This window comes from Nicotiana sylvestris, chromosome 11 (genome assembly GCF_000393655.2).
Source record: "Nicotiana sylvestris chromosome 11, ASM39365v2, whole genome shotgun sequence".
NCBI lineage: Eukaryota > Viridiplantae > Streptophyta > Magnoliopsida > Solanales > Solanaceae > Nicotiana > Nicotiana sylvestris.
In genome coordinates, this window is record NC_091067.1 from 149,134,590 (window position 1) to 149,206,678 (window position 72,089).

The 72,089-nt window shown below is 37.4% G+C and overlaps 3 protein-coding genes across 4 annotated transcripts; 2 read left to right on the forward strand and 1 right to left on the reverse strand.

The window, feature by feature from the left end:
• Nucleotides 1-18,236: 18,236 nt before the first annotated feature.
• On the reverse strand, nucleotides 18,237-21,422 carry LOC138881829 (uncharacterized). Its single transcript, XM_070162111.1, has 5 exons — nucleotides 21,077-21,422; nucleotides 20,422-20,626; nucleotides 19,795-20,231; nucleotides 19,352-19,494; nucleotides 18,237-18,680 (listed from the first exon to the last, which is right to left on the reverse strand). The coding sequence occupies exons 1-5, from the start codon at nucleotides 21,420-21,422 to the stop codon at nucleotides 18,237-18,239; spliced, it is 1,575 nt and encodes a 524-aa protein (XP_070018212.1).
• A 2,279-nt stretch (nucleotides 21,423-23,701) lies between these two features.
• Nucleotides 23,702-32,529, forward strand: LOC104216793 (zinc finger CCCH domain-containing protein 1-like). Of its 2 annotated transcripts, none has more exons than XM_070163089.1 (6): nucleotides 23,702-23,839; nucleotides 24,674-24,850; nucleotides 25,515-26,305; nucleotides 31,537-31,712; nucleotides 31,816-31,993; nucleotides 32,115-32,529. In XM_070163089.1, exons 3-4 carry the CDS (start codon nucleotides 25,619-25,621, stop codon nucleotides 31,627-31,629), a joined length of 780 nt encoding a protein of 259 aa, XP_070019190.1. In that variant the 5' UTR covers nucleotides 23,702-23,839; nucleotides 24,674-24,850; nucleotides 25,515-25,618; the 3' UTR covers nucleotides 31,630-31,712; nucleotides 31,816-31,993; nucleotides 32,115-32,529. The 2 variants fall into 2 exon arrangements, with proteins under 2 accessions (XP_070019190.1, XP_070019189.1); XM_070163088.1 differs by having other exon boundaries at nucleotides 31,537-31,693.
• An 8,145-nt stretch (nucleotides 32,530-40,674) lies between these two features.
• LOC104216794 (transcription factor MYB46-like) lies at nucleotides 40,675-44,791 on the forward strand. Its single transcript, XM_009766929.2, has 2 exons — nucleotides 40,675-41,076; nucleotides 43,610-44,791. Exons 1-2 carry the CDS (start codon nucleotides 40,748-40,750, stop codon nucleotides 44,322-44,324), a joined length of 1,044 nt encoding a protein of 347 aa, XP_009765231.1. The 5' UTR covers nucleotides 40,675-40,747; the 3' UTR covers nucleotides 44,325-44,791.
• The last annotated feature ends 27,298 nt before the right edge of the window (nucleotides 44,792-72,089 follow it).

Consider the following 72,089-nt stretch of genomic DNA (forward strand, 5'->3'; position numbering starts at 1 on the left):
GTCAGGTTTGAATTTCTTGAGCTTCTGCTTTACCGGCGGACATGTTGGATCTGTTGGTAGTTTGTGAGCTACAATGGATGTACTGAGACCAGTCATATCATCATACGACCAGGCGAATATGTCTTCATATTCCGTGTACTCTTTCTTTTCTGATGGTGACAGGTGAACATTGATGCACGTTTCTTTGACATTCTCTGTATCTCCCAGATTAACGACCTCAGTTTCGTCCAAGTTAGACTTAGGCCTATTTTCAAAATTCTCAACCCCTCTGATGACCTCTTCTGGTATATCATCCTCTTCTGACTCCGTATCCGTTTGTTGCGTTGTCTCGTTATAAGTCACAATCGTTGGTTCATCGTTAAGGCAAGTAATAGTAATGTTGTGTAAAATAAAGTGAATGCTTCAATTGAATTCATAATTTTTTTGAATATTAGAGCTCTTTTCAAAATTAAAGACAATGCGGAAATAAAATCAGTTAGTAAAAAGTAAAAATGTGATGCATGGTTCTTTTGTTTAGCCTTGCTACCCCGAAGCTTTCCGGGCCCTGGTGGTTCTGATTGACCAATTGCTAAGGCTCTCTCCTCGGTTCACAACTTGTATAGAAGGGTCTTCCTCCCCTTCCTCCTTGAAAATAACACAGTAGTCCATATCATCGTCTTCCAGAAATAGATTCCTTGTTCCGGATAGGACTCGGAGGAGGAGGAGGTGGAGGGCCCTTGGATCTCGTACTGTATGATGATAGTGCCAGAATGCACGAACTAACCTTTGGGGAGGGGAATAATAAAAGAAAAGAAAAATAAAAAGGTAACAAGTTAGTGCGGATTATGAGGAAAAATGTTGCAATATTTAAACATATTGTGCAAGAATGTAAATCGCATCCTAATTTGGGTGCCTCGTTGTGCCCGAGGTAGGCCTAGCGAAAAGTTAATTTGGAGAACTTATAATGCTAAATGCCTCATTTTATTGATAAAAATAAGACGAATCCCAAAACGACACTAAAATAGCGGAAAGTAAAAATGTCACTAATGGCCATTGGTCTTATTACATTAAAAGCGAAAAGAAAGACTCCTAACTACTTGGTCCCAGAAGGACCTTCGTCGGGTTGAATGTTCTCGTTGATCAAGTCCTCCAGCTCGCGCAGATTTTCTATTAAAAATGCTATCGCCAGACGTTCTCCTTTGCCTTCCTCAGCATTTTGACAGTCGATGACTCTTTTCCTCACTTTCCCTTCCAATTCCAACAAGCTGTACTCTAGGTATTCTAGCTTCTTACTAGCCTTGGTGACTCTCTCTTTCCATTCGTTGATTTGGTTGCTTGATGGGAGGTTTCTCCACTAAGTCTGCAAGAGTGAAGGTATGTTTACCACACCGAAGTCAGGAACTTTGTCATTCATTTTCTGCAAAACAAAAGGGTTAAGACCTTACCCCCACCGGACTCGACTATTTAATACCAATAATCAGCATAAAAAGCATTTAGTTCTCCAAATAAATGTACAAAATATGGTGGTGTCCATTTAGGTTTCAAGGAAACCCAGTGGACTTCGGACAAGGCTATCTTAATGAGTCATTATGTGGACAACATAACTGACTCGGCTAGGTTTGACCATGATGCATGCACAGTTAAACAGAGTAAGGTTTCTATTGGGGTATTATACAGGTACCCTTGAGCGAACAACTCAAGAGGGAAAGGCACGGAACCGTCGACTGCATCGCTGATCGACTGGTTACCACAAATACGCCTTTGCCAAATTTAAAAGGTGATAATATTGGAAGAGCGCAACCACTCATTATAAGTGTCGCTATGGTATTTGTTTGGCACGAGTGGAATATGATGTTGAAGATGCAGTTTACAAGAATGAAACAAATTGACATGTATTTCCACGTTCATAAGATAAATGATTACAGTAATTATAGTAATCACAACAGTATTGAAATAAAGCAGTAAAGGAAAGCAGTTAAAGGAAAGAAAAGACATGAAGAGCCAAGTCAGTTTCGTAGTGAAAGAATAAAAGACAGTAAATAAAGCAATTAATGAGATAATAGAGTCACAAGCAACATACAATGGTAAAAGCCTAAAGAATCCCCAGCAGAGTCGCCATGCTGTCGATGCCCCCTTTTTCTACGGGTCAAAATCGGGTATACGACATTAGGAGGACAACTCTATTCCCGTTCGAGAATTGGGTCTTAGAAGTTGAAGAGTCGTCACCTAATGATTATAGTGCATTAGGACACTTTTTAGAAGAGTTTGAGATGAAAAGACCAGAGATTAGGGTAAGGGCTAGAAATTATCCCGAGGGGAAGGTGTTAGGCACCCCTCAGGATCCACAAGTGTGGTTCCCGGCCATGCTACAATTGTGACTTTAAGAAGACAAGTAGAAAAATAAAGCAAAGGGCTTCACATAGTTTTGCAAACAAGTTTAAGAGTTGAAGAAGTAGAGATTTTAGAAAATTAGTTTTAAAAGAAGACTTAAAAATTAACAAGTAAAGGGGAAAGGGGTCCTGGTTTACTGATAATATGGATCACATCAATGCAATATCCAGCAATCACTCCTCAGAAGAGGGGTCGCACGTGATATTAGCGCACCGGTCATCATATCCATATTCTATCCTTCCCACCTCGTTAAGGTATTAAAGCGCGGAAAGTTTCGTTACTTATTGCATGCTAGTACCCGTCCCAATTCTATGAGTCCCGGAGGCATTTAGGACTACTAATCCTAAAGGGAAAGGGATTTGGGGCCTTTTGAGAGTTTCAAAGGACAAAATACTAAGGCGTCAATCAAAACACATAATACAAGTAAAAGTGGAGGCAGATAAGCAAGTAAGGCTCAAGTAAACCTCTTTAAATCAGATAAGCCATAGAGTTTAGCATGTCTTGCATGTATTGGTTTGGTCTTTAAAAATTAAAGCGATAAGCGGACTGATTCAACACATACTTTTAGACTGGAAGTCCTCATTAGGCTCACTCGAATGCAGTTGTCAAAGACTGAGCCACTTTAATTAGTCAACTTTACCTTAAGTGTGAGACAAAACTACTGATTGTAAATGAGTTGCAGAATAAGATAAGTTTCAGAAAAGATTGCAGACTTAATACAAAGAAAATGGTTTAAAATGAGTTTCAGAAAACATATTTGTTTAAGAAAAAAAGTTGTCGAGTTTTAACAAAAGAACTGAATTGCAGACTAATTCAAATGGTTTATCAGATAAGTATAAAGAAGTAAATTCAGATTGATTTGAAAAAATGTTTGTCAAATTATCAGGAAAGCAGTAAGTTTTCAGAAAATATGCACTGATTTGAGAATATTTATCAAGAAGGAAAAAGATGCACTGATTTCGTTGCAAGAAAAGTTTTAAGGGTTCAGAAAACGTGTAGAAAGTCGCTTGTTTTAGCAAAAAAGGTCAGTACTATTTTAGACGAGTGAAACAATTCTGATTTGAAGTTCCTTTAGGCATGATCTCTACGAGTTACTGATTTTAATGCCTTTCAAATGTTAACAGCCTTATAAACATGATATTTATATGCTGATTTATTGTTAAACCTAACGGTTTGCCTAATGTCATTATAAATGCAGAAATGCAAATCCCTATAGGCAACAACAACAACAACAACAACAACGACCCAGTATAGTCCCACAAGTGGGGTCTGGGGAGGGTAATATGTACGCAGACCTTACCCCTACCCCGAAGGGTAGAGAGGCTGTTTTCAAGAGACCCCCGGCTCAAAAAAAGCAACAGGAGCCAATATATTAGTACCATAAAAATGCATAATAAAAAAATTATTAGGCTTAGCCCTTATAAAAAATTACCCTTCTAGACAATCTTAGGCTTAGGTCTAATGTTTTTTCACATATTGATCAATCTTACAAATGAAGTATTAGATTGTCATCTTATGTTTGCAATAACTTATAAAAAATTCAAATTGTCGGTAATGTTTCTCATAAGATTTTTAATTTGCTCCAAGTGAATCTTTAGAAATTAAAAAATGGTCATCTCTAGACAACTGTCCCAAAAGGGACAATAATTTCTGAAGTTCTTGCATCCACCACTCCACTTTTCTTTCACTACGTGAACCACTTTCTCTTCATTTTCTTCAAAACCCCAAAATTTCAGAGAGGACACTCTCTTATTCGAGAGGTTAGTTATGTGAGACAAGAACTCTTATAAGAGTGTAAGTTTTTTTTTTTGAAACTCAAGAAAAATCACACCAGGGATGTAAACCGCACTAGGCAGGGCCCTGTAAGACAAGCTTGACCCAGAAAGTATTGAGGAAGGATTGATCCCATATCATATGTATTGTTACGCGGTGTCTTCCTGATGTTCTTTGGAAGGGCAACGTAAGGCTAAGCAACCGATGTCAGTGCGGTTGTTGTCCACCAATGAGGTCCCCTCCACACAAATCCCTATAGGCATGGTATCTATATGCATAGTTGCAGAAATCAGAAAGTTAGATCCTATAGGCATGGTTTCTACTTGTGAGATTGCATAGATTAACAGTAAAAGTCTTATAGGCATGGTTTCTACCCTTTTGTGCATAAAAGTAAATCCCCTCCCCTTTTCACTAGATCCCCGAGTTTATACAAATTATTACAGACCAGGAAAATAAGACAGAAATAAAAATACATCAGAAATTACAGCTACATCCGAGCAGCCTAATTCAGACTTAGTATCTAACAATATGAGATTGAACCACTTCCAAGATCCAGATTTCCAAAGCCTTCTCTTATCTAGGGTGTTTCAGAGATCCAAGGAGTTTCAAGAACTCCAGGTAGTGCTTACACCCAAGATATCAATTAGAAAGAATTATAGTGCAGTGTGGAAGGGCCAACCCTCAGGTGTCCAAGTTCAGAGGGAGCTTGGGGGGGTCCCAAGGCAAGGCTCACAAGAGAGGGGCATAACTTAGTTTCTAAGAATGAGTGTAAGTGCAAGAGGGGGGTTAGGGAGTGGCATAGAAGGCTGGTGGTCATGCCTAGCCATAGGATAGGCTGGCACACCCCTGACCAGGCCTGTTCAGCCAACAAAGAAGAGCACAGACCTATTGAAGGTCAGACTATGGTCTGGACAGTGATTAGGACACTGCCAGACCAAAGTCTCAGGCTCAGAATACACATAAAGGGAAAGGGGAATGGGAATTGAAAGAGTTTAGGACTCAGGGAGTCCAGTCCATATACATGAACAACAATATCAAGTGTTGTCATGTTTTCTGAACCATAACTCAGCATACAAAGGGTTTAGTAATGGGGATTCATATAGGAGCAGGAATAAACAAACTTGCAAAAAGCAGTAAAATAAATAAAGAGAAGACTGAAGCATAAACACATAAGAGAGAGGCATAATTTAAACAAGAAGAGACATACCAGTTGCAGAAAAGTAAGCAGGAAGAAAAGCAGAATACTTGCAGCCAAAGCACAATCAGAGAAGAGGACTCTAGCTTATGAGTTCAGAGAAAAACTCGAATGCTTTTAAGAAAAACTAAGAGTATTTGAGAGAAGAAGTAGTGACTTATGATGTGTGTGTTCGTGTCTTTGAAAGAGAAGAGTATATGTATTTATAGTTTTGAAAACGAGTAAAGAATAAGGTAACAAGTATAGCTTCAACATAAAAATGGGCATGATCACAATCAGAATCAATTAACACAAGACTTCCCTTTAATCAAGGGATTATTGTTCAAACGGATACTAACAGGATCAAAAATAAGGAAACAAAATCAGTCTATAAGCAGATTGGTTGTTGCCATAAAAGGAGCAGTAAAATCATACAATAGGTATTTAAGTCCAAGTACAGGATTGTACTTATTTTTGGAAAGGGTTTAGTAAACCAAGAAAGAGAATCAATTAACCCTTGACAGGCGTGTAAGTGGGAAAATTTTTGAAATCAGTTATGAGTTTGAAAATCAATCACAGAAAGGACTCAGTATATAAAGGAATGCACAAGTAATAGACATGTGAGGCCAAGCTATGGCAAAAAAAACAACATACAGTAGTAGCATAGAGCAAGCATTCGAAGCATGATAGTCAGGTTTCAGTGGTTTAGTAATAGAGAAAAGGATCAGAGGCATGCAAAGAGTCGAGTGAAAATCATAGTCGAGTTTGACAGGTTTAGAGGCGATAAACAAGTGAAACAAGCAAACAAATTCAGAATCTCGAATAAACCCCAAAAATTACGGTTTTCAACATGCTAATTCAGATAGAAAAACAAGGTAAACGAATGTTAACAAATAGACTAAGAAACTCAAACAAAATCTCAAGAATTAGGGTTTTAAACATGCTAACTCAGATAGAAAACAACACAAGCAAAACACAGTAAAACATGTCGAGAATCAGAGAAAAGATTCGAAATACCTTAACATAAAACCCTAATTAAACAATAAAGAGTTTTGAAAGCAAAAAATTAAAGAAACTTTGAGAAAGATGCTTAGAAAGTTCAAACACATATAGATCCGGGGCAAATCTGAAATAAAATCGAAGGAACCTTAGAGATTAGGATTTCGTAAGAAACCCAGGCGATGAGAAAAGTTTTGAAAACCATCGATCTAAGCAGGAAAGTCGAAGATCGAACTCGAATAGCCATGGCTGGCCTGGACAAAGGTTGAAGACGACCGGAGAACAGTCATCAAGCAACTTGGTCAAAACCCCTTCAAGATATGGTCATAGGACCTCAAAGACAAGCACGTAGAGGCTATGAGAGGCTAGTACAGGTCTCCGATGAGCTTGGGAAGCCATGGATTAGGGTTTCAGTGAGAGGCGACGGCTTGGGTTTGAGGTGGGTTGAGAGAGAGTTGAGAGAAAGAAGGGATTCAAAGGGGGCGTCTCTAGAGGAATGGGGTAGGTTTAGGTGTCGTTTGAAATTAAAAAGGAAAGAATCAATGGTGGCCGTTGATCTAAGTGATCAACGGCCGAGATTGAACAGGGTTATGGGCTGGGTCGGTTGAGTAGGTGTTGGGTCGGGTTAAAGGTAATTGGGCTGGGTAGTTTGGGCTCGAATTTGGGGCTGAGTTGGGTTAATTAGGGGTGCCAAATTGGCTGAAATTGAAATACAATTGAGGCTAGATTGTAAATAGCCACTTTTCTCATTTTGTTTTATAAAAAATAGAAATAACGATTTTAAGAACAAATTAAAAGTACCTGGTAAACAAATATCATATAAATATTTATTAAAAAATGTTGGGGTTAATTTTATAATTATGAGATGCTATCAATTACAAAATAGGCTATAATTGCAATTATATGCAATTTAGCTTTTAAAAATGCCAAACGAATTTGTAAAAATGTGCAAAAATCACCTTAATTATATTTTGGTATAAATATAGGAATAAAATAAATTATTCACCAAAATTGATGATTTTGGGAATAATTATGGATTTTGTACTGCTAAAATAGACAATAAATCGATTTTAAAAATCTTTAAGAATTAGGAAAAATACCAAAATTCTTGGGGCATGCTTATATATGTATGTACATGCTGTTTTGAAAGTATTTTGTACAGAAATACATAGGAAAAAATTGGGTATCAACATTCACCTGGTTCAAAGAGTTTCATTCAATTTTCTTTACTATTTGCTCTTTAAATGGTTTTACTGCTTTGATATAGAAGTGCTTAGTGCCTTTACGTGATTTCATACCGTCAACCATTATTTATTGTTATTACTTACTGGGTCGGAGTACTCACATTACTCCATGTACCGTGTGTGCAGGTACAGGTGTCCCTGAGGTGTAGAGCGAGTTTTCCTGCCGTTCAGTTTTTCATCGGAGTTATCGAGGTAGCTGCATGGTGTCTGCAGACCCAATTTCTCCCTCTATCTTTTTTTTTACTATTCCGCATTTTAGACATATTTCTGCATTAGGCTGTTGAAACCTTGTATTAGAGGCTCAGACTTGTAACACCAGATCATTGGGCATTTATAGAGATTTCATTATGGCATTCCACATATTTCAATCTTTTATTTCAGACTTCTACTTATATTAAATTGGTATCTATTTCTGAAAATTGGTAATGAATTCTAATACGAAGGGATTCTGCGTGGTAATTGGTCGGGCTTGCCTAGCATCGTGTTGGGCGCCATCACGATTGGGATTGGGGTCGTGATAAGTTGGTATCAGAGCCTAGGTTACATAGGTCTCACAAGTCATGAGCCGGTTTAGTAGAGTCTCGCAGATCGGTACGGAGATGTCTGTATTTATCCTCGAGAGGCTGCAGAACCTTTAGGAAAAACTTCATATTCTTAAAATTCTTGTCGTGCGACTTTGGTTGATCCGAGAACTAAACTTCTGTTATTCTATTCTCTCGCAGATGGCGAGGACTCGTGCTACTGGACGAGGTGGACGACTACCGGTGCCACCCACTGAGGCCACCAGAGGCCGTAGACGCGGTCGTGGCAGAGGCAGGGTAGCGTGGGCAGCACCTATTGATCCACCAGCTGCCCCAGTTCCAGTCCAGGCACCGACAGTGCCTATTGTGATTCCGGGTCTACAGGAGACCTTGGCTCAGATCTTGACAGTTTGCACTGGCCTAGCTCAGGCAGTTTCAGCTACCACAACATCGGCTACTTCACATGCCTGGGGAGGCAACCAGACCCCCACTGCTCGCACACCTGAGCAGGTGGTACAAGGATTGCAAACCCTGGAGGCACCTCCAACTCATCCGGTTGCACCAGCTCAGGAGTTTGTAGTACCAGTTATGCCAGATGATGAGTAGCGCCGTCTTGAGAGGTTTGGCAGGCTTCAGCCTCCGTCATTCAGTGGTGTTGAGGGCGAGAATGCCTAGGGTTTTCTTGACAAGTGTCCGCGGATGCTCCGTACAGTAGGGATACTTGAGACTAGTGGTGTGGCATTTACTACTTTTCAATTTACTGGGGCTGCCTTCACTTGGTGGGAGGCATATGAGAGGCGTAGGCCGGTTAGTGCAGTGCCCCTTACTTGGCAGGAGTTCTCCACTCTCTTCTTGGAGAGGTATGTACCGCAGTCCCGCAGGGAGGAGCTGCGTAGGCAGTTTGAGTGGCTAAAGCAGGGAGATATGACTGTGTCTCAGTATGAGGCAAGGTTTTTTGAGTTGGCTCATCATGCTAGTTGGATGGTTCCGACCGATCGTGAGCGGATCAGGAGATTTGTTGATGGCCTTAATTACCATCTCCGTATCTTGATGACTAGAGAGAGAGTTTGGGTGTTTTATTTGAAGAGGTGGTTGATATTGCTCGGGAGATTGAGACGGCTCGCTAGCAGGATAGAGAGGAGAGGGAGGCCAAGAGGCCTTGAGGTTCTGGGAGTTTCAGTGGTGCTCCGTCTAGGGGCCAGTTCCAGCATGGTAGAGGCTATTCTTTCAGGCCCACTCAGTCGGCTCGTCCAGAGTATCGCGGGGGATCTTCAGGTCGTGGTTATCATGGTTCTCAGTAGGGTCAGCCTTCACTAAGCGCCCTCCCAGCTCAGAGTTCATCTCGTGCTCCATCAGTACAGGATTCTTCCGTAGCAGGTCATTCTACTGGTCCTTCTAGTTCCAGAAGTTCCCTTCAGCCCCTACCTCTAACACCGGGTAGTTGTTATGAGTGAGGAGAGTTTGGGCATATGAGGAGACAGTGTCCTCGACTTCATGATGTTCAATATCAGCAAAGGGGTCAGCCCTTGACTTCCGCTCCAGTTATTTCACCACCCGCCCAACCAGCTAGGGGTGAAGGTCAGGCAGTCAGGGGTCGCCCCAGAGGGAAAGGTCGATCAGGCGGTGGCCAGGCCCGTTTTTATGCTATTTCAGGCCGGACATATGCCATTGCTTTAGATGCTGTCATCACAAGTATTGTCTTAGTCTGCCACAGAGATGCTACTGTATTATTTGATCCCCGTTTCACCTATTCTTATGTGTCCTCATATTTTGCTCATTATTTGGGTACGCCCTAGGAGTTTCTTTCTTTACCTATTCACGCATCTACCCCGGTAGGCGATACTGTTATTGTGGACCATGTGTACCGGTCATGTGTTGTGACTATTGGGGGTCGGTAGACCCGAGTTGATCTATTGCTATTGAGCATAGTGGACTTTGATGTTATTTTGGGCATGGATTGGTTATCTCTGTGTCATGCTATTCTAGACTGTCATACTAAGACAGTTACTTTGGCTATGCCAAGTGTACCGCGGATCGAGTGGCGTGGTGTGACTGATTATGTTCCTAGCAGAGTGATTTCTTTCTTGAAAGCCCAGCGTATGGTTGGGAAGGGTTGTCTGTCATATCTAGCTTTTGTGCGAGATGTTGGAGCTGAAACTCCTAGTATTGATTTTGTCCCAGTTGTGAGGGATTTTCCCGATGTATTTCCTGCAGACCTGTCGGGCATGCCGCCGGATAGGGATATTGATTTTGGTATTGACCTGGTGCCGGGCACTCAGCCCATTTCCATTCTGCCATATCGTATGACACCAGCAGAATTGAAAGAGTTGAAGGAGCAACTTCAGGAACTCCTAGATAAGGGGTTCATTCGGCCTAGTGTGTCACCTTGGGGTGCGCCAGTTTTATTTGTGAAAAAGAAAGATGGCACAATGAGAATGTGCATTGATTACAGGCAATTGAATAAAGTAACAGTGAAAAACAAGTATCCTTTGCCTCGCATTGATAACTTATTTGATCAACTTCAGGGAGCGAGTGTGTTCTCCAAGATTGATCTCTGTTCGGACTATCACCAGTTGAAGATCAGGGATTCAGATATTCCTAAGACTGCTTTCAGGACTAGATATGGTCACTATGAGTTTCTTGTCATGTCTTTTGGGCCGACCAATGCCCCGGCAGTGTTCATGCATTTGATGAAAAGTGTATTTCAGCCTTATTTGGATTCATTCGTTATTGTATTCATTGATGATATTCTGGTGTACTCGCGTAGTCAGGAGGAGCAAGCAGAGCATTTGCGTGTAGTGTTGCAAAGATTAAGGGAGGAGAAGCTTTATGCGAAGCTCTCCAAGTGTGAGTTATGGCTCGGTTCAATGGCATTCTTGGGACATATAGTGTCCAGCGAAGGTATCCAGGTTGATCCAAAGAAGATAGAGGCGGTTCAGAGTTGGCCTAGACCATCCTCAGCCACAAAGATTCGTAGCTTTCTTTGGTTAGCAGGATATTATCGACGGCAAGTTTAGGGATTTTCATCCATTACATCGCCCTTGACCAAGTTGACTCAGAAGGGTGCACCATTTGTATGGTCGGACGAGTGTGAGGAGAGCTTTTAGAAGCTCAAGACAGCTTTGGCCACAGCTCCAGTGTTGGTTTTACCATCAGCTTCAGGTTCATACACCGTATATTGTGATGCTTCGAGAGTTGGGATTGGCTGTGTATTGATGCAGGAGGGTAGAGTGATTGCTTATGCTTCTCGTCAGTTGAAACCCTATGAGAAGAACTACCCTGTTCATGATTTGGAGTTGGCTGCCATAGTTCATGCATTGAAAATTTGGAGGCACTATTTGTATGGCGTATCTTGTGAAGTATTCACGGATCATCACAGTCTTCAGCATTTATTCAAGCAGAAGGATTTTAATTTGAGACAGCGGAGATGGCTAGAGTTGCTTAAGGATTATGATATTACTATTCTGTATCATCCGGGAAAGACCAATGTAGTGGCCGATGCTTTGAGCCGAAAGGCAGTAAATATGGGGAGTTTGGCGTACATTCCAGTTGGGGAGAGACCATTTGCAATTGATGTTCAGGCTTTGGCCAATCGGTTTGTAAGACTAGATATTTCGGAGCCCCGTCGGGTGTTGGCTTGCGTGGTTTCTCGGTCTTCCTTATATGATCGCATCAGAGAGCGCCAGTATGATGATCCGCACTTGCTTGTCCTTAAGGATAAAGTTCAGCATGATGATTCCAGAGATGTGACCATCGGTGATGATGGTGTGTTAAGGATGCAGGGCCGGATTTGTGTGCCCAATGTGGATGGGCTTAGAGAATTGATTCTGGAGGAGGCCCACAACTCGTGGTATTCTATTCATCTGGGTGCCACGAAGATGTATCAAGATTTGAGGCAACACTATTGGTTGAGAAGAATAAAGAAAGATATTGTGAGATTTGTAGCTCGGTGTCTCAATTGTCAGCAGGTGAAATATGAGCATTAGAGACCAGGTGACTTACTTCAACAGATGGTTATTCCCGAGTGGAAGTGGGAGATGATCACTATGGACTTTGTTGTTGGACTTCCACGGGCTTCGAAGAAATTTGATGCTATTTGGGTGATTATGGATCGGCTGACCAAGTCCGCGCACTTCATCCCTGTATGTACTACCTATTCTTTAGAGCGGTTGGCAGGGATTTATATCCGGGAGATTGTTCGATTGCATGGTGTTCCAGTTTCCATCATCTCAGATAGAGGTACTCAATTTACTTCACAGTTTTGGAGAGCCGTTCAGAGAGAGTTGGGTACTCAGGTGGAGTTGAGCACAACGTTTCATCCTTAGACGGACGGACAGTTCGAGCGTACTATTCAGATATTGGAGGACATGTTGTATGCTTGTGTCATCGATTTTGGAGGTTCATGGGATAAGTTTTTGCCGCTTGCAGAGTTTGTCTACAACAACAACTACCAGTCGAGTATTCAGATGGCTCGGTATGAGGCTTTGTATGGGAGGCAGTGTAGATCTCCAGTTGGTTGGTTCGAGCCCGGCGAGGCTAGGCTATTGGGGACAGATTTGGTTCAGGATGCCTTAGAGAAGGTGAAGGTGATTCGGGAAAGGCTTCGTACAACACAGTCGCGCCAGAAGAGTTATGCGGACTAAAAGGTTTGAGATGTATCCTACATGGTTGGTGAGAAGGTCTTGCTGAAGGTTTCACCCATGAAGGGTGTTATGAGATTTGGAAAGAAAGGAAAGTTGAGTCAACGATTCATTGGACCTTTTGAGGTACTTAGGAGGATTGGGGAGGTGGCTTATATGCTTGCTTTGCCACCCAGCTTGTCGAGTGTGCATCCGGTATTTCATGTTTCTATGCTCCAGAAGTATGTTAGGGACCCGTCCTATGTTTTGGATTTCAGCACGGTTCAGTTGGATGATGATTTGACCTTTGATGTGGAGCCAGTGGCTATTTTGGGTCGTAAGGTTCGGAAATTGAGGTCAAAGGATATATCTTCGGTAAAAGTGTAGTGGAGAGGTCGGCCCATGGAGGAAGCTACCTGGGAGACCGAGCGGGAGATGCGGAGCAGATATACTCACCTGTTTGAGGCTTCAGGTATGTTTCTTGACTCGCTCGAGGACGAGCGTTTGTTTAAGTTGGGGAGGATGTGATGACCCGACCCGTTGTCTCATGAGTTACCGCCCTGTTTTCCCCATTTTCTGTTTTTTCATGCTTCGTTATCCGTATCTTGTATGATTGGAAGTGGTTTTGGAGGTCCGGTGTAGAATTTGGCTTGAATTGGCAAAGTTAGTATTTTGGCGATTTCCAGTTGATAGGTGAGATTTTGATCCGGGAGTTGGAATGGAATTCCGAGAGTTGTTGTAGTTTTGTTAGGTGATTTGGGATATATGTGCAAAATTTCAGGTCATTCGGACGTGGTTTGGTTGGGTTTTTGATCAAATGCGTGTTTTGGAAGTTTTAGAAGAACTTAGGCTTGAATTCGATGTAATTTGATGGTTTTGGTGTTAATTGAGGTGTTTTGATGATTGGAACAAGTTTGGATAATGTTTTAGGATGTGTTGGTGCTTTTGGTTGAGGTCCCAGTGGTCTCGGGTGAGTTTCGGGTGGTTAAACGGACTATTTCATCTTTGGAAAAGTTGCAGATTTTTGTTTAGCTTCAGCTGTGCACCAGAAAATTTCTGGTCCGATGAGTCCAGTTTGGAAGCTCATATCTTGAAATATATAAGAAATCAGAAAAAGTTCAAAACATGAAAGTTGTAGCCCTTGCATTCTAGTTTTTAGAAAGTTAAACCATTCATGATTTGGATATTCTATCAGAACGTTATGATGAATCGAATATGGCTGGTAGATCAGTTTTGACAGAATTTTCTGATGCATTTTAAAAGCTCATATCTTGGAATATATAAAGAGTTATATGGTGTACAACCTATCAAATGGAAGATCTTCGAGTTTAGTTTTTAAATATTCAAACCGTTTGTCATTTGAATATTTTTACAAGGAGTTATAGGAGTTTTAACAGAAGGTGTACAACAGGGAAAATGGTAAGAGGATGTACAACCTGCACAACGCAAGGTACACCTCGATGAAGCCTGGGCAGAATGTTTTTAAGTCCTCTTGTCCGCGACTTGGGTCCATTTTTCAGCCATAGTTGATCATTTTGAGAGCTTTTTGAAGGAGATTGAAGAGGGATTCAAGGAGAAACGTTTGGAGGTAAGAATTTCGGACCTAAAACTCATTTATATTGTGAAATCCACCTAGAAAATCATTAAATTCTTGCTAAAAATGGAAGAAATAGGGCTTGAGATTTTGAGATTATGATTGGGGATTTGGAGGACCATTTGGGGTCGGATTTGAGAACTTTTGGTATGTATGAACTCGTGAGCAGATAAGGAACCCGTTGATGTAAAAATTTCTTAATTTCGAGAAGTGGGCTCGGGGCTCGGGTTTTGCCAATTTCGAGAATTTTGATATTTTTCGATTGTTTTCGATTGGGTATTGTTTATTTAGCATAATGTGACATGTTCGTTGTGATTTTGGTCAGATTCGACGCGCGAGAAGGCCAATTTGAGAGGCAAATGCATAACGAGCTAGAGCTTTGGCTAGTTTGAGGTGAGTAATGATTTTAAATGATGTCCTGAGGGTTTGAAACCCCGGATTTTGCACAACATAGTGCTATACTGAGATGAGACACACGCTGTGTGATGAGCGTGGGGTTCATTGCTACTGGGGATTGTGACTTGGTCCATCCCAATTGATATTTTCACTACATTTTGACTGAGACTTATGCATTGTCATCCTGACTTGGGCTAGTTGCCATGTTTGGGGCCTTGTGCCGACCTGTAGAACCCTTATGTGATTTTTGACTGGTTTTCCTCACTTATTTGCTAAAAATCATATCCTCAGTCATGTTTCTAATTGTTTAAAAATGATATGAACCGGGTTATGAAATGTTAACCATAAATGAGAGAAATATGTGGGTTGAGATCCCTACCTTATATTATTGTGCCCGAGAGGCTGTGATTATAATGACTGAGAGGGGTTGAGGAGCCAATAATGAGGATATTATATATGATATTGGACCGGGTTGCACGCCGCAACAAATACTTATATGGACCGGGCTGCGCGCCGCGACAAATATGTAAATATATATATATATATATATATATATATAGATCGGGCTGCACGCCGCAGCAATATAGCGCTTGGGCTGTAGGAGCCCCTCCGGAGTCTGCACATCCCCAGTGAGCGCAATTGACTATTATTATTATGGATCGGGCTATGCGCCACAGCGATATACGGATCGGACTGTACGCCGCAGCGATATATATATATATAGATCGGGCTGTACGCCGCAGCGATATATATATATATATATATATATGTTTCGATTTCGGTTATTGTGAGAAGTATATGAATTGAGTATTGAGGGTAAGAAATAAGTAAATGAACAGAAATGCTCGAGGAGCGAATTTATACTGGATTAATGCCTGTCAAATTACCTGTTTTCACCTAGTTCAAAGAGTTTCATTCAATTTTCTTTACTACTTTCTCTTTAAACGGTTTTACTGCTTTGATATAGAACTGCTTAGTGCCTTTACGTGATTTCATACCGTCAACCATTATTTATTATTATTACTCATTGGGTCGTAGTACTCACATTACTCCTTGCACCGTGTATGCAGGTACAGGTGTCCCTGAGGTGTAGAGCGAGCTTTCCTGCCGTTCAGTTTTTCATCGGAGTTATCGAGGTAGCTACATGACGTCCGCAGACTCGATTTCTCCCTCTATCTTTCTTTACTATTCCGCATTTTAGACATACTTCTGCATTAGGCTGTAGAAACATTGTATTAGAGGCTTAGACTTGTGACACCAGATCGTTGGGCATTTATAGAGATTTCATTATGGCCTTCCACATATTTTAATCTTTTATTTCAGACTTCTACTTATATTAAATTGGTATCTATTTCTGAAAACTGGTAATGAATTCTAATAAGAAGGGATTGTGAGTGGTAATTGGTCGGGCTTGCCTAGCATCGTGTTGGGCGCCATCACGACCGGGATTGGGGTCGGGACATTTTGTGTTCTGTTTTGTAGTATAATTGTAGTTATATTGTAGATATGAAATATATGTGACCATGCCTTTTATTATAAATTGTAGATATAATGTAGACATTTCTTATAAATGTTACTCTTATTATTTATAATGTAATTGTATTTAGATTGGACCTTATGTATCATATTTTATGATGAATTGTATGTAAAAATTGTATATTTGGTAATTTGGACAGAATTGGTATATCTGTATTTCATGATTGTAGTTAATTTGTAGAGCAAGTTGAAGACTTATAATATTAACTGTAGTTTGAATATAGATATTATTGAGACCTCATGGTAGTTGCTGTGTTCTATTTGTTGTTGTGTATAGCAGCTAAAGTGTAGCTATTTGTTAGATTATTTGAATTCTGACTTTGTAGTTTAAAGTGTAGCTGCTTTGTTGATAATTGTAGTTACACTGTAGGTTATAGTAGATTTTATTTTATTTTGCAGCACATTGATGTTATTATGTATTACCTGAGAAAAAGAGGCAAATATGTCCCCAACAACAACAACACTAGGTTTACAACAACCGATTGCTTGTTCAAGTCAAAGATTGAACAAATCTATGAGAAGTTCATAAGTTCTCCACCAGAAAAAAAGTATTCGGTTGTTAAACCCGATGATGATGTTGCAGAATATATTCTTGGGTATACACTTCTTGCTAATGTTGCCTGAAATGAAGTTGACTATGTCATCATGCCCGTGAACATTGTAGAGAATTTCCATTGGTTGTTGGTCGTTTTCGACATAGCGGTATGTGTATGATTCCATGGTGTCTTTACACCATCATAATGCTGTTGAATCATGTGTTGATAAGCTTTCAATCATTATCCCTCTGTATTTGTCTTGCACTGGTTTCTACGAGAAGTGTAAAGACATTGACTTCAAGACCACAAAGGCATACATTGAGAAACCAGTTACAGACCCTCTCAACATACAGTGGATGGTTGCGGAGATTCCACAACAAAAGGAAGGATCACTGTAAAAAAAACTATTCTCTCTTTCTATTTGTTTAATTATTTTTTATAATCATTTGTTAAATAATTAAATTTTTTTGTCTTATGCAGCGATTGTGGTGTATTTGTGGCTGCTTTTGCGGAGTATGTTAGCCTTGGAGATTTGTCAATCCCTTCAGGACCTTTCGGATATCGACCAACACCGTAGACGCTATGGAGCTCTCCTATGAGACTATGCTACAAAGAAGCAAGAAGATGGGTCAATCAGTGAAAGTGAAGTTACAGGCAGGCTAGCAAGGAGGAAGGGTGCTCCTGCTTTGAATGAAAAGACTAGAGTTTAGAGAAAGAAGAAATAAAGTCCTGTTTTCCTAGTTTAGTTGATGTCAATTTGTAGTTGAAGGAGAATACACTACTTTATGAACAAAATTTTTATTTTTTTATTTCAGCATACCTTTTTGTTTTGTTATTTTATCCTTCATTATTAGTTGTTCACTTGAATATAAATTGGTTGTTTGCAGCACTATATCTTCATTATATTAAATATGAGTATTTTGATGTTAGAATACAATTTGTCTACAAATAATATAGACAATATTTATATTTTGGAAACATTCAATGTAGTTATTGTATATAATTTTGTATTTGTATATGTTCATAATTTTTACGAAATACCTTTAAGTTCTAGGTAATATCTGTATATAACTGTCCGTTGAAGTTAAATTACACAACAAACAGAAGAAATAAATACTCCAATCCTAGAAATATATTATTCACAATTTATCTACAAATCATCTACAAATTATTACCAAGACTACAATTTAACTACATCTAACCTATATTTTACCTACAATCTGGAAACACTTTACATTAAAGTTACTTATTTTATATAAGTTGTATTGTAGATAATAAATATTAAAATTTAATTACACTATATCAAAGACAAATTTAGATGTCTGACACAATACATAAAAGCATATTAAACACATATAAACAAATTGTAGTCTACTTCATAATGATCCTTAAAAACTTAAACGATTACACAAAAAATCTGCTAACTTTAACTCACTAACAGTTAGTTTGAATAACTATTCTAACTACATGATATTCATTTCTTCTTGGGCGCATTCTTGTAAGATCTTTTGTTAAGCCCTTCACCTCCACAATTTCCACATGAGACCTTGTATTTCTTTGACTTTATTTCATCATATGTTTTATATCTTTCCTTTTGAGGTCTCCCTGGCTGCCTTTTATCTCCCATCGGTAGATTTACTACCTCATCCAAAATATGTTGTGGCACATTCCATTTGCTTTCATCAGGAAGATGATTTACTGGTATTTCATACGTACGCAGAAGACTCTCCCTTGTGTAATACGAAGAGAAATAGTTTTCATATGTTTCATTCCTGTGCCTTAATGCTGCCAAAGCATGCGCACTTGGAAGTTCTTCAAGTTGGAATTGGCCACAGGTACATTTCTTATTTTCTAGACACACAATGTACCGCTTCACACCATCTAACACAGTATGTATATGATCTGTTGAAGCCCTCACCTACAATTGCAGAACAAACAGAAAAAATATTATCTCAATCATAAAAATAGATTATCTACAACCTATCTACAAATCATCTACAAAGATTCTACACCTTATCTACGACCTACAATTATCTACAATTTGACTATAATTTATCTACAATATGGAAACACTGCATATTAAGTAATTTATTTTTTCTGCACCAAATAAACAGATCTTACCCTAAGCTTCTAAGATAATGTTATGTTATTCTTTAATTCTTTGTTGAATTTGGACCCAAGAAATGTGAAAGTACCCCTCGCCTTCAATAACTTCTCGTTGGTCCAACGTTCTAGTAGTGTCCGCATATACTCTAAAAGGTCAAATATCGACAACTCTCTTGCATCTTTTGTTACAGCGTTCAATGACTCTACAATATTTGATGTCATTGTCCACGTTCTATTCACAGTTGCATGTACTCTTGACCATCTATGATAGCCAATATCATATAGGTAAGATTTCACATGCGGGTCTACCTCTTCAATCTTCGACATCCTTTCATTAAATTCATCCATAGTGTATCACCGTGCTGTAGCAAAGTACAATTCATGTAATTGTAGATGACCCTTCTTGAATTTTGACCTTATATTTGTCCAAATATGTCACATGCAAGAGTAGTGTGTCATGCCCGGATAAATAATTGATGTTGCCTTCAGTATACTCTCATTCCTATCTGAAACAACACACATTGATGGTCTTTCATCATATGCCTGTTTGAATTGCTCAAAGAACCACTTCCAAGATTCGTCATTTTCAGAATCAACCACAGCATATGCCAAGGACAATATTGTACCTACATTATTAATTCATAAAATATTAATTGTCAGCTTTGAAAATGTATATAAAAATATAAATACATAACAACTACAATATATCTTCATAATATAGATAATTTATCTACATTTCATGTAATATCTACAAAATAACTACAACGTATCTACATTTTATAGATTGCCTACAAAATAACTACAAAAGCTTTACACTTTTTACCTGCTGCATCCATGGTGCATAATCCCCTTGTAGGCTAACTTTAAGAATGTCCAATCAACTACTACTACTGGCCTACAATATTTCCAATCACTTATTGATGTACAAAGAGTAACAAATGCATATAAGAAGCATTCATCTGTTGTCTTCTTCAATTTAACAACCGAACCAGGATAAGTCTCCTCAAGAATATAAAAATATTTGGGTAATTTGCTGTAGGAGTCAGCCGGATTCCCTCTCAAAAACTGTAAAGCCTTTTCCTTTGCTCTCCATGATTGCATGTAGCTTAGGTTCACTCCGTGTTCGGATAACATGTCAGTTTGTATGTCCTTTGATGTGTAAACAGTCTTAGGATCACAATACTTTCGAATGACCATGCTACCAACTACAACTGCAATACGTTTGCGCTGTATGAATGTTTCGTCCATTAAGGAGCATGTGTGTTGTCGGTTGAAACTCCTTATCTTGAACATTGCGGAATCATTAATTGACGTTGCCTTGAAGTGCCATTTACAGTTTTCACCAACGCATACAAGCCAGTAGCTACAAAAACATACAATATTTAATACAGATTATAAATGTAGATGCAACAAAAGGACTGTTTTAACATAAAGTAACATAAAACTACAATTTAACTACAATGTAACTACAATTTATCTACAATGTTTAAAAAACATATATCTTCAGTAAAACACTGCTTGTAACGATATTTTCACCACAAATATCTCTATACCTTCTATGACTAGATCTTTTAACTCTGAACTGGAACTTGTGCATCACAGAAAAGTGCTTCATTGCAGCAACTACGGTTTGCTTGTCCTGATACACTTGTCCTTCTTCAATAACAGTTTGCGTAGATTCTGTTATTATTTCACTTTGATAATCCTCTATAGCTGGAGAGGATGGCATATCAAGTAACTTTAGGGATCCAGACGAACCTGCATCAAAATAAAGATAAACAGTATCATTATAATTTTGTAGAATCTTTGTAGATAATTTGTAGATATAGTCAAAATTTTGTAGTCATCCATTTTAGGATGTCAGACATTGTAGTTAAATTGTACTATAACTATTGCAATTTGTAGGAATTTGTGAAAACAATACTGCTTCGTGCATAATTAAACTGATTTGTATTTTATTTGACTAGATTTTGTTCTAAACATAGATTGTAGTTTTATTTGAAGACAATATTTTGAAATCAACAATTTCTAATCATATATTGTAGTTTATTTTGTCGTATAAATGTAGTAACTTTGTAGATAATTTTTAAAACAACATTGCTTTATTCTTTCATTAAACTGATTTGCAGTTTAATTGTAGGTAAATGTAGTAATTTTGTAGATAATACCGTAAAATCATAATTCTATGAAATTTCGAACTATACAAACATGCACTTGTGTTATCGTTGGTGATTGCTAATTCCATATTGAAATCTCGTACACTTATACATAACGGATATGAACCTAAATTTTTATTCTCCTTTTTGGTCTCCATATACACACGAACCCCCATATCATTCCTAATCTCCATTAGGGGACAATTGTCGTTCACCATGTATTTGATTTCTACAATTTTTTCTGAAGTATCAATAAATAGTTGTTCTGCAATTGTAGAAATCAGAATACTGTAGCTTGCATTCTCATCTACCACAATGACATCAACTTCAAAATCTCTAAATCTGCCATAGTTATCCCAATTCCCATTCAGTTGTAGCATGATTGCAATTTTGGACATGATTGCGTATTGTTGCTGATGTATTATTCTAAATTTTTTCATTTTTTTGGATTTCTAGATTGAGAAAAAAAAAGATGAAGAACAGATATACGATCGCCAATTTGATTTATGAAAACGACGAAGAATAGAATATTCTACAATTTGAATTCAGTTTGTTGAATCTCGAAGATATGTTCTGCAATTGTTGCGAAATCTTCTTTCCGTTTCAAAACTTGAATTTAATGTAGAATCAATCAATCCCAATATTCTTTGCTGATTTTTCGCGCGTTATTAGGGGAAGATTCTATCCTATTAATTCCTAATAAACGAATGATACAAAAATTGTAGGAAAAATGTGGACTAGGCGGGTAATTTAGATACTATGCACATATTTGGTAATAAAGTTTCATATATGGTATAGAAAGGAAAAAATCTCTTATAATTTTTTTACTATTAGGATATCGATTCGGGCTTCGGTTTGCCAATTTTGCTAAGGGTTAACCGATAACCAAATAAAAATTAATAAAATTACGACTTTATCCTTAAGTATATATATATATATATATATATATATATATATATATATATGTGTGTGTGTGCGCGCGCGCGCACGCTAGGGCTTTAGTTCATTCTCTCCTATTCTTTCTCAACCGCTCTCTTCAGTTGCTTCATCTTCATTCTTCATAGACATTACTAGTTTCTCCTGGTGTAAGTATTTTATCTTATACTTTAGGCTTTTAATTTCTATAACAAAATTTATTTTCATATAGGGATTACTCTATGGTTTCTTTTTGCAGGTTAGGCATTTGACAAACAACATCCAGTTTATTTTGGTCGACTATTTGAGGGCTTCAACGCTTGTGGAAGTGCATGTATTGTGTGAAATAAAAATTCTAAATCAACTATTATTGTTATCATATCGGAGGAGGCGGCTAATGCCTTGGAAATTTTTGTGGGAATTGTTGCAGTTTGATAAGTATTTATCCACTGATGTTTTGGTGAAGCCTATAAGGATTGTGTAGTTGTTGTCTTGTTATCTTGAATTTGAACTGTTAGTACTATATGTTTGGACTTGTTAATTTTAAGATGAAATTGCTACTACTTTGTATTATTATTAATGTATTTGGACAACTGTTGTTGAAGAATTAATACTATTCCAGTTTGGGCCACTGGACAGAATGCAGAAATGGGTAGTATACTATATGTGAATTCTTCTCTTTTTTTCTTAACTCCAATGAATTGTCTTCTCTTTTTTGCTTAACTATATATTGAGTTATCTTATCGGGTAAACCGATATCTTATCGGTTCGGTTATCGGTTTATCAAATTTGTAAACCGATAACCGATACACTAAACTGATAATATTCATAACCGAACCGAACCGAACCGACCGATGCCCATTCTTAGTGCGCTCTTTTTTTGTTGTTGTGGGGGAGGGGGAGGTAGGATAGAGTTTAGGATGTACTCTCTTTTTTTGGTTTTCGCGGCCGCGTAAGACCTCATTAGGGAGAAAGCGCTCTCTACCAACTATTTTTCCATACTCAGAACTCGAATCCGAAATCTCTAAACTCTAGTTAAGGGCATCCTTTTACGTTGCACCACATCCTTTGGCATTGTTTAGGATGTACTTTGGTAAACTAGAGATCACAATCAAATTGGTTGAATTGTTGAATTGAGGATTAACTTTAGTTTTTATAGTTATCTTTTACTATATTGTAAACTAAAATTTGAGGAAATAATTATCTTACTCCTTAAATGATAGCCAAGCTTATTTTTCTTCTACAAATATGGTATTAGTAGCAGTTTTTACTATATGTGAGAATAATGTCACATAAATTCGAGTCACTAAAAATAACTAGTCCATAATTATTATCGATGGATTTAATAACTCATAAAACTTTGACATGTAACATGCTATAACATGTAGTTTAGTTGATTTTTTGTAATATTATGCGATTCATAAATAATCTAACATCAGTTTATGAAATTATTTTTAGGTAAGTGTTTAAAAGTTACAACTCAATTTTAAAAAGAGAAAAATAATTTTTAGTTGTTTCTAAAATAATAGTTGATATAATATATATTTTATATATGTATATTATATATCTAAAATATAATATAATTAGTTTCAATGGACCATTTATGCATTTTGCCTATTTTAAAATCCCTCATTTTTTCATAATTTGTGTCCTAATTGGTTTAGGAAAAAAGGGCGCCTTTGTTTCCAAAGGCGTTAATATTTTATTAAGGCTATATATATAGATGGAAAACAAACAAATAACCAGCTACTCTCTCTCTCGATCGATCAATCTCCCGCCTCACTCTTCCCCTGAACTGTGAAACCCTCCGAGCTAGGGCTTCAATTTCATTCCTCCATAGAAATCCATCACTTAAGCTCGAACTCTTTTGCTTTTTGGTCTCACCAATTCAATCGATAGGGTATGTGCAACTTGCTATTTTGATAGATAATGCTGAATTATTAATATGAGTTATTTATATTCTTATTTTTATGTTGTATATTACTGATCAATACCTCGATTACCAACTTGTAAGGGTTTTTGATATAGATGCTCTATATATTCTGCTCTATTTGGTGTATTTGTTGATAATATAAGTTTTATTTTTTTGAAACATTTTATGTTTGTTAGCTAACTTGTAAGTTCGATTTTTCGGGTTTTAACTACTGAATGTGAGCAAATATTAAAGGCAAAGACGTCAATTGGCTTCGGTGTATGTGGAAAGCCTATTATTTGCTAATATGCATTTCGCTATTCACCTTCTAAGGTGTGTAACAGTGTTTGGATTTGCTTTACATGGTATGGTAGCAATGGTTATCAGGACAGTGAGAAAGAGGCGATTCCGGGGAGTAATATTAATACGTTTTTCAGTGTGGAAAAGATTTTGCATATATATGCAATGGTATTTTATATTTTTTGGGCTCTTTTTTTAGAATATAAAAAAGTGTATCTGGATTTGCAAATAGTAGGCAATGTGCACTAGGTTCCACTTTGCTGAGTAACATTCTATTTGGCATGGATTGTTCACTCCTTGTTAACTTCTAACTCTTATCTGTATCACGATGCTACTTTGATGCTAATCAAGTTGATCAATTCATAATTAGTTAGTTAAAGCTGATTTACATTCATTATTGAGTTCTGAAGAAATATTCTTTCTACAGATGCAGGCCAAATTTTATCTGCGTGCTTATTTGCATGTTGCATTTTATCAGTTTTTCAGAGTGATAATCTTTATTTTAATTTTGTGGCAAAGCAGGTCTGAAGGAGCAGGTCCAGCAGCAGCTGACTCAAAAGCCCAACATGATGAGAGATATTACGGATGTGCCTCTTGTTCAGAAGTTAACTAATACTCCTGCTACTTGTTCTGAGACAACCTCTGATCCTCCCGCTCCCAATGCTAATCCACTTCCGAATCCCTTGGCATCAGCTGACCGTAAGCTTCTACCCATTTTATGTTTTCTAACTGTCTTAACAGTAATGCAACTTTTGTTTCGCTGGTTTTGTCTAGTAAAAATGTAAAATATTTCAAAGTTAGCATAATCTTCTCAGAATTTATTAAAAACAATTTTATCTTTATGTCTTAATATTGGAAAATCTAAATACATAGTATTATCAAATGCCGTTGGCTAATCAGAAGCTAACGTCTTATTTATGCAGTGCACTTTCTCATAATGTTATGATTGAAACTTTATTATCTTGCTTTATTTGTGTTGCTATTTCTTGTTACTCTATCGTAAGTGATCGTCTTGTAATTCTAATTGGACATGACCATGTAACTAATGTTCCATTAGGTACTGCTGTCGTTTGTATTCCTGGTTCCTTTTGTTATCTTGCTTTATTTTTATTGCTATTTCTTGTTATCATAAATGATCGTCTTGTAATTGTCATTGGACATGACCGTGTAACTAATGTTCCATTAGGTACTGCTGTCGTTAGTATTCCTGGTTTCGCATGGACGCGTGTGTGTGTGTGTATTCTATGCTAGCAAATATTAATCCTAAGTTTCTTTTCTGTTCTATTTTGTTTCTGCCTTTTCTTGTCAATTTACTGGTGCATTTTGCTTTTGCTTAATATGTTTTCTTTCCTGCTATTTTCAGTATGCAATTCTTTCAAAAAACAATCCAAGGCCAAAAATATCAGAAAGCTTACGCTTGAAGAGGAGGAGAATGAAGATGCATAAGGTGAAAGTTCAGTCATATATATGAAGAAAAAGCCAGCAATTGCAGGTTTTTCTACTGGACCTCCAAAGTGTAACAAGGCCCCGCTTTTTTATTTTGAGTCCCCAAAGGAAATTACAGTTCAAAATGACAGTAGAGCAACAGCATCTTTAGAAACTGAGACTGAGTTCTCTAAAGATGCTCGGGCCATTCGAGAGAGGGTTCTGAAGCTGGGAGAGGAGGCTTTAAAAGGAAAATCTAAGAGCAGTGCTGATGATAAACTCTACAAAGGGATGAATCAATACACTGATTACAAAGCTGGTTTAAGAAGAGAACATACAATTTCCAGTGAGAAAGCTTGTGGCGCACACGGTCCTCTTAGGGCTTCTGCCCACATCAGAGTTTCAACGAGGTTTGACTATCATCCAGATATATGTAAAGATTATAAAGAGACGGGATATTGTGGATACGGGGATGCTTGCAAATTTCTGCATGACTGGGGAGATTATAAAGCTGGGTGGCAGCTTGAAAAAGAGTGGGAGGAAGCTGCAAAAGAGAGGAAAAGAAAATTGGCTATGGGGATGCTCAATGAGGATGACGAGGATGCAGAGAAGAGCGATGAAGATGATGACGACTCCTTACCATTTGCTTGTTTTATCTGCAGACAGCCTTTCGTTGATCCCATCGTGACCAAATGCAAGCATTACTTCTGTGCACATTGTGCATTAAAGGTAATTTTATTGACCTTCTTCTCTTGTTTGCTAGTCATGTCATAGAATCATTGAATGACAAAACTTTTATGTTCGTTTTCTATTTCTCTTGTTTTAAACCTTTTCCTCTTGTTTGAAGTGATAATAAAATTTATTCCCTCCCCAGTCCCCCCAACCCCGACCACCCAGAAAAGAATGCCAACGGGTTGAAAGAGTGAGATGGTTGTAATGGACTTCTTGGTGCCTATTGCCCTTGATATGCCCTTCTCCATTTTTCTTATGCAATGCAACTAGGGACACAAGAAATTTTGTATATCTGATGTGGAGGAGATATTGACACTAGGATACAAAAGTACCAACTATTTAGGCCGGAGTTACTTCTGAAGCCAGTGGAATTTACCTTTTTCCTTAAGTAAAAGCTGCACCTTGTTTTAGTTGGGCTTCTGGCAAACAATATAGACTACTGAAATCAATCTGAGCTACTGTTGAAACAGAAGAAGCTGTTGTCCAAGAAGAAGAAGAAGAAGCATCGCAGCAGATGCTGCGGATGAAGCTCTGTTCTCCCAGAAGAAGAAGAAGCATCGAAGCAGATGCTGATGTTGAAACAAAAGAAGCATCCACACAGACTCCTGCAATCTAACCTTGACCGTTAGATTAAAAGAGTCTCTGACTCATCTGGGCCCTTCATTTGTTAAGTGCCAAGCACATGAGTGAGCACATGCTCACATTTGTATTAGTGCAAATACACTAAAGTGAGTATGGGATCACATAGTAAACAATATACCTTGTCTAGGAATATTATACATACACTTTATATATGTATAGGAGGTAGATGTATATACAAGCCATGGTAGTGAATGTAGAGAGACAGTGAAAATTAATCTACATCAGCTCTTTTTTCATTCTTTCATGGTATCAGAGCTCAAGGGAAGTTTAATCAAAGATTTCCACTACCATGGCTTGTATATACATCAAAAAGAGCTGATGTAGATTAATTTTCACTGTCTCTTTACATTCACTACCATGGCTTGTATATACATCTACCTCCTATACATATATAAAGTGTATGTATAATATTCCTAGACAAGGTATATTGTTTACTATGTGATCCCATACTCACTTTAGTGTATTTGCACTAATACAAATGTGAGCATGTGCTCACTCATGTGCTTGGCACTTAACAAATGAAGGGCCCAGATGAGTCAGAGACTCTTTTAATCTAACGGTCAAGGTTAGATTGCAGGAGTCTGTGTGGATGCTTCTTTTGTTTCAACATCAGCATCTGCTTCGATGCTTCTTCTTCTTCTGGGAGAACAGAGCTTCATCCGCAGCATCTGCTGCGATGCTTCTTCTTCTTCTTCTTGGACAACAACTTCTTCTGTTTCAACATCCCCCCTCAAGGTGGAGGGGAGAGAATGGACCCCCAGCTTGGATAAAATGCTCCGATGAGAACCCCCAGATAAGGGTTTGGTAAATAGATCGGCGAGCTGAGATTCGGACGGAACAAAAGAGAGAGATATCAAACCGGACAGAAATTGTTGACGAACGAAGTGACAATCCAACTCCACATGTTTGGTTCGTTCATGAAAAACTGGGTTACGAGCTATGTGGATGGCGGCTTGGCTATCCGAGTGAACAGGCACTGGCAAAGTGGGTGAAGCTGATAGATCTGCAAGCAATTGGACTAACCAAGTGATTTCTGCGGTCACCCTTTGCATAGATCTGTATTCCGCCTCTGCGGAGGACATAGAGACGGAGATTTGTTTCTTCGATTTCCAAGAGATTGGAGCTCCACCAAGGGTGATGAAGAAGCCACTAACAGATCGGCGAGAATCTCGACAAGCCGCCCAGTCTGCATCACAAAAGGCGAGTAGATCAAAAGATGGATGTGCATTAAGAAAAATCCCTTGAGAAGGGTCGGTGCGCAAATAGCGAAGAACACGCAAAGCTGCAGAATAGTGGGACATGCAAGGACGTTGCATATACTGGCTCAAACAAAGGACAGCGAAAGAGAGGTCCGGCCTAGTATTTGTTAAGTAGTTGAGCTTTCCAACAAGATGGCGATAGATGGTAGGATCAGGCATAGGCTCTCCCATATCAGCTTGCAATTTAGAGTAAGGGTCGAGAGGTGAAGATACAGCAGGACCTGTGCAGTCAAATTCAGCCAAAAGTTCCAAGGTAAATTGCCTTTGCCCTACTATAAAACCATGCTTTTCTCTGAGAATTTCCATACCCAAGAAATGATGAATGTGCCCAAGATGTTTTACTTTGAATTCTGAGTGTAGAAAATCTGCAAGTTGTGCGATTTCTGTGGTGTCATTACCTGTGAGGAGTATATCGTCCACATATACAATTAATATGGAAATTAAATCACCTGATCGCTTAAAGAACAGTGAATAGTCATTTAAAGAGCTGGAGTAACCTTTGTAATTCAGAGCCCCAGCTAACCTAGCATACCATTGCCTCGACGCTTGCTTTAAACCATAGAGTGATTTCCTTAGTCGACAAACAAGATTAGGTTGAGAAGGAGTCAAGCCTGCTGGGAATTTCATATAGACCTCTTCTTGCAACTCCCCATGCAAGAAAGCATTATTAACATCGAGTTGTGACACATTCCACCCCTTCTTGATAGCCACAGCCAAAAGACACCTGATAGTAGTCATCTTTACCACAGGTGAAAAGGTTTCTGAATAATCTATCCCTTCCTTCTGAATGTCCCCCCTCACCACCAACTTAGCCTTTAGCCTTTCAATTGTACCATCTGAGTTATGCTTAACCTTGTACACCCATTTACAAGGTAAAGCTTTCTTCCCTGGTGGTAAGGATACAACATCCCAAGTGTTATTTATCTCAAGTGCTGAAATTTCAGCATCCATAGCCCTTTTCCAACCTGGATGGGTAGAGGCTTGTAAATAACTGCTAGGTTCTGATGTGGTAGAAATAGATTTAAGGAGATGCTGGTTGTCTATAGAAAGAGCATGGAAGGAAAAGACATTTGGCTTGAGAGGTTTGGATAGACAAGAACAAAGGTCGGATAGATAGATGCTATTGCAAATATAATCATTTAAGTAGGCTGGTTTCTGAGTTACCCTGTCAGACTTTCTGACTGATGGAGGTGGAATTGGAATAGGTGTGCTGATTGATGAAGGAGAAAATGTTCTGGACAGAATGGGTGAGTGAGAAGAACATGGAGTAGAAGCAGAATCTGAAGGGGTCAGGTTGATGTTGGTTGAAGTAGAGGGACCAGGACATGTAGCAGAACTGCTAGGTGAGGAGTGGGTAGAGGAGTGGTTAGATGTCCCAGAAGAGTATTCTGTTGAGTTTTGGGGTAAGGTATCTGGTGGGATTGTGTCTTGAGGAAAGAAAGGGAAATCAGATGTGAGAGGTGAGTGTGAAAAAGGGAATTGATCTTCATGAAACCTAACATCTCTAGATACAAACACCTTCTCAGTGACAAGGTCCAGAACCTTGTAACCTTTCTGATGTTGTGCATATCCCAGGAACACACAACCTTTTGCCCTAGGCTCAAACTTCCCTCTGTTGTTAGACAAAGTTGAGACATAGCACAAACAACCAAAGCTCTTGAGAGATTCATAGCTAGGTTGTGTACCAAGCAATACCTCATAGGGTGTTAATCCATTTAGAACCTTAGAGGGGATTCTATTGATCAGATATGTAGCTGTCAACACACATTCTCCCCAGTATTGGAGAGGCACCTTAGAGTGAAATAAAAGTGCCCTTGCTACTTCCAAAAGATGTCTATGCTTCCTCTCAACTACTCCATTCTGTTGAGGGGTAGAAACACAAGAGGTTTCATGTATAATCCCTTCTGATTCAAGAAAACTTGCTTCTAGTGAACCTTTTCCTAGTTCCATGGCATTATCAGACCTGATCTTCTTAATTTTCAAGTTAAATTGTCTCTCTGTCATGCACATAAATGATTTCAAGACTGAAAAAGCATTCCCCTTAGAACTTAAGAGAAAAGTCCAAGTGGCCCTACTATAGTCATCCACAATAGTCAAGAAATACCTATAACCATTATAAGTCACAGTCTTGAATGGCCCCCATGTGTCAATATGAATCAAATCAAAAATAGCAGAACTCTTAATATGACTCAAGGGGAAAGGCAGTCTGGTTTGCCTAGCTTGAGGGCAGATGTGACACACACAATCAAACTTAGAGGGAAATTTAATAAAATGCAGATTTCTCATTACTGAAAAGGGCAAATGCCCTAGCCTAACATGCCATTGCCTTACAGTAGCAGTAGCAATAGCAGGTAAAGGTACTGAAAAGGAAACAGGGGTAGAAATGACACTGGAATTTCTTCCTTTTGGAATGGAAACTACATTTTTTCTAAGAAGAGAGACAAACTCTTTACTAGCTGGCTGAAAAAGGTACAATCCATCTCTAACTTCACCAAAAGCTTGTCTCTTCCCCACTAAAGGGACCTGCAACATACACCCATTAGAAGTTAGATTCAAAGAACAACTGAATTGAAGACATAACTTATGAACAGATAATAAGTTATACTTGAAAGAAGGTACATGAAGCACTCTATGAAGAACCATATCAGGCTGAATAGACACACTTCCTATATGTGTAACACATAACTGGAATGAATTAGGTAAGCTAATGTGCAAAGGTGCAGGAAGAGGAGTAAGAGATAGGAAAGAGCTAGCATCAAAACACATATGTTCAGAGGCCCCTGAGTCAATTATCCATGTTTTAGTGTTGAAAACAGCAAGACAAGTTCCTGTGTGTTGGAGTATGGTACCAGCTACAGCATTAGCATTGATTTCTGATGTTGTTGCTGCTGCACTTTCAATCTGGACTTGCTTGATTATGTTTACTAATTCTGACACTTGCTCCTTACTGAAAAACTGGTTCTGACTGCTGATGTTTCCTTCACTACTTGTTTCCTGTGTTGTCACCACTGCATTTCCCTTTATAGTAGGCTGATTTGTTGATTTTGTGAATTGAAAATCATCTGGGAATCCTATTAGTCTGTAGCAATCTTCCCTTACATGCCCTGTTCTCATACAATGACCACAACTCACATTAGGATTGTATTTCGTCTTCCTTTTGAACTTTTGTTGCATGTTCTGAAAGTTCCCCTGTTTCTGAGGAGTTCCCCATGATTTCTGAATATTGTTTCTTTGATTAAACTTCCCTTGAGCTCCTACCATAAAAGATGCACCATCTGTTGGATATTGTGGGCTAACAAACATTTCCCTCTGACTTTCATCTTGCAGGAGGATGGAATAGGCATGATCCATACTTGGAAGAGGGCTTATCATGAAAATATTGCCTCTTGCAGGTGCATACACATCATTCAGTCCCATTAGAAATTGGATGACTCTCTGATCCTCCAGGAACTTGGCTACTTTCTTCTTCCCTTCACACACACAGGTACAAGTGCACCTTAAATGTGAGTTCAGGGAATCTAACTCATCCCATAATTTTTTCAGAGTTGTGAAGTATGCTGCAATATTGCTATTTCCCTGAACTGTCTTAGCAACTTCCTTTTGTAGGTGATAGAGTTTGGCTCCATTGGATTGTCCAAACCTATGCTCAAGACTACTCCAAAGTTCTTTTGCAGATTTGGAATAGATTACACTGTCTCCTATCTCTTTAGTTAGAGAATTTAAAAGCCATGAGGTTACCATGTCATTGCACCTACTCCATTGTGCATGATCCTTTGAATCCAAGGCAGGTTCATCACAAATCCCATTGATGAGTCACCTTGCACACACAACTGTTGATTATTTCCCTTCTATTTTATATCATGTTTGAATTGCATGTTATCATCTTTTGTTGTTGTGGTTAACAGCACCATGCGAAGAACAAGAAGTGTTTTGTATGCAACCAGCCAACCCTCGGGATATTCAATACAGCACTTGAAATACGCAAGAGGATGGCGACCCAAGGAAAATGATAGATCTTCTGCTTAGGATAAAATTCAGAGTTTCAAGCACTTCTTGTGGCACTCTGCAACAGCGTGCAGCTTTGCTGTTCTTGATCTGCAACGGTCATTGTCTATTTTGACTTGCGACGTCAATATGCAAAAAAATCCCTGTCAACCCAATAGGCTTCTTGATTCCATAAAAATTTCTAGGAGCTGATAGATTTACTTTAGTTAGCAAATTGTTAACTATTTTGACGTGGTTGTGATATTAGTTTCCAGATTTGGCGTATGATTAGAAAGGATAAATGGTGCCGAACTATATATAATCAATTTTATGTAACTGTCAATAAGTTTTGATTTGTATATATATTGCAATGTAATATTCTTCATCAGTGTTTTAAAAGGTGGCGTGAGGCGCAACGTTCTACTCAGTACAGGGCGGGCCATAAGCCCCATGGAACTTTAAATTCGTAATTTATAAATTAATAAAATAGCTTAATAACACAAAAACTATAGAAAGCACATTAAAATTTTTAAAAAATTAAAAAGGATTGAAGAAACTCATAGAAAATATAATATTCAACATGTTATTACAAGTATAAACAATGCAATATTATTTAAGTTATTATGAAATACAAATCTACTATAATGTCTTCATTGTCAAACAATCAAAAAATATAGTTTCGAAAAAATATATATCAAATTACATATTTTACCTTCTTAATAGTAAATAATCAATAAACGATATCAATTATAATTTAAAACATTACTTCTTCATAAATAAATATAAAATTACTTTCAAATAACAAAATAATAAAAGAATGATAATCTAGAGAGACATAGTACTAAGAAATGAAAAGCAATAGCAAGTGAACATATAAACTTCAGCTATCTATTTTTAAAAATAAAAATTCAATGATAGTCACCCTTCTGCTTTTCTGAATTAATAACTTCAGCTCGTTATTTGAGTTACTCAATCTTCATATTTTTTTAGATAAAAATAGAACATTTATCATTTATTAAAGAATTTTGAGGGTCAACAATACTAATTAGATAATTCGACACATGATTTGCACAAGAATGGTTAGGCGAGCACCGAGCGTTACGCGTTAGGCGTGTTTAATGCGCACACTCGGACGCTTGAAATATAAGCCTTACAAAACTAAGCTCCATGCTTTAACCTTATATATTTAATATGATTTTTCGACGTAGGTGGTTCGGACTATCTAACTCTTTAGCTCCGCCCATGATTGTGGCATAGTAGCTTTTAGAAGGCTGAGATTCTTTTTATGCCCCATGATTTCATACCAATTTAGGAGTATGTACAATCATAGTACATGCTATCATTGCATTTTCAATCTTCTTTTGCAGGTTGTAAGTTGAAAGAGGAATGCAATCTTTATATCCTCAAAAATTGAAAATCAAAGACGCCTACAAATTATACATGACACTTGTCTTTACATAAGCCATTATCACTTCACTGTAGTAAATTAATACACATTCTCACCTCAATTTTATCATTGACTATGGCAAAACACCGCATTTTTGTAATTTTTTTCTCGAAGAAAACACTTTTCAGATTTTGCAAACTTGTAAGATATGAATTCTCCTCACACACACATCCAAAAAGAAAACTCTCTCTAATGCTAGTACAGTCAGACCTCTCTATAATAATATCCATATATAACAATTATTTATTATAAAAGTCAAATTTTCCTCGGAACCAATTTTTATATTATGTTATAATATATTGTCCCCTATAACAACACTTCACTATAGTAATAAAAAAATATCAGAACAAATAAAATTATTATAAAAAGATTTGACCGTATTCTTTACCGCATTGTTACATACATAAAAAGAAAGAAAAGGCAGAAAAGAAAAGCATACAACTTGTTCACATTACATTTTTAAATAGCCTCTATCTTCTTTTTTGCTAGCTAGAGTTATGTAGTATCATGAATGATATTTTGTGAAGATCTTTCTCAATTGGGGTCTATTTGATAGGCAACTTTCTATTGATAGCAAATTCATTCTATTACAAGGTTCCAATAAGTACAAATTGAATATTCTTTGGCCCATTCTAGGCAACTTTAAAGGGAAGGGATTGCTTATTTTGGTGGTATAATCAACATGACCAAATGAGAAAGCTTGGAGAAAACAAATAGTAAAGAGGAAGCATACAAAAAGTTGACATCTTTGAAGTAACTTCAATGTTTTCTCCACCTTTTTTATTTTTTATTTTATTCATCCCTTTTGGGGCTCCTTTTGTAAATATTAAACATTAAAGGTGGCTTTGGAGTTGATATGAAACTTCTACGAGGAAAGGACCAGACCAGAAGGGTCTATTGTTTTTTCACGGTTTGAACCCTTAACCTTCTAGTCACATGGCAATAACTTTACCAATTACGCCAAGGCTCCCCTTCTTCTACGAAACAAGAATATTTTTCTATAGTCACTACTACAAAAATGGATCATGGGTATTGGTGGTTTTGATGCTTCCACATAAAACATAGAAGAATTAACCCAAATAACCGTCCAACCAACACACAACTGGCTAGGAAAAGTAAACAGTGAACTTGGCCGGATACCGTCGAAGCTTATCAAAATATTGAAAAGTAATTTCAGAAAATCTATTTGGACCCCATTTGTATATTGGTTTCCAAGTTTTGGGAGGATTTAGAAGTAGTAATTTGACTACTCTCTAAGGTTTCTGTATAAATTTAACATGTAAAAACTAAAAGATAGCATTTGCATTTCTTATAGTTATATGACATAATATATAAATAACGTTGGAAATAATATATATGACACCAAACCAAAGATCCACCGACAATAATCAATAGATAAGTAAATGTTAGCAGCGAATTAAGAGTTGCAATTCAAGTTTATTCATACTTGGAAAATGTTTAAAATTTAAATGACCAGCATATATAAGATGGAAATTAAGATTATTAGTTTTAAGGAATTTCTTAATAAAATTAATAAATTTGGCTATTTTCGTTCTTCTTAACTTGAAAGTTAAATTTCACCCACTAAATTTAATACTCATAAAGGTGACAAAATATTTGATTTTGAGTTGATCACTTTAGATATTTCAACATGAACATTACACTTTTTTTTCTTTTGCAAAAACAATAAATTAATGGCATTTGAAACACAATATGAAAATTATAAGATGTGCTTAGATTTTGCCGCAGTGCCCCTTGTATGTAACTATCCTTGGCGTGCATGGTTCGACCAGAAATGCTGTGCTTACAAACAAGACTATTCTTCTGCTCGAAGTTTTTCGAAAACTATTTTGGGACGATTGACGACTCTTTATAGGGGTTTACTGCTAAAATCTTTTGTAGAGAAAAAACTTTATACCAACGAATAGGAGATACATTTTTTTTTAATTTTATTCAAACTATATTAATAGTATATATCGTGATCATATTAAAATACTGTGTCATAGCTAAGTGATAGTTCTTATATCCTAGTACAATAGAAAGTTACATGTTACTATATATCTTACGTTTCCCTTCCTCAATATTGGCGGATGGAGAACATAAGTAACCAAACATGTTTAATATAGAACATAAAGTTATATGTGAAAATCGATAAAACTTTAATAAATAATAGATTCTGAATTTATAATTTTAAAATATAATAGTTGAACGACCCGTCAAATTAAAATTTTGAATCTGTCCCTGCCCTTGCGGACCAAAAGTAGTTGATGCCTCACTAGCATCCTCTATGATATGCCTTAATTGGTGCCAAACTTTACCATTTTGAATGCCATCGTTGCCTTAATTAGTGCCAAACTATTTCCATTTTGAATGCCAACATCGATCCGCAACGCTGCCTTGGCTCCTGAACTGAAGGCAATTAACTTATAATATGGATGCCCAAGTGTTCATTGTCTCTTATATCATGCATGGTGCTAGGGGCAGATTTTAGAGTGAAAATAGCATGTTTTTTGGACTGGTAATCGAAAAAATATTCAGCTTTTGTAAAGTTATTGAAAACTATTTTATGTGGAGATACAAAAATGCTCTAGCTGAAACACGGAAAGTTCCAACATAATACGCTGGATTATAGAGCTCCTACGTATAAACTTCCAGCATATTATGTTGAAACTCCGGCACATTATAAAATTCCAGCATATCATGCTGGAATTTTCCTTGATTTTTAAGTTAAAGGTGTTTTTTTTCTTCAAATTTTATCTTTACATGAAAAAAGTTAAATTTCGATTACTTCTGAAATTATAGCTATTTTTTAATTACCGGTTATAAATCAGGCTCTTCCCCCCTAGATTTAGAGGGTTGGTTATCGATTTACGTGAACCAAATAGCTTTTATTCAAATATTGTATTTAGGCTAAAAGATCCTCTAAAATATCTATAAAATATTTGACTGTAATTATTAATTTGAGATCACTATAATAACCCCTAAATACACAAGGCCAATGTCAAAGAGTGAAGACCTTGCTACTGTCATACCATACCGGGGGGACTTGTATAGGTGCCTAACATTTTTGTCTTGCTTAGATTTGGGATGAGTGCACCTTAATTATACCCTTAAAAATTAGATTTCAATTGCTCTACCGACGATCACCAATTTTAATTAGTTTTTAAATGTCTTTTTTATTTTATTTTATTTTTCACTCGGTATCTGGTACTCATATTGGGATCCGATTAATTCGGATTCGCACCGAAAAATCCCACAATGGGAGATAAAGTGCTTCCTAATAAAGGCGACTCCATATCCATAGGCTCGAACTCGAGACTTCTAGTTAAAGATGAAGGAGTACTTAGCACTCTACCACAAACCCTTGTTGGTTAGTTTTCAAATGTCGTGTTGGTAAGATAACTAAAGTTCATGTCTTTAGTCTAACATTTTTTTAATAGTATTATGGTCATCTGTTACAAAAATAGAAAGGATATAAGATATTAATCTATTTTTATTTTATTTTGTTATTTTTTTGGTTGTTTCTCGTGATAAAGTACCGATTATGCATGCCTTTATAATACATGCTGATATTCGCATTGTAAAGTTTAACTATTGAATCGACAAAAAATCAAGAACTTGAGGCCATTATTACTAGAAATTCGGGAAAAAACGTCCAAAAAATCCGATCAAAGTAGATCGATAATAGCCAATAACCGTCCAAAATGCAATCATTAACGTGTGGTTGGTATTTTGAAGGTCGGAAAGGCATACCGACCAAAGTTGGTCGGAAATTACCGATCAACTTTGGTCGGTCAATTAAATTCAAAAAAAAATTGCCGAAAAAACCTATCAAAGTGGGTCGGTTTTTTCCGACCAAAGTTGGTCAGTATTTTAATTATGTAATTAAAAAATGCACCATCTGATAATCGAACCGGGGTCTGTACTGTAATAGGACACTATTCTACCACTAGACCATTGGTGCATTTTGTTTTAAGCCTGTCTTTTATTTCATTTATACTCTTTAATTGTATTTTCGCAAGAAAATAGTCGATTTTATTAAAAAAATGAAATTATCGACCGAATTCTGTCGATTTTTTAAAAATAACCGGCCGAATTTACCGACCGATCTCGGTCGGGTTTTTTTAAATATTAATTTTAATTTATTTAAATGAAAAATCGACCAAAGTTGGTTGATTTCTTGAAAAATAAATTATGCGGGACTCAAAAATAGTTTCTCACATTTTTGCGCCAAAGAAAACCGACCAAAGTTGGTTGGTTTCGTAAAAAAAATTAAAAAATAAAATATTTTGAAAAACTGACCGACTTTGATCGTGTTTTTGGCCGGTTTGGTCGGTCGATCTTGGTTGATTTTTGCCAAATTTCTAGTAGTGATTTTGAGATGCAAAGATTGTACGGGTAGAGGTGTGACAAAATTTAAAGAATGAGGTGAAATGTGATTGAGGTCTAACTTTGAAGTGGAAAATGCTTTTTAAGACTTTTCGAATCCTATTTTCATGCATGTTATTACGTGGCTGACCTTGGGATGGGAACGAAAAGTGAGAAAAGTAAAAATTCTGTTTATAATTACCTTATGAGAAAGTTTAATTGTGAATGAATATGTAAAACAACAACAATATTAGCTTGACTTCTACATCGTGACTAATTTCCGTTTGAGACTGCAACATAAGAAGAAGAAAAATTCTTTCTTTTAATTTGCAACTTTCTACTCTTTAATATTTTATTTTCCATTTTTACTCGTAAAACCAAAACTAGGAAAATAGGTGTTTTCCATTATTTACTTTATAGTTTTTCCATTTTTCTCCTTCCAACCTCCCAATATGTTATGAAATACAAGAGGAAGCAAACAAAAAGTGAATTAGTGGGGTCTAAACAGTTGATAATTAGTTGGAAAATTTCTTTCTTATTTTCCTCATGAGGTTCTCTCTCTTGTCTTACATAATATTATCACGCTTACGTAAACCACAATTTATCTACTTCTCTTTGATTCTTTTTTTTATGCATAAGCAAAGGAGTTTTTAATTATTATTGTTATTAGTACAACTAATAACGTTATTTTTATTTAACATAATAATCATTGCAACGTGTCGGAAAGCAATAGCAAGCTCAAAGGGCCCATAAATAAAAAGTGAAACACATGAATGATTTTTTAATAGATTTAAAAAAATGAATAGTGATTGCTTTTAAGTTCATTTTTGACCAAAAATACAATAATGCTATATATTTGGATTTTCAAAGAAAGACAAATGACGTTGTGTCAAAACTTTTCGTCTACATTCAAGATTTGGCAAATTGTGAATACAAATCTACAAAAAAGGTCCACTTTCTTTCTTCATTCCTCCTTTTTCCTCTCTTAGAATGAAAAAAATGACTTAAATCTTTTTTTTAATCAATCCCATTTTAGGTTCGATTAATTTGAATTCACACCGAAAAACTTCATTTTGAATGGTAAAACGATCTCTAATAAAGGCGGCTCCACACAAAGGATGATATAGAATTTAAGTTCTATGAGTTCAAACTTATAATATTTTTAAAGTTATGGGTTCATATATATTATTTCTTGCAAATTTAGTTTATTTTTATGCTTAAATTCATACTTCGCATCGAAGTACTTGATTCAGATGAACTTGGTACTTTCAAGTTGCATCCGCCACTGGCAAACCCGACTTCTGGTTAAGGAATAAGCAGTACATACTACTCCACCTTCAAACCCGACTTCTGGTTAAGAAATGAGTAGTACATACAACTCCACCACAATATAGATGGTTAAAAAAACTGAAATAAAAATGGTGGGGTTAAAAACTATAGGATAAGGATGTTATTCTATCAAAAAGAAATCATGAAAAGAAAAACTATTGGATGTAAAAATTTGTATTTGAAAATATTAAAAAAAATATCATGCATGCTAAAAATATCATTCTCTTGAAAGATGTTCAAGAAGATACTAAAAATATCAGTCCCTTGAAAGATATTCAAGAAAATGCTAAAAATATCAGTCCCTTGAAAAATAATATTCCATATTTCTTGAGACAATTCTTTGTATTGGTATTTTATTTTAATAAAGTAATAGAGTGTGTCATTTTACAAATGGAAAAATATTGGTGGATGATTAATTTCCATTCAAAGATCATGTATTATATATGATGATTTGAATTCTTGAAAATTTCACCACATTCAAAATCATCATCCTGCTTTTATAAAATAATAATCATATTTTCTCTTATCTTTATGTACACGTGTGGATTTATATTGTGGTTTTTGGAATTTTGGGTTATTGGGTGGGGCTCTGTCGGCAGGGGGTGGGGTAGATTATGTGAAGTGGAAGCAAATATATATCATAATAATATTAGACTTGGTTACAAAACAAACTTTCCCTTTTAATTTCATGCACTTATAGAGTTATATCAAAGATATACCAATATTATTCATAGTGTATATACATATTTTAGTACCCCTTCAACTTTTAATCATTAACTTACTAGTGAAGAAATATACATAGAGGAAAAAGACAAGATATGGAGTCAAAGACAAGAAGACCATCTATCCTTTTCCAAACCGTTTTTACCTAGACTTATCAACCAACACCACCCTACCCCTACCCCTACCCCCCACCCCACCCCATATCTGTGTAAACGGATTTATCTGAACTTAATATTTTTTTATACTGAGTATAATATATATATTTAATAAATAACAAAAAATTCAATAGGTATTAAAGTTCTAATATTATAATTGTAAAATTTGCAATAGATTCAATGGTAAATACATTATGTAATACAAATATTACATTCGTCAAATTTAAATATTGGATCCGCGTCTCATCATCCCACCCCTATGTTTTATCTCTTATACCCTGTCATATCTTGATTCCCCATTTCTAAGCAAAACCCCACAACCATCAATATCATCATGATTATGATTTTCATTCCATGGAAGTTTCACTCTCTCTCTCTAATTTTTTATTTTCTTTTTCTTTTTTTTAAAAGATTTTTGAGGTTGATATATGGTGCTCATCAATATAAAGTTGTGACTTCTTTTTACATCAAATTAAAACAGTTGGGGAGACAGGAAAAAGAGTGTCTGAAAACAAAGCAAAGAATTCATACAATGAGAAAGCCTGAGTTCTCCTCTTCCTCCTCAGGCAAGAACGGAACGAACAGTAACAACAACAATAATAACAACAACAACAACAACGCGAACGTGAAGTTGAGAAAAGGGTTGTGGTCACCAGAGGAAGATGAGAAGCTGATGCATTATATGTTAACAAATGGGCAAGGGTGTTGGAGTGATGTAGCAAGAAATGCTGGATTACAGAGATGTGGGAAGAGTTGTAGGCTAAGGTGGATTAATTATTTGAGACCTGATCTTAAAAGAGGTGCTTTTTCACCTCAAGAAGAAGAACTTATTATCCATTTACATTCTCTTCTTGGTAACAGGTATATATCTCTCTCTTCTTTTTCTCTCTCAATATATTCATGTGATGTACTGGTGCATGTAGGTCACTAGTATTTTCTATCATTTTAGCTTTTATACATTTTAAGTGTCAAACAAATTTTTTTTATAACAATATTTCTATATAACAGATTCACTATAAAAGTTAAGTTTTTTTCGGGATCTATTTTTATGTTATGTTATAATATATGTCTTCTATAACAACACTTAGCAAAAAAATATCGGAACAAAAAAGATTATTACAAAGAAGTTTGATTGTACTACTATTAGACCGCCTAGAATAGAGAAGTATTATATATAGCTAACAGTGAGACTAGTAATCTAAAAAATAAGGTAACTTATTTGCTACTACATGTTCAGAATTTACCGACAGGAGTAGTAAAGATTTTTTATACTATCATTGAATATAAGTTGTAAAAACTTTTCTATAGACAACTTTGATAATTTCATCAGTCTACTAAGCAAGAGAGATTATTAATTTATGCATGAGAATGCATCAATTTTTACCTGTATGAATACGACGGAAACTGCAGTCGTTTTCTCAGAAGTTTTGACACGAGAAAAAACATACAGGAAATTAAAGATAAATATTAGATTAAGTTTCCCAATTCCTTCTTTTCAGTTTACTTCTTTTGTTAGTGTGTGTGTGTGTGTGTTTGTGGCGTGAGGGGGCTGGATTAAGGGAGAATAATTCTTAAGGTTTATTTTTAAATTTTATTTTAGGAAGAAAACCTGAATACATGGTAATTAAGGACCATTAATCAAACTTGAATTTTCTGAATGTTATTTTTCAGTACCTAGCGGGATCCCTATTTATTAAATAAAATAAAGGGATAACCACATTCATAATTTCCAGCATACACATAATTAATAATATTCTTTGCTTCCGATTATGCATAAAATATTATCACAAATTTGAAAATTTTAGAATATAATATAAATGTAAGAGTGCATAAGATTGAAGATTAATGTCCACGTCTTTTGAAAACTACTAGTCTGCATGACAATATTTCGATAAAAAAAGGTGTGAATAAGGAACAAAATTCCTACCATACAAATACTATTAACGCATAAAGAAATTTTTTTCGCAATAGTTTAATATCTGAAAATCGATAATTAAAAAGTTATGTCATTTAAATGATAACTACATAAAACCACTCATAATAAGTGAGATTAATAACAAAAAAAATATAAGGTAATAAATAATTTATTACGACAAGTTAACATACACTCATAACATTAAAATCATTACAGCACGGTTAGTATATATAAGTTATATCGTTTTGGTAATTGTTCTCCACCCCTTCTCACCACTAGGGTTTGGCGGGGTGGTTGGTGGGAAGAAGGAATATATATATATATATATATATATATATATATATGTATATAGGGGACAACACAGTGAAATCCAGATAATCTTCAATGACTACATGATAAAGCTAATCATGATGTTATTGACTTCAACAGCTTAATAATATGATTTATAGACATGCATATCTTTAGTTATACGTTTTCAATGAGTTAACATTCACCAAATTATTCTGCGCGCCTAATATAATTTCTTTGTAATTAAACACACAATTAGGTCTACCACTGGATAATTCCTAATGTTTTCTAAAATTGCATTAGCATCCTCTAAATTAAAGTCTGATAATCTCCATCTATTTGAGGTTTGTAGTTTTGGTTACTTGCTTACAATTAATGGAGTTCACATTCTTTTCAAGAATTTGGTGTTACTTAACGAATGAATCTCTCTCTTTATTTTTCTGATAAATATATATCTTGAGATTTTGTCTAATTGGAAATGGAAAGAAGCAAAGAAAAAATAGACATCTTGCCAACTGGTCATTTAATAAGTGAGTATTTTATATATTATAAAATTTGTTGATTTAAATAAGGGAAGATAGGTAGAATCATAGGTTTCTTCATATATGTTGGTTATACTATTTGATTAGAACTTAATTGGTGATTATAGAGTTGATAACATATCTATTTAATTTTTTAGCTTCAAATTTAGCGGAGGGGAAGTAGTTTTTTATTTTTTTTATTTTTTATATAAGTAAAATCCTAAATCCTAATACTATTAACAAACAAGAAATATAATTATAAAACATGCATGTGCGCTGTTCTCATTTAGGTGGTTTCACATAATTAAGAGCACTTAGTTCTTATTAGTCAAAAGGGCAAATTAAAGATGGATTTTTATAAATATTAATCAAGGGTTTTAACATCTTGGCCTTAGAGTTGAAGTTGCTCCACTTGCCATTTTACAATTTTCTTAAGAATAACATATTTAAACAAATCATAAAATTAAACTACATGCACCCTTCTGAGTCGAGGGCTCATTAGAAACAATCTCTCTATCTTCACTAGGTAAGGGTAAGGTCTACGTACACACTATCCTCACACCCTCACTTATGAGAATATACTGAGTTTGTTATTGTTATATGTCTCACTTTCACTTTTACATAATTTGACCTATATGTTGACTCCTATTTACTTTTCTCTATTTCAAAGATGGTCACAAATAGCTGGACGTTTGCCTGGACGTACTGATAATGAAATCAAGAATTTCTGGAATTCGACATTGAAAAAAAGGCTAAAGAACTCATCATCTTCCTCTACACCATCACCAAATGCAAGTGATTCATCCTCAGAACCATGCAAAGATCTCAACATGGGAGTCAATCAAGGTTTCATGTCAATGGAAAAGCATAAACTAATGGCCATGTACATGGACTCAACGTCGTCTTCTTCCTCCTCGATGGCTCTAAACACCATTATCGATCCTTTGCCCACGCTCGAGCACAGTCTAATGAACATGCCTAGTAGATTTGGTGCACCTTCATACTTGACTACACAACCATGCATGGCACAAGGAGGGAATGTTACTAATGGAAGTCTTTTCTATGGGAATAATCATGGGATATTTGGAGGAAATCTTGGAATTGAAGGAGAGATCTATGTTCCACCATTGGAGAGTGTAAGTATTGAATATCAAAATGTTGAAGTTGGGAATATAGTTGAAAGGAGGAGCCAAAACAATAACCCTAATAACAATATGACCAACTTGACTAGCCATTTCAATAGTAGTAGTAATATCAAAGTAGAGAATTTTGGAGGAATAGGGAATTATTGGGAAGGAGATGATCTAAAAGTTGGAGAGTGGGACTTGGAGGAATTAATGAAGGATGTTTCACCTTTCCCTTTTCTTGATTTCCAAATTGAATAACCCTAGAAAAACCTTTATTTTCCTATGAACATCAAGACCTTTTTTTCCTTTCAGTATTAGACCACATAATTCAATCCTATATAGTTCATATAAAACCTCATATATTGAGATAAATTTGGACAGGAAATTGAAGATGAGAGGGTAAATAATCTCATGAGAATAAGGATCATTTCCTGGTAGATATATACTTTTATTTCTTGCAATGCAACTCTTTGTATAGGATATTTTGCATTACCTTATACTTTATATGATGTAATTAGAAATTAGGGTAATCTGGTCATTTTTACTTCAATTTGATGTTTGTAATAATCACCATATACTTTTGAAGGGATATATGTATAGTCACATATGAATATTGTAGAGATTAGTGATATTGTCTATTAGTCTTTTATGTACAAAACCATTTGAAATGTAAGCAATTATGTTTTTAATTAGTGGATTAAACAAGCTATCTTATGGATAAATAATTAGATCCCCTTTCGTTCTATTTCGTGCTTTAAAATAATCTCATCGTTCTGCTCTTTTTAATGGATATTCTTAGCCGTCCTCGTGTACTATAGTTATTTGTCTATATTATGTGTGTGCTTGCATGCATTGCGTAATATTATGAAAAATCAACGATTATGGATATTAATCAAGGATTATGGATATGACACGCAAGTAATTTTTCCTTTAATGGGATTTAATCTCTAAGGTGATAAGTCCACTTGGAATAGGAATTTTCCACATAAAAGAGTGCAAAGTCAGCTTGCGTTAATTGTCATTAGGACTTTGCAATCATAACATTAATTACTACTTAACCTTAATGGTAGAATTCAAAGAACAATGATAGCTTTTTTCCTTTTCACTGTCACTCCTAAAGGTAGCAACACAGTCATTTTCAATAGGGAAGTTAATCAGTTCAAAATGAAATTATGGCTAGGGTAATAAAGATAACCTAGAAACAATAGTAACAGAAATAGAAGGTGAGATTTGAGATTATCTTTTAACCGGTGCTAGATATCCAAGAAAAAGTTGGAATAAAAAATGGGAATAATTTCAATATTTGAACAAGTGAAAGTGATGGAGACTAAGGTTCAAATTCCAGAGATAAAAAAAAAATTATTATGTAATTTCTTTTTATGATATGCCTAAACCTTTAGGGGTTGTTTGGTTATCGGTATTAGGATTCAGAATAAAATTTGAGATTGCATTTAGCTCATGTTTAGTTATGGATATTGGCTAATACCGCTATAAATTTTACACCAAAAGATCTTGGTATTAACTATCTCATATTGAGGCGGGATAACAATCATGCGACTGTTAATCCCTGGATATTCCACCTCGAACCAAACGGTCCTTTAGTGCGAATACATTTGGAAAAAGACACTGTATAGTCGTCGCCGTAAAATAATAGCAGAAAAATATATAAAATTTGTATATTTTGTATATATATGATGCTAATATTATTTCTTTGGTTTTTGTTTGATGGTACTAATATATTGTCTCTTCCCTTCTCTTCTCGTCTTTTTCGTCTTCTTGAGCCGATGGTCTTCTGGAAACATCCTCTCTACTACTTCGAGATAGGGGTAAGGTCTACGTACACACTACCCTCTCCAGATCCCACTTTCGAAATTTTACTGGGTCGTTATTGTTGTTGTATATATATATGCATTTTTTTTATGATATATACAAAAAATTTACAAATATATATACTTTTACGGCTAACAAATATAAAGAATTTTGGCCACGGATTAAAAGTGATATTTGCCCGATACATTTTCAGTAATGTATCCATTTCCATGCATGTTGGGTTTGCAGGTGAGAGAGGTGTCTTTACAAGAAAAGTCTCTAAGATAAATATTGTTTTGTCAGTTTAGGTTAGGAGGCAAATTAAAGTGATTTCTGTGTAGTTAAAAGGTAATTAGCTACAGAATGAAAGTAAGTGCTTCACTAAATCATTTCACCTCAAGATTTATGACATTCCATAACTAACTGATCTGACTTTAATATAGGTATTTGTCTGGAAGGTTTATGAATATCTTTTTGACAAGATTGTTTGATTACGTAAATTATGCATTGGAATGAGGTCAGCTTTTTGGCACAATTAGAAATTGCTAATCGAGTAAAAAGGGAGGATATGTTTTTTCTTCAAAAAAGTAGTTTAACTTCTTTAAATAGTATAAAATAATTTTGTATATGATATACCTCATTTATAAGATAATTATAATTAGTAATAGATAATTGCCCATAACAAATAAAATTACTCTAATAAAAAATAAGTCAAAAAATCTACTACAACAAATTAAAGTATCCTAATAGTATAGAAATATTTGACTGTTCATGTATATAAGTTTAAAATGAGAGAAGGAAGTGAAGCTAGTCATGAATTCGATCTTTTTGACGATTGGAAAGTGATTTTAATTATTGTTTCTTCATTTATATTTTACAGTACGTTTTATGGTTTATTCTATTATATAACCATATAATAAATTAGAAAACTAATTTATCTCAGAGGTTTGCCACATTGTTATACACTATTATTATGGTTTATTCTATTAAATAACCATAATAATAAGTTAGGAAACTAATTTATTCTCACGGGGTTGCCACTTTGTTATACACTATATATTATCGGGTAAAAACTTATTCGCACCGAATAGCCACCTGCATTTTTGTTTCTTCCACCTATTGCTTTCTAGCTAGTTTTTAGGTTTAAAATTGGCACAGAGATTAAAAACACACAAGGCAAAGTAAACTTCACTTTCAAATGTGATTATACATTTATGGAATAATTAATTAGTCAATGTTCTGATGTGATTTGAAGAAATAAATTGACATAAGATTGAGATAAGGTATGTTTAATTTTTTTTCCAATATGGTGTATAAGAAAAACCCTAAATCAATCTCCCTCTTCTCCTCTATCTTTTTTCTCACCCCAAAGGGAAAAAGGTTTATTAAGTTTTTCATATAATTAATAAAGAAATAGGGAAATGAAGATCCGTCTAGACCATGACCACCCACCTCGACAAGCTCCGTCAAATGCTATTATTTCAATTTCACGTATAATTATTAAATTTTATTTATTTTAATAATTTAAATTATAAAAAAAAATATTTAGTATATTAATATAATTAAACTTTATCCACCGTAAAATCACCAGTGAAAATTGTCTTGAGAAGTCTTAATCCAACTATAGTTTATAACTTTATATTGCAAAATGAGAAATCCAAGATTCGTTTTACCTACCAAACGAAGAATTAATTGAAAAGCCATGCACGGTAGTACGTCTCTTGACTAGCTTTTGACTTCATTTTCGTCTATCGATTTTTACATTATAAATATATTTTAACGTGTTGCAATTAATAACTTGTACTTTTATTGACAATTACATGTATTACTTGTCCCTATAGAAATTATTTTAAATTATTAGTGCACAAATTAAAGTTAGCTCAATTAAGTTTTTATTTCACAAATAATCAGAAATTCAAATTCATTTAATAACCTACCAATCAAATAATGAAATGAAAAGCCATGCACGATAGTACGTCTATCAAGTAACTTTCAGTTTCATTTTCATTAATTGATTTTTCCATAACATTAAAGTTGGTTACATAAACTTACAATTTCCCAAACTTGCAATTCACGAATACAAAGAAAGAATAAAAAAAGAATTAAGTTTATGCCCATGATCCAAACAGATTCTTTATTTATATCTTAAGTAATACGTTCATTTTCTTTGATTTAAGCAATTTTAGTTACATGATTATGACATCTCAGTTATAACGGTTTATAAGTTACAATGTCATTTTCACTGCATATATGTATGTTAGTTCCGTTATATTAGCTGCATGCTAGTTCCTTTTCTTACGTTTATTTATTTTAACAGTTTGCCATTTTATTTATTATTTTATTTACCCAATTTTTCAAAGCAAAGTTGTATAGGTCCAAATTTGGCAACCACGATAATGGATAAGCAAGACATGGGACGGGGTCACCACAACACAGCGACTAAAGGTCGTTGTGACAAAGGACGACGATTAAAAGCGGGCAGCTGAAATAAGATAGCAACGGTAGTTTAAACTTAGGAAGAGACATGAAGAATATGCCTTTTGGATATTCCTTATGATGTACTTTTTAGGATTTTTTGGGAAATGTCCCTTATAAATAGGAGGAGATAGTGAACAAGAAGGGGGTCTGCCATTTCAAAGAAGAGAGAACACATTGTAAAAAAAGAGAGGAATATACGAAAGAATTGTCTTATTCGCTTTACTCAAGTATATGTTGTTTAACTTTCATCCATAAATCTGAAGATTCCACATTCATATCGGTTGCATATCATTTCACGTCATCAGAAAGAGGAGGCACCCAATCACACACTCATTGGGTGACAGTCCATTTATACTATAACCATTGTCATTTCTTGCATTCATGGCATTTTTAGGATATTATATATTTTGTCAATCATAACACATTGAACATATCATTTAACGGGCTCCTAAACTGTTCTCATTATATTACAATCTCGTTACATTTGATCTAGAAATTATTAAGTTCAACTGAGATTCACTCCATTAATTTGTTACTAATTAGTTTAGCATTTATTTGCTGAAATAATTTGGCGCCGTCTGTGGGGAGTTTTCTAGTTGAAACTATAGTTTTTTTTGGATCATAAAAAAACATCTCTTCCTCGTTTGCACCACTAATAATGGCAGGAAAAGGAGATGCGAGGTTGAAAACGATAGCATGTGTCACTACCAACATCTTGAACACAATCAACGAAGATGGTAGGGAAAACGATGAAAACGCGACACCAAATGCTACACCCAGGCGGAGTGCTTTGCCTCCCCCCCCCCCCCGCGAGAGCGTAACTGCCTCACATAAAAAGGGAACCTCCACGTCAACAATAGAGGAAGCACCACCAGCAATAAAAAGACCACTGGAAGAGTGGCTAACAAGCACTCTGAACAACATACTCGATAAACCCGTCCAAAGGGAGAACGAAGATACTACACACGTAGATATCATAACAACCACTGACGAATAGGATGCTCCCCAAACAGGTAACACTCACGCCACTGTTAACACAGGTAATGACGCACTCACAACCATTTTGAAGAAAATGGAAGAAATGGAGAACGAAAACAAGGCGCTCCGTGATCAGATGAAGGAGCATCAAGAAAGGGTCGACAAGATACCGGGTGCCCCAAAGTTATTACCGAAATGAGACGCTGGTCGATTCGTCGAACAACCATACAGCAAAGGAGCAACCCCCCATGCCATTCCAAAAACCTTCAAGATGCCACCATATCTGAAGATATACGATGGAACTACGGACCCAGAAGATCATATCGTTCACTATGCCATAGTGCTGAAGGGCAATGTCCTTTCGAAGGAGCAAGTACCGTCAGTATTACCGAAAAAATTTGGCGAAACCCTAACAAGGGGAGCCCTAACATGGTACTCGCAAGTGCTGGCGCGGTTAATAGAGACGTTCGAGGAAATGGTAGACAAGTTTGTCACCGCTCATGCAGGGGCTAAAAAGGCGGAAGCCAGGGTGAATGATATATTTACCGTTAGGCAATCGCCTGGCGAGGGACTCAGAGACTTCCTCGCTCGGTTTAACAGGGTGAGAATGAGCCTACCAAATGTATCAGATAGGATGGCGGTAGCGGCTTTCCAAAATGGGTTGAGTAGGAACGGGTCAAGAGCAACCAGAAAACTACTGAGCAGACTCATGAAATATCCTCCTACCACCTGGGAAGAAATCTACAATGTCTATTGAGCCGAGGTAAGAGCCGATGGGGACGACCTCAACGGTCCGATCCAACGATTGACATCAATTCAAGCAGAATCAAGGAAAGATCGTCATATCGACGATCAAAGGGATCAAGTAGGTCCCTGTCTCGGCCGAAAAAGACATCAGCCCTACATCAGAATAGCCATCCCACCACCACATCGGCATATGGATGGCCCGCCCTGTCACACAGGGACTCAGTGAAACGAAAGATGTATGCTTCCACTCTTATCTGCTCACAATTTTTGTGTTTCCCCTTCAGAAATAGTGTACGCGCTAGAAAAGCTCGGCACAAAGGTACAATGGTCGCAAAAGATAAAATCCAATCCAAATACTCGGAAGTCTAACGCTCTTTGTGAATTTCACCAGGAGCGGGTTCACAAGATCGAAGACTGCATAGGTCTGCGGCAGGAGGTAGTAAGAATGCTGAACTAGAGACATCCGAGAGAACTAATGAGCGACCCAGGGCGAGCCAACTTTACTCGCGGATGCGAACTACCCCAGGGACCTCCAAAGCCCCCTTCCCCGATCGCACTATCCAAATGATTATCGGTGGAGGCGACGGGGAAGCAATCAACCATGTGAAATTCATCACTACACGCAAACTCAAGCGGTTGATCACTCACGAACGGTATGATGACCTTGTAGACATGTAATTTTTGACCCTCCCTAAGATTTTACATATTTTAGCATTTAAATATTTAGTTTAGATTTAATATCGCTATTTTAAATAATTTTGACTCTTTTACTTTTTTTTATCACAAAAATAAATATTATAAAAATATTTTCATCTTTAGTTTAAAGTCAATTAGTATATTTATATTTATAGTATTTTAATTTCACCGTGGCTTTAGCCTATTCTTCCTACTTTTTACTTTACTATAACATTTGAAAATATAAAAATTAATTTTATTTTTAGTATTTAGTTTTATATTAGTTTATTTTAATTAAGAGTAATTTTTACACTTTATAGATATATTGTATTATTTGGTCTTCTTAGCCTAAATTTAAACCCAAAAGACATGGTCTAACCCAATTTCCTAAATCCAAGCCGAGTTACCCATTCCCCTCTTATATCCTAATAAACAATAACCCTAGACCTGGAAAAAAAACCCCCAGTCGTTCCCCCCATCTTAAAGGAGAACACCCCTAATCTCCATCTCCTACAGACCCAAAAAGCTTTGACTAACCCTAACTCCCCAAAGACCCCAGCCGTCACCTATTTCCAAAAACCAGAACCCTAAGCTAGTGTTTGGCCATAGATTTTCAAATTTATTTTGAAAAATTTGATTCGGGTGAAGTTTGGTTTGAAGATGAAAATGTGTTTGGAGATACATTTTCAAAATATATTTCCAAACTTTATTTTGGAAAAATATGTATATAATTCCCAAGTTTTGGGATTTTGGTCCAAAATCAGCAATTGGGGTGATTTTGGGATTTGGGATTTTGCCAAAATGTGGGCAAAATTTATGGCCAAACATGAGTTTGCCAAATAAATCCCAAATTTATTTTGGCAAAACTCATGGCCAAACGGGTCCTAAGACTCCATTAAAGCCATTATGTTCCTCCTCATCTTTGCTAACCATCTGCAACCCCTAATCTCTTCACAAAACCAGTCACCTCTCACCCCCCTTTCTTCACCTCCGCCCAAACCTTCAGTAGCCACCCCTTCCTTGAGACAATCGACCACCTCCCTTATACTCCCAACCAGACGCCATCGAGAAATGACCATACCCCACCCTTCTCCATATCCTAACAACGTTCCTAACTTCCAAAAAACACGAGGGCTTCTGGACAGAAAAATCGAGAGGAGGATTGAGAGAGAGAGAGAGAGAGAGGCTCGTGTTCAAGAGAGTTCTTCTTCTTTTTCCCCTTTCCTTTAAATTTTCAGATATTTCCTTTTGAGATTTTTTTCCCACTGTAATAGTATAGGGATTCCAAATTTCTTTAAATTAAAAGTTCAAATGCCAATAAGGCATGCAATGTACAATTTCTGGCACATCATTAACGGCTTGAGCAATGTTTCGTATACATATTTGGAGGAGCACACACAAGTGTCTTGACTTAAATTTTGGAGGTGGTTGACTCGCGATATATACATCCCTAGACATATGAGCATATAACAAAAACGTGGACTGAGCAGCTTTTGTCAAGAGTTTTATAATTATTCGACCAGCCGAGATCAAATGTTCACATAATCCACCCCAGTTTTAATTCCAGAAAAAGAATACTAAAATAAAGAAAAAAATCCTGTTTCATCTTTCCAGTTTTGGATTTTCACTTTTCCAAATGGAGTTTGTTTGAGTTGTTTGAGTTCACGACGAGGTTCCGTTCGTGGTTCTGACGAGGTCTTCCATTATGGATCTATCACGTGATGTAGCAGCTGTTATTCCAACTTTTATAAGGGACCTCTGTATATTGTAAGTCTGATATTGTTTCACTCAAGGTCAATTTTCTACTTTAGATCTTTATTTCATGTATAGCTTGATGCATAATATTGCTGAGCTTATATTACTTGTGCATTGTTTATATGCTTATGTGGTGAGTCGTTTTTAGTTTGAGAATTATCGTGATGCTGATTTTTAGCTTCTCTTGTTAGCTTTGTAATTGCAATTTAGTAGTAACAATTGTGGCTTAGAGTTCATCTTTATTTGCTAAATGGACCAATTGAATAGGATTTTATTAGAATTAGGGAATGAAGATTCAACGTCATGTTTATGGGCCAGGGTTGAGTCTTACAAAATTGAAGTGGGTCCTAGTCGCCTTTTGATCCATAGCTGCTAATAACTCCAACATGCCTTGTAGCCGTTAATTACTTGTATTTTTGATAGCTAAGTCATACACTTCTTGCTCAATAACTCTACATGATCTCTTAATAAACTCAAAATTAGTTTAGGAAGAATAATTCTTAATGATCACTAGTATGTTTTAGGCGCGTAATTAAGTTATTACGACTGTGGGTACGGTTCCCGTGGCATGGTCATGATACATAATCCCCAATTTGGGTGTGCATTTCATGTGACCCGATCATAACTTCAAACAATAATAAAATAAATATATTGTAGATTGCGGGTGCATTTCATGTGACACGGTTTGCAATGTATACCAAAACGACAAGTGTACGACAATCGTGCCTTGTTCCAGAAAATAATTTCATAAATATTAAAAGCGATTCAAAGGAATAAAATGCATATACGTTTTAAATATTTAATAAATCAGATAATTAGGCCAATTATTAATAGTTAAGCGACCATGCTAAAATCATGAATCCCGGGAGTGCCTCACACCTTCTCTCGGGTTAACAGAATTCCTTACCCAGATTTCTGTATTTCGCGGACTATAAAACACAGTCAAACTTCCTCGATTTAGGATTTTAAACAGGTTGGGACACCATAGATTGTCCCAAGTGGCGACTCTGAATTTGAATATAAATAATCCCGTTTCGATTATTGTCACTTAAACTGGAAAAACTCCCTATCCCCGCTTGGGTAAAAAGGAGGTGTGACAGACATCGAAGATAGTATCGTCTTCAATAAGTCAGATACCAACAATTTGTCTTTCCCTCATTACGATGCTCTTGTTATTACTTTACGTATTTCAGATACTGATGTGAAAAGAATAATGGTGGACGATGGAAGCGGCGCGTGTATTAACCATCCTCAGGTCCTCGTACAGATGAGGCTCGAAGATAAGATAACACCACGTTGTATAACACTAACGGGTTTTAATAATGCAGTCGAGCGAACTTCTGGAGAAATAATACTACCCGTTCTAGCCAGAGGAGTCACCTTAGAAACAACGTTTCATATCATGGACCAAGATACGGCCTACAACGCCATCATAGGGAGGCCATGGATACACGCCATGAGGGCCACCCTGTCAAGCCTCTATCAAGCAATCAATTTTCCTACCTCATGGGGAATATTCAGCATCCGAGGCAAACAACGCACTGCGCAAGAATGCTACTGCATCGCTCAGGATTGCACACACACCCAGCAACTAAAGGGAGCGAACGCAAAAGCATAGCAATTAGCAATGTAGGGAACTAAATCCGACGCACAGACATATGTTATCAAGGATCCCGACATCGTGGAAGCCGTTAAGTTGACAATAGAAGATCTCGATCCCATCCAACTAGATAACAGTGACGGCACAAAGAAGGCTTATATCACACAATCTATCAGAACCAAGTATATTTCATAAATTCTTAACTGACAATGCTGATTTGTTTGCCTTCTCCCATTCAGATATACCGGGCATTCCGAAAGACATTGCTATGCATAAATTGAATGTCGATCCATTCTATCCACCGGTACAACAAGTAAGGAGAAAGTTCAATACTGCGATCAATGAGGCCGTCAGCGTTGAAGTTGATAAGCTGCTTGCCAACGGTTCTATCCAGGAATCAAAATATCCGCAATGGATCGCAAATGTGGTCATGGTAAAGAAGAAAAATGGGAAATGACGAATGTGCATAAATTTCACAGATCTGAACAAGGCATGCCCAAAAGACTCCTTTCCCTTGCATAATATCAACCAACTCATTGATACAACAGCAGGGCACGAACTACTAAGCTTTTTAGATGCCTACTCGGGATATAACCAAATCCTCATGGGGGAGGACGACCAGGAGAAAACTACTTTGATCACGCATAAGGGAACACATTGTTACAAAGTCATGCCATTCGGGCTAAAGAATGCAGGGGTCACGTATCAAAGGTTGGTCACCAAAATGTTTAAAGACCAACTCGGCAAAACGATGGAGGTTTACATCGACGATATGTTGGTCAAATCCGAAAGGAAAAAGGACCACATCGACCACCTTATAGAGGCCTTCGGCATATTAAGATGATATAGAATGAAGCTAAATCCCGAAAAATGCGCTTTCGGCGTAACCTCGGGCAAATTCCTTGATTTCTTGGTATCACAAAGAGGCATCGAGGTTAATCTAGACCAGATCAAGGCCATGAAAGGAATACTCGAAATATTAACTAGCAAAAAACAGGAACAAAAACTGACTGGCTAGATAGCCGCCCTGTCGAGGTTCATCTCACGATCATCCGATAGATGCCATAAATTTTTCAATGTGTTGAAGAAAGACAACAGGCTCTAGTGGAATTCAGATTGCATCGAGGCCTTGAAAAAACTAAAATCATACTTGTCCTCATCGCCACTACTCGCTAAGGCAGATCCTGGCGAACGCCTCCTAATCTACCTAACCGTCTCGGAAATCGCGGTAAGCGTAGTTTTGGTCCGCAAAAATAAAGGTACGCAATTTCCGATTTATTATATAAGCAAAACCTTGGTTGACGTCGAAACGAGATATCCCCACCTCGAAAAACTGGCTCTGGCACTGGTCATAGCTTCACGAAAGCTTAGACCATATTTTCAATGTCACCCATATCGGTGGTGATGACTTTCTCCTTCAGAAGCATCCTGCATAAACCCAAACTATTAGGAAGATTGACCAAATGGGCCATTGAATTGAGCGAGTATGATATAACATATCAGCCACAAACAACGATAAAGTCGCAGGTACTCGCCGACTCGTCTTCGACTTCAGTGCAGAAATATTATCTGAGGTCGAGCAGGAAGCACTTCGCACCTTCCCTTGGCAACCCGACCTCTAGGTCCTCTATACTGACGGTGCATCTAATGTGTTAGGGTTTGGATTGGGACTTGTACTTGAAGTCCCAACAAGCGAAGTGATTCGCCAATCCATACGGTGCCCGAAATGACTAACAATGAGGCCGTGTATAAGGTCGTAATTGCAAGACTGAAACTGGCCCTCAAATATGGCGCACGACGAGTCGTCCTCAAGTGCTACTCACAACTCGTCGTTAACCAAGTTACTAGGACTTTCCAAATCAAGGAGCGAAGGCCACAGAAATATCGGGCAGAAATCCATAAACTACTGTCAGAATTTGATGAATGCCGACTGGATCAGATACCCTGGGTGCCAAATATCGAAGCAGATGGCCTCGCCAAACTAGATGCAGCAACCAAAAATATCACCAAGGAGAATGTGGTCACCCTCTTCCACTCGTCAATAGACCAAATTGAGATACATTCTATAAACTTGACTTGGGATTGGCGCAACCGCATCATGACATATTTGCAAGAGGGAACACTTCCACAAGACAAAAAGAAAGCCAAAAAGCTTCGAATGCAGATGGCCAGGTACAACCTCAAAAATCACTACCTTTACAAAAGAACGTTTGGCGGACCCTTGGAAAAGTGCCTAGGGCCAAACCAAACAAGGCACGTGCTCGAAGAAGTACACGATGGACATTGCAGTGCCAATATAGGCAACCGAGCCTTCGTCAGATGCCTTATTCGGGCAGGGTATTACTGGCCCACTATGAAAAGGGAAGCCGCGGATTACATCAAGAGATATGAGCAATGCCATAAGTATGCACCTATGATACACCAAGCGGGCGAACTCCTTCACTCCGTCACTTTACCATGGTCGTTCATCAAATGGGGAATGGACAACGTCGGACCCCTCCCAGCAGAGCGAGGTAAAACACGTTTCCTTTTAGTTTTAACAGACTACTTTTCCAAATGGGTGGAAGCAGGTGCGTTCGCCCAAATACGCGAACAGGAAGTCATCACATTCTTATAGAAAAAAATCATATGCCGCTACGGCATTCCCAAAGAAATCAGTTGCGATAATGGACCTCGGTTTACCAGAAAAAAGATGATCGAGTTCTTTGAAAAATGGCGCATCAAGCGAATACTCTCCACGCCATACCATCCCGCTAGTAATGGTCAAGACGAATCCTCCAACAAAAAATATTGAATATCCTAAAGAAAAAGCTTGAAGACGCCAAAGAGATATGGCCGAAACTACTACCAGAGGTATTATGGGCCTACCACATGATGCTAAAATCAAGCACAGGCGAAATGCCATATTCAATAGTCTACGGAACTGATGCCGTTATACCCGTTGAGGTCGTAGAACCTAGCCCAAGATACTCCAATGAAAGCGGACCAAACAATGACGAGAACAGAAAACAAGACCTCGACAAAGTAGAAGAATGAAGAGACATGGGTCATGTAAGGATGGTAGCCCAAAAACAACAAGCGGAAAGGTACTACAACAAGAAGGCCAAAATACGACCACTCAAAGTCGGGGACTATGTCCTCAAGGCCAAAACACAAGAGACCAAAGACACAAAAGAAGGAAAACTGGTAACCAATTGGGACGGGCCGTACAAAATCACAGCGGCAGCAAGCAAAGGGGCATTCCAATTAGATTCAATGGAAGGAAAACTACTACAAAACAACTGGAACGTCTCCCATCTCAAACACTTCAACTTCTGAAAAATGACGCCCCTCAAGTCGTACTATTTTTCCCTCATTTGGGTTTTGTCCCAATCGGTTTTTTTATCGAGGCCAACTCTGCACTACTATTGAGTAGCAAGAGAGGGTCGAAGCAGCTTTTACCTAATTAAGGCCGGGATCGATTTCCACAGGGAGCTAGATATTAGAGTCGGGTGTCTACCTAAAGCGGAGTTGTGTATTTGCTCTTAATTACACTTCTAAACATTTTGGGTTTTGATTTACTTCTAATTATATAAACTACAATGCTCAATTGAACTAAAGTAATCTAAGGTTAATCTATTGCGAGTTGTTCAAATGGGTAAAAGGCACTAGGGTAGTGACTTTCGCCTAGGTGGTCAATTGACGGATACTTGAGTCTAAGGTATGATTGACACATTTGGGGAGTATGATATAACCATTGCACGATTCTACCCACTCTACACCTCTCGGTGGTTCGAGTGATTTTGCCCGAATTGACTTTCTCTAGACCAATTGGGTATGCAAATTCGCACAAGCAATCAAGGTTCAAGTCGGGTATTATTATCTCTAGATTTAACCCTTTAATTGGGGCTATCAATCTCTTGAGTACGCCCCAATTCCTTATTGGACCAACTTTAGAGACTTAGACTCTTTTTCTTAAGAAGAGCCAAAGTCAACTAAACACAAACTAGTGTCTGCAACCACTAATTCATCAATTAAACATGAAATTAGTCCAAATATCAAACACCCATAGACAATTAATCATCAAAACACAAGACCCATCAATTACCCACACTAGGCTTGAGCCACAACCCTAGCTTATGGGTCTAGCTACTCATAATTAGAGAAAAAAACAAAAAAAATAGATGAAGAAAAACTCATAATAATTAATTGCTAAATTAAACTTGAAGATTCAATGTTGAAATGAAGCTAAAATTACTCAAAATATCTAAAGGAACGGAAGTCACAAGCGCAGCTCAGTACAAAAACTATCTGATGACCTAAAAATGGGAAAATAAGCTATTTATACTAAGCTAAAAAATCTGGACAAAAATACCCCTGCGGGGCTAAGTGCGGACCGCATAAAATCACGTGCGGCCGCACTAAGGCTCTAAACTTGAATAAATGGCTCTTTTAACTCGGGCAATGCAGACCGCACAGAATTGAGTGCAGCCGCGGTGGCTTCTAGTGCGGTCCGCATGAAATGGAGCGCAAACCGCATTATGCTTCAAACTTGGAACTGGCACTTCTCTGAACTCTAGATTTGCGGACCGCACTAAATTGAGTGCGGTCGCAACGAACTCAATGCGGACCGCACAAAACCCCATGCGGCCGTAATGCTTGTTGGCCTGGAAATGCACACTCTCTGAACATCACTTGTGCGGACCGCACAGAATGGTGTGCAGCCGCCCTGGACTTGTTTTGTCTGAGCTTTGTCTTGTTTTGGTACTTGTGCAAAGTTTCACTCCTTTTTGAGCTGATCTTTGACATCTTGTCACCTTGTTGCTCAAACTTGCAATCAAGCATAACTTGTGAGCCTTTGGGACTATTTTGTACACATTTCTAATCAAAACTTAAGCAAGAAGGAGTATAAAATGTATCAAAATCTCTAGTTATCAACTCCCCCAAACTTAAGCTTTTGCTTGTCCTCAAGCAAACAAAGTAAGACCCACCCCTTAAGAGAACATCCAAGAAAATTCAGCTGTTATAAAGTGACCTCATCTAGCATCAATTAGGACTAACAATTACCCTCAATACAAATGAATCATTAACAACATTTACTCTTTTAAACACAATGGATTAAGTGTGACACAAGAGCATCAAGAGTTGGCTTAACACGTCAAAGAACTCTTTCTATTACTATGGTCATCGTGGAACCCAATCTCACAAATCCTTAGCTCTCCCTAAGCAAACCTCACCTTTAGAATAGCAGCACTCATAAAGAGGTTAATAGAAAATTACTCATCTCTTTCAAGGAAAAGTTACAAGTCCGGCGCTAAGTACCATATGCTTGCCCCTTATGTGAGTTACCACTAATGTAAGTTTCATTCAACTCAAGATCATATAGGGCTTTTGTGGAGACATAGTGAAGGCTTTTGGTTTAGGGTAGGTAATGTTTGGTCTAAGTAGGTTCCATCTTCCCTTAAGCACTTCTTTTGTTTTATTTTGGCTCAAATTCATTTGATTTTTTTGAGTCTTTTCACTTCTTTCTAAGAGGTTAGAGAGACACACTATCACTCTTTCTTATACAATTAAAATCTTTTCTCCTTTCTCAACTTTCCACACCTTTCATTCTTTGCTTTTCTTGAATCCCTTTTTATTCAATTCTAATTTGGGCATTCTTTTTGTCTTTTTTCTTTTCTTTCTTTTTCATTGCCTTCATTTTCTTTATTTTGTACCTTTTTACCACTTTGTTTCCATCCTCGTATCTCCTCCCAAACTTATACTTTTGCCATGTGCTGAGAAAAGATCCGGTGCCAAGAGAGGGTATCTTTTAGAATGGGTAAAGGCTTGCATCATGGTTCTTGAAGGAAAGGTCTAAGGCTCAAAAGGGTGACTAGGGATTTTATCATTGGTAGGCTATGGAAGTGTTCAAGCTATCATTTGGATCAAGGAGAGCCTATAATCATGTCGCAAGTCAAAATTCACTCAGGATTTCGCCTCAAAAAACATTCAGGGCAAGTTCTAGACCAATGGCTCGGGACTTGGACTTGCAATGCAATTCCTCACCTCACAAGCTATGGGATCATTAAAGACATAGAGTCGGGGGCCCACAACGACCTTAGATAAGATTTGAGCACACAATGGTCCAGAAAAACCACTTGATAATTATCGTTCAACACAAGAGTCTCAAGGTCACGACTTTCACCATCCTAAACACAACAATTTATTTTTGACCATGAGATCAAAGGCAAATATGCTAGGCCCAAGTGAAGCTTTGCTTGAGGCACCCTTAACCAGTAACTACTAAAAGCAAAAAGAAAGACATACTCAAACCATTAAGAAGGTTGTCACGCTATCCATCATTGGGAAGAGCCACCCGATTCATACAAACTCCACCTTTGGAAAGAACCGTAGCATTAAGAAAACCAAAGGCTTATTGCAAACGTTCAAAACAAGAAGCTACGAACATAAATAAGAAGCTATGGAAAAGAAAAATGCGGAAAGTAAAATGAATATTTACAAGAGGGGATTTAATCGAATATACAATAGAGGGGATGAATATATACAATGTAACATAAACTTTATATACAGGCCCAAAGTAAAAAGTACGAAAAATGTAAAAAAGTACTAAAATTATATACATACCAAAGATGAAAAATAAAGAAAGCATAAAATCTGCCAAATATATACAATCATCCAACAAATCAATGTAAGTCCTACCCCCTCAAATGAAAGCTGGCATTATCCTTAATGCCAACTAAACCAAATAAGCACCAAAAATAAAAAAGGGTAAAGGATATAGAGACTCCCTATGGCCAATCTGTCTGCATGGGATCCTCAGTGGTCCATGGGTCCTCAATATGCTCGGGAACCTTAGTCTGGTTCCTTATGGCCTGCTGCTCTGCTGCTGGGACCTGGGCCTGGACAGACTCCTAGGCTGCATCCTGTGGCTGACTGGAGAAGGTCTCCGATGGGTCTGCCAACTGGGTGACTGCATCATCTGCTCGGGGAATCATCATCTTCCTCTTGGGAGGCCTTTGGGACTACTCTAGCTGGGGGTGAGCTGTTGGCACAGGGTCCTGTAACAATAAATCCAAAGGAAAATGAGCCGACGGAAGCAAGAGTTAAAGTGAGGCTTGACTCTCAAGTCATTCCCAAGAGGGGTAGTTTCAAGTACCTTGGATCGGTTATTCAGGGGATCGGGGAGATTGACGAGGATGTCACACACCGTATAGGGGTGGGGTGGATGAAGTGGAGGTTAGCGTCGGGAGTCTTGTGTGACAAGAAAGTGCCACCGTTACTAAAAGGTAAGTTTTATAGAGCAGTGGTTAGGCCTGCCATGTTATATGGAACTGAATGTTGGCCGGTAAAGAACTCACACATCCAGAAGATGAAAGTAGCAGAGATGAGGATGTTGAGGTGGATGTGCGGGCATACAAGGATGGATAAGATTAGGAATGAAGATATTCGAGAGAAGGTGGGCGTGGCCCCCATGGAGGACAAGATGCGGGAAGTAAGACTCAGATGGTTCGGGCACATTCAGAGGAGGAGCACTGATGCACCAGTGAGGAGGTGTGAGCGACTGGCTGTAGTGGGCACGCGGAGAGGTAGAGGGCGGCCTAAGAAGTATTGGGGAGAGGTGATCAGACAGGACATGGCGCGACTTAGGATTACTGAGGACATGGCCCTTGATAGGGAATTATGGAGGTCGAGCATTAAGGTTGTAGGTTAGGAGAAAATTGTGAATATTTCTACAGTACAATAGAGTGAGACTAGCCATTTAGGAGTTAGACTAAGAATGCCATTGCTCGTCTATTGATGCAGGGCTTTACCTGCTAGTTTTTACTATACCAGACATCTATTTCGTATTCTGTATTTCATATCTCCTATATTGCTGTTATTCTATTATGCATATTTATGGTACTAATATATCGTCCCCTATTGCTTTTTTGAGCTGAGGGTCTCCTGGAAACAACCTCTCTACCCTTCGGGGTAGGGGTAAGGTTTGCGTACATATTACCCTTCCCAGACCCCACTTGTGGGATTATACTGGATTGTTGTTGTTGTTGTTGTTGGAAGCCCACGTCTTTCTCATCTTCTTAGCCTCCCTAGAAAGCTCCTTGAGAGCTTTTCCATGAGACTCCACAGCGTCCGTAAGAACTTTCTAAGTGCCAAGGATTTTCTTCTGGTTGTCCAGAATATCCTTGATGGCGTCCTCAATAGACTGTGGGACCTGTGGAGGTGGAGGTGCCGACTGAGATGCTACTGTAGTAGTGAGGATAGACAACTTAGAGGAAGCTGTCTACATCCAGTTGTTGATGCTGAGAAGGGCCTGGCTCAGGCGGTGTGCAGTCACTGGGTGGGCCGGGTAGAGGGTATCTCTGGAGCTGCTGAAGTGGATGCACCAGGGGGCATGTCCGCTGAGATGGATGAAGGCTGAGTAGGAGCTGCTACTACTACTGGCTCTTCAGACTGGCCAGTTGCAACAGTGCATGTTCCCTTGTAGTTCTTGCTTTTAGGGTTGTTATCACCCTGCATGTTGTACCATGAGAACAAGGCCTTTGCTTTCACTTTGATATCAAATGGCCGCTTTTCTACCTTTAGGTCCGTGAAGTACATGGTTAAGAAGCTGGGGAAGGGGTAGTTTCTGTCATCTTCACTGCCTACCTGTGTAATCACTCGAGACATCACCTTCCCGATGTTAATCAGGTACCCCACCATAATTGATGCTACCAATACTGCCCGGTGAAGAGGGAGTTAGTTGTCATGAGTAGTAGGATCCAATCTATTGCACACGAATGTTTCCCACCCCTTGGCCTCGAAATTCAAAGATCTTCTCAAAATTTTCACTCCCGCATTCAACCAATCGGGGGTAGTACATGGGATTGCCAGATATTGTGTCAACCAAGGATAGACCTCCTCACCTCATTCCATCTTCTCCAAATACAGCGACTCATCCTCCTCATCAAAGCCTAAGTATTTATTTATGGTTTTCCCATCGAACATCACTTTCAAATTTTGCACCTTAGTCACTTTGGTACCCTTCTTAATGTGAGCAACATTAGTGTAGAATTCCTTGACCAGGTGCTCGTTTATATCCTCACAGTTGTTTAAGAAATACTCCCAGCCCCCTCTCTCTCTAAACTGCCTTCTCACATTAGGGTTGTGAGGCAAAGGACTCTATCTACAAAACTTCTCTTCGGAATTAATTTCCTCACATGCCGCCATTCTCTGAATTTATGGTAGGCCACCTCGCTCACAAAGTGGTCTTGCCACATCTCCAGGTTTCTAGTTCATTCTACTCCGCCAACCTGGGGCTCACCCCTTCTCCTACTACCTCTTCTTCTTCTACTGCACCCTCTCCGGATAATGAAGCTATGGGAGAGGTGGAGTTTTCATCCCTACTGCCTTCAGCTGATCCCTTAGACGATCCAGAAGATACATTTACTAAAGCTTGGGCAGTGGGGGACGGTGGAGGAGTGTCTCTTAGCCTATTCCTCTCCGTCCAGTCAGGGATGTACTCTAGCACGGAGTCTGAAGATATTTGTCGGGAGGGCTCGTATTCACTCCCAGACTGGTCAATGGCCTTATCAGTAGCTTTATGATCTTCCTCATGTTTTTAATGTTTTGTCGGGCTTGAGGAGTCAGTCTTATCATTTTCTGTTTCCCTCCCCGAGAGGATTCACCTCGACCATCTTGTTTAGAACCCTTGCCTCTTTGTTTCACCATTGTATGCAAACAACATCTATTAGGCTTGTTAGTATCAGTAGAAGTAATTAAGATCAGAGTTGCAGAAAAGAAAAGGTTGCAAACAGTTGCAGATATTACACAGTGCGGACCACACAAAATGTAGTGTAGCCGCATAGAGGTCAGTGCGGACCACACAAAATGCCAATGCGGTCCGCACAGAGGTGGGGTTCAGACTATCCACTCTTTGAACAATTTCTCCGCGGATCGCACAAAATGGTAATGCGGTCCGCATTGAGGCACCGCGGACCGCACAAAATGCAATGTGGCCGCGGTACTCGAAGATCAAGTTGCAGGACTTTCAGCAATGCGGTCCAAACAAAATGTCATTGCGGACTGCACAAAGTCACCGCAGACCGCACAAAATCCACCACGGTCCGCACTGAGTACCTAGAAGCAGCACTAACTTAGGGTTCATGTATTCTGTTTTTAAGTCCAATTTTTTACACCTAAGAAAGGTCCCTATGTGTTTGCCTAATGTTTTAACTACCTAATTCTACTTTTAACAATAATTTAACTAACCTAATTTTACCAAATCAAAAGAAATACGGGAAGAACAGAAGGGAAGTTAAAAAGACAAAAATTAAATGAAAATAATAAAACTAAACAACTAACAAGAAGTAAAAATTTACCAGATGTGATATGCTGATGATTAATCGAGATTTTACAGATGAAATCGTGCAATTTAATTTTGTGATGAACAGTGATTTTATGAGTTGTGAGAGTCAAGAGATCGAAAAGTGTAAAAGGAAGGCCTCAAGCCCTATTTATAGAAAAGGACCTGGGGCCCAGCTTACCAACCCGATGCGGACCGCACAAAATGGCAATGCGGTCCGCACTGCTCAAAGTCATGAGGTTCAGACAAGGCATCCACTACGGTCCGCATAAAATGCACTGCGACCGTAGTGGACCACCGCGGACCGCACAAAATGCAATGCGGCCGTGGTGGTAAACTTCAGAGAGCTATTAATTTCATCCATCATCAGCGCGGTCACACTGATTTTTGTTCCCCCACACTGAGTTCTTTGCGGCCGCACACAATGTAATGCGGTCCCCATTGAAAACTTCAGAGACTTGATAATGTTTTTTTCATTGTGTCCTGCACTGCATCAACACAAACCTGTAACATCTCACAACCAGTCAGTCTAAAAATAAATCCTATCCTACAATAAAAAACAAGAAGAAAAACACATGGGTTGCCTCCCAAGAAGCGCCTGATTTAACGTCGCGGCATGACACAGGTTATCATCACATCATTTGAGGTGAAGAAGTACCACCAAGTGGCTGTCATTAATTTTTCCCAAGTAGTGTTTGACCCTGTAGACATGTGATTTTTGACCCTCTCCAAGATATTTTATATATTAGTGTAAAATATTTAATTTAGGCATAATATAGATATTTTAAGTAATTTTTGACTCTTTTACTATATTTTATTACAAGAAAATAAAATTTACAAAAATAGGTTCATTAATGTTTCGTAGTCATTTTTAATCTTAAAAAAAAATCTTTAAAAAAATATATACAACAATAGTATCGTATTTTTATTTTAATATGATATTTGAAAATACCAAAAATAGATTTGTTTTAATGGTTAGTTTTATTTTAGTAATTATTTGAATAGTAGTAATAATTAATAAATGGGCCTGTATTTTTAATCTCATTCGCAGCGAAAGAATAGAACTTGGGCTCGAGCAACCCATTTTTAGGCCTAATTTTGGACCTAGCCCACAATTGTCAAGCCCATAATTCCTAAGCCCATACCCCTTAACCTAATAACCCTACCAAAAAAAACCTACAATATAAAAAAAAAAAGCCTAAGACTAAAAAAAAGACGCTGAAAACGACGAAAACAAAAAACAAAAAGCGGCGCATCATCTTCTTCACAAAATCAATACCAGAGAACGACCCCCCACCCCCTTGCGTCTATATTCTTTAAGCACCCCCCCACGATAACGATCTCATCTTCCTCCTCACCCAAACGACCCCTCGACTTCTCCTCTCCTCACCAGTAGCGAGCTCGCCATAACACCTCAAATAACGACCCAACACCCAGCTCCCCACCACCCATCTCGTTGACTTTGATCCGCCGGACCTTCCGCCAGCGACACCATATCCGACGAGCTTCATCTTCACACACACACAGTCAAGCACATGAACGGAGTGAGAGAACGGGCGTAAGGCATGTTCGAGATTTCAGAAAGTCGAAAAATAGTCCAAAAAATGTTTCGTCTTCCTCATCCTTGGTTTGATTCTTAGTTTCCGAAACATGGATGTTTAGCTGAGGTCTGGAGTCGTTTGCGAGTTTGAGTCGTGTGGAAGTTGTCGTACGTTGGTTCCGGTCTATGGTTATCGCTGTCCATTTTTTCCGTCGAGCTCGAGCTGCTGAAACTCTACGTTGCTGTAAACGTCGCTGCTTTTTCGGCGTTTCGCCGGAGTTTCACCATCTCCGACCAGTTTATTCTTACTATAAATGTAGCAGCTTCAGCTTCTTTAACTGCTGCTGGTCTCTTAAGTCGAGCTCAGGTCGTCAAGGTCGTCGAAGTTTCCCAGCGAGGTTTCCTCTGTCCAAGCCCCGTCCTGATTTTCGCTTTTGGATAATTTCTGTTTGGACTACTTGTACATCGGCTTGGAGTTATCTAAAGGTCTCATCTTCTCCTTTTTAATTCTTGTACTTTTGCTTCCATGATATTTATTGGAATTTTGGCTACATTAATGAGTGTTTAAGTTGAAATGATATGCTTGTGGTTGCAAATATGTTAAGATCATGAATCTGTTGAATGAGTTTGACGCATATTTTTTTTCTCCATTTTTTTCTTTTTTTTTGTTTTGAAGGTTTAACATCATATAGCAATATCTTAGATATTTTCTTATTTCAAGTTATTTGCTTCACGTGCAGTCCATTTGAGTGCTTGAGATGCATATGTCAATTCAAGATTTATCTTGCATGAAACACTTTTTTTGGTCAAATAAGATTTGGAAAAGGGAACAAAATAGAGTAACTCAAAAGGGCTCTGGAATTTGGGCCGTTGGGTGGTGTTTGAAATCTAGTATTTGGTCTTTGATTTAAAATTGGGGAGATTTAGACCTTATAATAAATTTTTGGTTTTAAGAAGTTGGGCTGTTGAGAGTTGTTAACTAGTTTACTCCATTCTCCACATCACTTCTCCATAATTCATGGTCCTCACTTAATTAATTTTAATCCTTTAGAAATCGAGGTGTGTCATTTAGTTGAATTTTTATGGCCCTCACAAAGTTGAATGTTCGTAGTTTGCCTTAGGCCTGTTTAATATACCACAGTGATCGTGGACACGTTCGCATAACACGATTACAGTTTCTAAAAACAAAATCGGAGTATACGTTTGTGTAACTTCCGCTAAACTTTCTTAATAATAATAAGCGTTATTAATTGTGGACGCGTTCGCGTGACATGATTTTTGACATGCCAAACAAATGGGTACACGTACGCGTGACTCAGTTCAAGATAATTTTCTTAATTAAAAAGCGGTAAAGGGGTAAATGCACATAGGATCTAAAATCAGTAATTTTAATAAGCCAAGTATGATCAGAGCGACCATGCTAGAACCACAGAACTCGGGAATGCCTAACACCTTCTCCCGGGTTAACAGAATTCCTTGCTCGGATTTCTGGTTCGCAGACTGTAATACAGAGTCAATCTTTTCCTCGACTCGGGATTTGAACCGGTGACTTGGGACATCATAAATCTCCCAAGTGGTGACTCTGATTTTTTAATAAATAAACAATCCCGTTTCGATTGTCCTTTAATTGAAAAAACTCCATTGTATTTATACCCTTTACGGGGTGTGTCACACCTCCTTTTTCCGCACCCGAGAGGGTACAAGGGAGTTTTTCCCAATTAAAGGACAATCGAAACGGGATTTATTTATTTATTTCAGAGTCGCCACTTGGGAGATTTAGGGTGTCCCAAGTCACCAATTTTAATCCCGAATCGAGGAAAAGAATGACTCCATATTACAGTCTGCGTACCAGAAATCCGGATAAGGAATTCTGTTAACCCGGGAGAAGGTGTTAGGCATTCCCGAGTTCCGTGGTTCTAGCACGGTCGCTCAACTGTTATATTCGGCTTGATTATCTGATTTTATACAAATATGAACTTATGTGCAAATTTTATCTTTTAACCGCTTTATTATTATTGTTTTTAAAAGAAATGTGAACATCGCTTAAAACACGTTTTTGGACTGCGTCACATGAAATGCACCCACAATCCGGAACACGTTTTATTTGATGTTTTGGGATTTGGATACGGGTCGCATGAAATGCACACCCAGGCTTAAGAAAGTAAAATATTAAACACGCGCCTAAAGAGACTATCGCGTTATTATTTTGGGAAGACCGTGAAATTCGCTAAACGGTCCTTCCGAATTCTAATTAAACCATACATTTTGTGAGGGCCCCGCAATCTATACGTTTTATTTGGCGAGGCTCGTCTCATTTTTATTTTAAAGGATAAACCTACAATGACTATATTTTCTATTAAGTTCGTCTCTAAAATAAAAGAAAATCTCTTAATTATTTACATGCTGAAAAACGTAACTTATTAGTTATTAGTTTACGGCTAATGCGAATGGAAAATTGCGATCGAGTTTGTACAAAGAAAAACTGCTTTCATTTTATATTCTGTTATTCAATAATACTAGAACATGAGATTGACCATAATATCAAAACAGATTAATTATTCTCCGATTAATTTAAACTAACATTATTAGATGAAGAAAGTATACATATGCAACCTCATTATTCATTAATCATTCAACTACATCTTTATACGAAGAAAGAAAAATTATATTCAACCACAAATCTAAATAGGAGGAATTCAACAGGAACAAAGCCTGATTAATATTTCATTTTTGCTTCAAGCCGAGATTGTACAAATGTGTACCTGGAAACAGCAGTACAAGAACAAAAGAAGTAGGAGTCAGCAGAAGTAATAACACGGCAACAACAGGTTCAGCAACACCGCAAAACCAGTAACAACCAGTAGAATAACCCAGCAACGGATTGAAAAATCAGCAATGCCAAAGTGCAATCACAATCAAAGCAGAGAAGAGAAAAGATACGAGATGCAGTAGTTTCTGACTTTTGAATAACACTCGAAGAAAAGCAAACAGAATTGTTCGAGTGAAAGTTCAAATTGTCTTTCTCTTTTACTCTCAAAAACTCTCTCAAGTATAAAAGTAGGTCAACTCTCAAGTGTAAAAAAAATCTGTCAACTCTCCAAGTCTCTCTTAATGTTTAAGTTCTCTAAACTCTCTTTTCAGTCAATGTTTTCTTCTTTTTTTTCTCAAATGTCAAGAATGACTCTATATATATAGCAAGACAAGTCTTCAATTCCCAACCCCAAATTATTCCCCCAATGGCATGCTTTGTCCCACTACTTAATGTTTTCTTTATTTTAAACTTTGTCTCCCATGCCTACATTAAATAAATACCACATTCCCAACCCATTACAATATGTCCCCCATGCCTACATTAAACAAGTACAAGATTCCTCCCCATTATGTTTTGTCTTGTCCCCCATTATATTAAACAAGTACATCAAAAACCCCACCCCATTATATTTGTCCCACATGCTTAACATAAAGAATCAAAATAATGTTCAATTACCAAACTACCCCTCCGACCTTATTGCAATTACAAATCTACCCCGAATGCAATGCAATTTACCAAATTACCCCTCTGCTCTAAACAATCAATTAATCATAACTTGACCAAAATATAGTCAAGATGACCAATTTCTCAACAATCTTCAACAACAATTATATGAACACGATGAACAACACAACTCCAAATTAATGGAACTAAATTAACCATATCGGGAACCAATCCTGGTTAATTTAGCAAGGATACAACAATACAAACAACAAAATACATGATTCAAACTAAATCAAACCAATCAAAACAAACATAAACTCACATTAAATCACTGGATTTAAACATGAACTTCAAACAAAGATGAACATGAATTAAATCTGTTTTTAAGCGACACACATGACGGATTCACATGATTTAAACAACATTAATAATTTCTGGAAAATACATAACAACATGAAACAAATTGAAGAAATAATTAATTAAATTTCAATTTGAATCTAACAAACATTAAACTAACAAATATTCACTTAAAACAATACAAACATGAAATAAACATGAAAAATAACTAATTAACTTCCATTTGAAATCTGAAAAATTAATTCAACAAAAACATATGAACATGAACAAATCCAAAAATCAAATATCTAAACATAGACATGAACAAAACAAACATTTGCCGATTTTAGATTCGAAAATCTCAAAACAAAATACGGACAAAATAAAATTCAAAATCTACTAACCGGAGATGAACAACGATGAATTCGATCGTATGGACTGTTTCGACGAACCTCAAATGGGAATAAATCTGTCCGGACTCGACGACGAACTCAACAAAGAGCTCGACCAAACGACGATGAACGAATCTAAGAAGTTGACTGAAGCCGCGCCGGAGCAGCAGCAGCAGTTGTCACGGCAGAAGTGAAGGAACGAGGCAGCTGGGGGTCCGTTTGGTTACGTGACTAAGTTTGGACGACTGGTTCTGTTGGAACGTGAAGAAGCAGCAGCGGGGATGGAGGTCGAAGCTAAGGCAGCAGCAACCATGGGTGTCGAGCTTCAAGCTCGTCGCCGGAGAAGACGAACAGTAGTCGTGGGGCTATTTGGATGTAGCAGACGGGGGAGCTGGAGAAGATGAAGCAACAGCTGGTTGACACAGCATCAACGAAGGTCGTTAATGGCGGACGTCTGGCGTGGTCGTTCATGGTGAAGCAGCAACGACTGGCGTAGTTGCTCGTTAATGGCGGACGTCAAGATGGCGATGATGAGGGTGGTCTGGGTGGACGAAAAGAAAGGTAAAGGCAGCCATGGGAGGTCTTCATTTTGGTGATGGAGAAGAAGAAAACCAAGGTTGGGGAGGGGGGGGGGCGGATGGTTTTCTTATTTTTAGGCTTTTATTTTTTATTTTTTTGGTTTTGTTTTGTGTTGGACAAAAATGAAGAAGGGGTGTTGGGTTAATGGAGCGGACCGGGTCGACCCGGTTTGAAGTGGACCGGGTCATGGGGAAAGTTGGGCAATTATTTGGGCCTGTGGTTTGAAATTGAAGAAGTGGCCCAATCCGATTTTTCTTTGTATTTTTGTTCTCTTTTCTTCTTTTATTTTTCTAAAACTAAATTATAAAAGTACTTAAATTATTATTAAGAACTAAATTAAGTTATAAAAGCGCAAATTAACTCCCAATAACAATTAACGCACAATTAAGTAATAATTAAGCACAAAATTGTTCATTTGGACATTAAATGCTAAAAATGCAAAAGATGCCTATTTTTGTAATTTTAATTTTTGTAAAACTAATTTAATTACTAACAATTGTAGAATTAAATCCTACATGCAAAATGCGACATATTTTTGTATTTTTTATTAATTTAACAAATAAGCAAACACAGACAAATACAAATAATTATCTAAAAATATCACAAAAGTACTCAAAATTGCACACCAAGGAAAATCATTTTATTTTGCATTTTTTTTGGGAGTATTTCTCATATAGGGCAAAAATCACGTGCTTACAGCTGCCCCTCTTTGCCCGAACACACGAAGAGTTTTCGTGCAAAGATAATGCGAGCGATTTTTGCCCATCCGAGTACTCCGTGTGAAGCATTTTTTGAAAAAGATTTAACCGAACCTTTGCTTCAAAGGTTTCCTACATATCCCTGGCTAAAGGGGAATCATGTTAATGTAGTTCGGGAAGTTTTGGTAGCTGGGACTACCGTGGGACTGCGATGTTACTGCTGTTGCATGTTGTTATCACTGCTTACCGATCTCCTTGTTACACCGTGCTTAAAAGAAAACAAGAAGCTAGGCTAGACTAAAATTTGTTCTTGTTGCCTTGCTTTCTTGTCGGCTTGTGTTTCCTCCGGTGCTTTTCTTCCGTGAATTTGGGAATGATACTGGCCCTTTGCTTTTCTGAATACCAGTTTTCATCATTTTGCTCGGTCCGCTAGGGACGTGGCTTTCTTCATTAAGCTTTTCGGCAGTTTCTCTTGTGGGTACGGCTCTCTTCATCAGACTTGTTATGCTGGGCATGATTTAATGTTCACCAGCTGTTTCTTTCAAGACGCGTCTTTTCTTCCTTTTGACTCATGCGCCTGAATTTGTGCTGGGACCTCTTGTTGCAACCTTCTGTTTCCCGGTGCTGGGGATTTTAT

Coding starts and splice junctions, on each gene's coding strand:
- LOC138881829 (XM_070162111.1), bottom strand. CDS start 21,422: ATGTCCAAAATTGCAATCATGCTACAACTGAATGGGAATTGGGATAAC. Junction 20,627..21,076: donor CAACGATAACACAAGTGCAT/GTTTGTATAGTT, acceptor ATTTTGATGCAG/GTTCGTCTGGATCCCTAAAG. Junction 20,232..20,421: donor AAAAGATCTAGTCATAGAAG/GTATAGAGATAT, acceptor ATGTTTTTGTAG/CTACTGGCTTGTATGCGTTG.
- LOC104216793 (XM_070163089.1), top strand. CDS start 25,619: ATGAAGAAAAAGCCAGCAATTGCAGGTTTTTCTACTGGACCTCCAAAG. Junction 26,306..31,536: donor GTGCACATTGTGCATTAAAG/GTAATTTTATTG, acceptor TTCATCTTGCAG/GAGGATGGAATAGGCATGAT.
- LOC104216794 (XM_009766929.2), top strand. CDS start 40,748: ATGAGAAAGCCTGAGTTCTCCTCTTCCTCCTCAGGCAAGAACGGAACG. Junction 41,077..43,609: donor CATTCTCTTCTTGGTAACAG/GTATATATCTCT, acceptor TCTATTTCAAAG/ATGGTCACAAATAGCTGGAC.